A 60,948-nucleotide genomic window follows, 5' to 3' on the forward strand; every position below is an offset into this window, starting at 1 on the left:
TAAAGCTACTTTTCAGCTAATCGGCATGACTGAAAAGTGGGGCAATGTGTGAATGGTGGAAGACTTGACCAAGAAGAGAATAACAGACAGTTCATAGAAAGCAGCTATGTCATGTTAAAGAGTTTTGTTCTGTTGGTGATGGGAAGTCATTGAAGAATGTTGAACAGAGAAATGGATTGATTAGTTTTGTAGTTTTAGAAATATTACCTGTAAGGTGCATTAACTCTAAGAGAGAAGCTACCACATGTGACTAACTCACTAATTCCTAATAGAAATTCCAGCAAAATCATAATGATAGATCAAAGAAATTGCCAGACAAACTCAGAGAAAATGTTTCTAGGCATTGGAATCATGGAAGACTTCCTGGATGGCATTTCTGAGTTTGGGCTAAAGGACAAGATTTCAATTTACAATGTCTTGTAGAAAGTCTTTCCAAACTAAGAGGGAAACCTGAGCACCATTGAAGGGGTGAAGCTCAAGTCTTGGGAAATCACATGTAATTGACTTTATTTAGCTTTAAATTTGTGAAAGGTATGAGAAATAATATTGGAAATGTATGAATAGATTCTGTAGGAAATGTAGGAATATTGGAAATGTGGATTTAAATGCCAAGTTAAGAAGCTTGGGTTATATTCGATATATGGTGGGTGATCATGGGAGGTATTTACACAAAGGAATGACACGCATAATGCTCTTTTTAGAAAAATTCTCCTGGGGACGAAACGGAAGTGAATGAGGGTAAAATATATAAGAAGGGCAAAAGATGAGGGAAATGGTTATAGAATTATTGTTACACTTCAGTTGAGAAACCTAGCCAAGGTTGTGCTAAAGAAGACAAACTTTATAGGATTTGACAATGAAATGATAGGCATGGTATAAACTTTTAGAGAGTTAAGATTGTTGCTTTTGTTTTTGTTTTCTCTTCTCCTCTCCTATTAGCCAAACGTTGGTCTTCCAGTTTTTCTCATCAACAGTTGCTCTGTAAATAGTTCTAATTTTAGTGTGCCTGTGGGGAAGATGAGCTTAGGGTCTTTCTACTCTACCACCTTGCCTACTTTGCACTAGGTGTGTTTTAAATGTGATTTGTTATCTACACAGAAATTCTTAGTGCACATTGATTTTCTATTTTATAGTTGAGGAAATCCAGGATAATAGAAAAGTAAATACAAGACACAGTTTAGAATCAAACCAGGGTATCACTGACCCCCAAAACCCTAGCCATTTCCTATGGAGACTAGATTTTTAGGGGATGCTCCAAAAAAAACACTTCATCTAAAGGATCTTGGGAGAAAAAGCTTCAAGAGGTGAGTTGGGAGGACTACAAAGGCAAAGTTTAATGGGCTTTTTGGTTTCACTGAGGGCTAGTACTGAGCAGATGTCACCATGTCCAGCGCTTGACTGAATTACCACTCGTTTTCCACTTGACATTCACATCCATGAAATTTGATGGTGTCTTAAATCGATCTTGCAGGTATTATTCGGTGACAAGATGTTCTCTCCGCACACATTTTTTAACCAATTCATTGCCACCAAGGTATGCAACCGGAAGATATTTCATCGTATTTGCAGCAACTTTATATTTACTTTGAGCGGATTTGATCCGAAAAACTTAAACATGGTACGTGTAAGTAGTCAGACCCAGGAAAGCAATTGTTTTGTTGGACAGAGATAAGGAGAGTGCATTCTAAATTGCATGGAAACCACATTTCAAAGCCTTTTTGTCTCCTGGAATGTAACTAGCATGTTCATGGCTTCCAACCCAAGCTGAGAGTCCACCTGCTTGAGTAGGAGGATTTGAGGCGTCATTAAATATCTCTTGACTATATTCTTGGACCAGGAAAGAAAAAGTGCTTTGCCTGTTGTCTTTGACCACAGGATGTCCTCTGTGGGCTTTACACAGACACTTCCCTAGGCAGGAAAATAGAGGTGAGGGAAGAGAAAATTCTTAAAGATGGGCTTCTTTGCTTAGTTTGTCTTCACAGGATGTGGTCCATGTTTATTCTGAGAGAGAGAGATTGGGTCAGGTGAGAGAGGGAAAGAAAACAGATTCACTTGTGGTGTGATTACATGATTAGCCTTCAGGTAAGAAATAATCTTTTTACTTTGCAGAGTCGCTTAGATGTTTATTTTGCACAGAGCTCTGCGGGAACATCTGTTCAGACCATGCTGCACTGGGCCCAGGTATGTACTCCCACTTCCTGATATAACACACACGTATCTCTGCAAGATCCCTGAGGAGCACGTCTGGAGAGCTCACTCTGTGGGTTATGCCACTGTTGGGTGGATGCTTCTGGAATCAGATCAACTCATGTGGATGTTCTTTACTCTCATCTATTCTCCAGGTCCTCTGTGTATTCCCAGATATTCTGACTGAATTCTGATCTTCAGACTACTCCTAATTGTCTTGTCTAGTGTTTCCTCTATCGGGAAATCATTCACTCTAACAGAGCTATACATAACATGATAAATGCTATTCTAGAAAGATCTTTTTACCCTCTAACTAGGATATAGGCAATTTCAGAGTGTGGAAATACTGCCTAATTTAAAGGACATTGAATGTTAGAGAGGGTTTTAAATGGACTAAGGGTTTCTGTTTTTACTCTCCATTTAAGTTTTTTGTGTTACTATATTTCTCAGGATTTGGCAAGCTCAGCGATAAGTCAAATTCAGTTGGTATAGCTTTCTAAGCCACATATGTCAGTGTGTGTGTATGTGTGTGTGCACATGTACAAGTGGGGGAGGTCTAATATTTAATATTTAATTAAATATCTTAATTTTAAAATACTTTAAAAAGTTGAATAAGAATCTGAAATCCCTAGGAATCTGAATTTTAACTTACATCCTGATAAATTTCTTCCATGCTTTAAAGTTGACAATCACTGCTATAGATAGTCTTAAACACTAGTTGAAGATTTCTGAAATTCTTTGAAGAGTTCCACCCTCAAGAGATAAGTGTTCAAGTTCCTAAAGAAAGACAGGTATTCCAGATTTAGGACTTCCTACTGGTGAGGAGACAGGTAGATTCTGAAAGGCATAATTTTCCAGATAATACAACTTCGATTTCATATTCATTGAGCACTTACAATGTGTTCTTATTGTCCAGATATATATATCTCATTGTCTGTTATGAATTCTCCTACCAATCTTTCAATGAAACCATTGATATTCCCCACTCTAAAAACGTCATAGCCAATCCTTACCTCTCACAGTTGACTCTTCTTAAAGCTATCTCTTCTCTTTTGATAGAAAGTTCTCTTGAGAATAGAAATAAGTGGGTGGGGTGGGGAGATAAAATATTTGGTTATAAGTTACGTAGACAGCTAAAGCAAGGATGATGATAATGGCATGATGGTAACAATATCAATAAAGAGAGTGATTTCTTGACTGTTCCTAGGTGCCACATGCTTTTCATACATTACTTAATCTTCATAACCCTATAAGCAGAATGCTATTGTAATTTCCATTGCACAGATGAGAAAACAGGTTTAGAGAAGATGCATATACAGCCTGGATCACAGATTTAATAATCCATTAAGCCTGGATTAAAACTAGGTCTGTTTGATGCTAGAACCCAAGTTCCTAACTATATAGTACATTCTATTGCCTCTCATTGCTGAAAACCTACACAATTTCAACCATAGCAGACTACTGCCTCTGTGAATATAAATCACAATGGGAAACATTTCAAACAAAAAGTCAGAATGAAATCAGTTCATGTGAAAAAAATCAAGTTAAAAAAAACCTTTGGAGTAGTCTGAAAATAATTTAATGAAGTGCTTGAGGTAAAGGTAAAAATTATGTCTCCTCGATACAAATGGGTGGCATATAACCAGAAAAAGGAATCCCTAGAAGTATTAATGTTTCTATATTAAAATCTGAAGTCCAAAACTTAAAATAACAAAAGGGCACACACAGTGTCTCAGACACTCAGCCTGTGGCCATGTTATTGACAACATGTCAGGCTGCTTGGCCATATAGACAGAAGACAGACAGACACTATACCTCAGAACGCCTTGAAGGAGTTCTTTGAGTGAGCATTCCTTTCAAAGGTAGCAAAAATGTTTAAGAATAAGGAATATAGTCATAATATCGTAGACCATCTGATACAATAACAAGGTATAAAGTTTAATAATAGTAGCAGTCATTTTTTAATGTATAGCTAGTGTCTTTCAAAAAATATTAAAATTCTTGAAGCCAAGATGTTCAAGAATCAATGTAGCATCTTTTAAAACACGTCTATGTACACAGCATAGAATTTATTTAAAGGCATCACTGCTCAAAGATTTTCATTGGAAAAGTATAAAAGGGAAGAAAAGATAGTCCCATGAGTTTGTATCAATTTTTATCATTTTTATTATTTCACTTATTAAACTTTGACTTTTAGCTCATGTGCTGAAGCATGGGACGTTATGTCAATCTTTTTTGTATATTTTTTGCTTACTGTCTTTACATGTATGTTGTTTTCGTATATCATTTTAAAGTGCTTATTATTTGTATCTTTTTATAGGCTGTTAATTCTGGTCGCTTCCAAGCTTTTGATTGGGGAAACCCTGATCAGAATATGAAGCACTTCCACCAGGTACAATAACAATAATCACCAATTGCATACTGCAAATGAAATTTGTAAAAATAGTATCTACTCATCAAGCACCTACTAACTATGCTGTATTCACTATGCCAGATACTTTGTATAGATCAGATGCTATTGGGGGGGAACTTACCACTTGCCATATCATTGTTTTTGATTCTCAGCATGACCTTCCCAGATAAATATTAGGTTAGGTAAATTGTCTCTATTTTTCCAGAAGCTCAGAGAGGTTAGGTGAATTGTCAGAAATTATTTAGCTAGTAAAGAACCAGAATACCACCCAGGGTTCCTGGATCAAAAGTCCATTCTTCTTCTGTTACACTTACTCCTTCTCAAAAAAACAGAAACTCTCAGCACTTAAGACCATATTTTTAAAGAAAGAATTAAAAATGCACAATTTTATTTATAAAGCATATTCTCTGGCTTCTTATCCATCCCTCATAAATGAACCTCATAAAACAAACTAACATTATCCTAATCAGTTTTTGGATGTCATTTACTGCTCATTCAAAAACAATTATGAATGATTAAAGATATTCCAGACAGGATTATCACCTTTAGAAAAAAGCAATGCTGTTTGCCACATAATGATATTTCCATTTATATCTTGACATTATATATGAAAACTTTCCTTTGCGAAAAAACTCCATATTAAAGTGTTTAGGCATTGTTGTTAATTTTTCCAGTATTTAAGGAAATCCAATGATGGCTTCAGTTTCTGGCTAATAGACAGAGCTCAAATTAAACAAGTAGGCAACAAAGATATGTGGATTTTTTTCAAATCAAGCATGTGGAAATTTGGAGATTTTTTAAAGCAATTTCACTGTTACCATAATAACTATGATAGTGAAAATGCATAACTTCAAGTAGTGTAAAAAATCTGATTTTCCCCTAAACTGCTATAGTTGTATGTGTGTGGAGAGGTGCGTGCCCACACACACAAACTCACATACTGTGTCAGAGTGCTATTTACTCTTGTGATTAACATCTCCTTGTACTAGCAAGAGTATGTAGTTGCTTTAGGAAAAGCTTTTTAGGTGATGACCTTACCCTATAAAACTCAAATACCTACTTGGATGAAAGCTGAATCACAGGTATTAACTCCATCATTGTGCTCATAGATTCTATCAAAATACATGGCAGTTAAGGTTCAATTATGGATCTTTTGCTTGGAACTTTAGGGAGGAAAAGAAAACTTAGGCTGTAAACAATATATAAGTTTTAACAATTAACAACCTTTGTCACAACTATAAGTAATATCATCATAAGTTAGACAGGTGTAATTACCAATATAATCACCAATCCTGTATTACTAAAAAAAAAAGTGAAAAAAGAAAATTTTCCAGGCCAAAAGCTACCACGTATCATTTGGATCCTGATCTGGATGTTCATTTTTGTTTTGACATCTTCTGGGCTTCCCAGTTCATTCTGAGTATGGTGTTAAATTACTGCAGTCAATGTATTTTGATTTCAGGAGCTCCTTAGATAAACTTGTGCCTTAAAGCTTGCTAATATTTTTGCTTCCTCTGTGCTGTGTTGTTTTTCCATTCTTTATCTCTCTCTATCCTTGCCTCTGAATATTTATGCCTTGTATTTTTCTATTTAGAACACTACCAAGTCAGGAAAAGCAAGCCTCTTTCTTCAGTTGCACTTGGCATTGAGTGCACCAGGCTTTCCTTAGCCCACCGTTCCCTTGCATGCAGTTAGTTCTAATCTTCACTGATTTCCTTCTTTGCCCTTCACATTGTCTTCTCATGGCTACACATTCCTATTTACCACTTGCTTCTAAGCCCAGATCCAAGGTCTCCCAGTATTATGATGTAGGGACTTATACTTAAGATATTTGCTATTGCAAAGACCCATCTACTGATGGTGACATGTGGAATGGCTATACCAGTGCTCTGCCTGCCGATCACTCTAAGAGAACTCACGGTGTAGTTACCGAGTCAGAGGTCTCCCCAGGCACATTTCTAGTCTTAGAAACCTCCTCCTGGCCAAAGTTACTGTTTTCTAAGAATTTATAACTTGGTCCATGTTACCTTTTCTTCTTAGTCTTGCTGCTGAAATTACCTATGGTGCATTAATCACCTTTGGCTACCATAAAAAAAATCCTATAGACTGAGTGGCTTAAACAACAGAAATTTATTTCTAACAGTTCTGGAAGCTGGAAGTTCAAGAGCAGGGGTGCCAGCATGGTCAGGTTCTAGTGAGGGCTTTCTTACTGGATTGCAGACAGCCTCCTTCTCCATGTATGTCCACATAGCCTTTCCTCTTTGTCTCTGGTTGAAGAGAGAGGTCTCTCTCTCTCTCTCTCTCTCTCTCTATCACTGCCCCTTCCTATAAGGCCACCAATCCTGTTGGATTAGGATCCAAACCTTATAACCTCATTTAACCTTAATTACTTCCTAAAAGCATTTTCTCTAAATACAATCACCTTGGGGTTAAGGTTTCAACATATGAATTTGCAGGGAACACAATTTAGTCCATAGAATATGTAGATCTTTATAATGCAAGTAGTAAAAATCACTCTATTTTAAATTTTGTAAAAATATGGTTTGGTTTTACTGAAATAAGAAGTATAATGGTAAACTCACAATAGCCACGAATATACACAATCATCAGGTTCTCCCTTTCTCCCTGTCACTCTCTCTCAATTCTGCTTGCATATGCTGCTTGCATTTTCAGACTGTTTTTAAGATAGTAGTACAACAGTTAATGTATGTACGTAACATACAGTAACATTTAGAACATATAGAACTTGCTTAACAACTGATAATTGATGTTTCTTCTATAATATGATTTTCTGTGAAAACAATTTTTCTCTCTCCTCATTTTTTTTTAGCTTACACCTCCTCTATACAATGTTTCTAATATGGAAGTTCCAACAGCAGTGTGGAGTGGTGGACAGGACTGCGTGGCTGATCTCAAAGATGTTGAGAATTTGCTCCCTACAATTACCAAGCTCATTTATTACAAGTCAATTCCACACTACAATCATGTGGATTTTTACCTTGGACAGGATGCACCCCGTGAAATTTACCAAGACCTAATTAGAATGATGGAGGAATAGTTGTAAAATTAAATACACTTTCCTTTCCCTAAGGAAGTGGATTTTAGTCATAAGAATGTGGTACACAGACTCTAGGTAACCCCACCAATAATTTGTGGTCCACCCAGGAACCACAAATTTGTGTAATCCTTTCCCGTTGAGTGTGGGAGGGACCTGAGACTTGCTTCCAGACAGGAGAATTGGCAAAGGTGATGGGATGTCATCCCCTAATTGCAGTCTATTATATAAGAATCCATCTTACAAACTAGAGCAAGAGATTCTCCTTGTTGGCTTAATAAGGCTAACAAATGTGGGAAGGAACCATATGTGGCTTCTAGGATCTGCAGGTGGCCTCCAGCTGATAACTTGCAAAGAATTGGGACTCTCAGTCATATGAGAAAATGGATTCTGCCTAAAATCTGAATGAGCTTGGGAGTCCATTCTTTCCTAGCTTGGCCTCTTGTTGAGAAAGCAGTCTATCTAACACCTGGATTTCAGCCTGAGAACCAGTGAGACCCAGAGCAGAGGACCTAACTATGCCATACCTGAACTACTGACCCACAGAAAGTGATATAATAAATATTGTTTTAAATCACTAAATTTGTGGTCATTTGCTATCAGCAGTGGCAAACTACTACTGTTATTATTAATAATGAACTATTATCATTACCTCTATCATTATTTTTTCCTTGGTTAGACGCTGGAGAAATCCTGTTTCTTATTTCATTATTTTTCTCTGTCTTATTTTTCTTCTCATGATGAACTGAGTTGAATATTTCTTGTTATGCAGATCTGCTAGTGATTCATTCTTGCAGTGTAATACCATATTCTCTTATTGTGGTAAGGACACTTAACGTAAAATTTACCCTCTTAATATGTTTTTAGTGTATTTTTAAGTGGGTCACCTACCCAGGGGTGTGGGTTTTGATTATACCACATCTTCACTCCTTCCTGTCTTGTTGTTCCTTTTTTTATATCTTTAACTGTGGAAAATATTTTCTGATAGTCCTCAGGTCATTCCCATCGATAGTTGCTTTGTAAATAGTTGTACTTTTGATGTGCTCATGGGAGGAGGGGAGCTCAGTTCTCCCTACTCTGCTATCTTGATCACTTTCCCTACACCAATTTTTAAAATCTATTTTGCATTGGAGTATAACCAATTAACAATGTTGTGACAATTTCAGGTGTTCAGCTAAAGGACTCAGCTATACATATACATATATCCCTTCTCCCCCAGACTCCCCTCGCATTCAGGCTACCACATAACATTGACCAGGTCCTTGTTGGCTATCCATTTTAATTATAGCAGTGTGTACACAACATTACATCTCTTAATCAGGTAGGATTTTCTTGTTTTTATTCCTACATCTTAAAAATATTCTATCTTAATTTATAATTTATTTTCAGTAGGAGCCTCAAGGTACATCACCACCATTCTCATCAATCATATCAATTTAAAATTTTTGGTTTGAATTACATGTTCAGGAATCTGAACTAGCAACTTCCAGAGGGGAGAACATTTTAATATGGAACCATTTTTCAGTTCCACTATAAGGCTTCTGTGCACAGGACTTGGGGAGTCAGAGTCTCCTTGGTGACATCATGTCTTTGTAATCCTTACCAGTTATTAATATAAAAAATTTACCCTGCACCTCTTGTGTGTTCCTTGGTAGCTCTGATGATAAAGAATCTTCCCGCAATGCAGGAGCTCTGGGTTTGATCCCTGGGTTAGGAAGATCTCCTGAAGAAGAGAATGGCTACCCACTCCAGTATTCTGGCCTGGAAAATTGTATGGACTGTACAGTCCATGGGGCTGCAAAGTATTGGACATGACTGAGAGACTTTCACACACACACACAGTATTTATTTAGCACTTTTTAGCTTATTTGGCATTTATCAAAGGCATAGCCAAAGATGTCTATTCCTGTCCCTGTCTCTGTGATATGGTACTATGCTTATCTTATTTTAAGGAAGACCATTGATGCTCAGAAGACTTAAATACTAACTCAGGCAAATATTTAAGAATAACAATAAAAATCTGGATCTTGAGTGCAGAGTTATTGAGATCCAAATTCTAGCTCTTGCAACTTCCTGGTACTGTTCCCCTAAAGATGTAGATGAGGAAATCCAATACAGATTGTCCTGGTCAGGGAAGGTCCTGCTTATTAGAGAATTTCTGAGGCTTTGTACAGTGGGTAAGGGCAGAATTTAATACATGTTTTTACTTAAGGGAAAAGTCTATAAAGTAAACAGAGGGCTTCCCTGGTGCTCAGTGGTAAAGAATCTGTCTGCCAGTGCAGGAGATATGGGTTCAACCCCTGATCAGGAAAGGTCCCAGATGCTATGGAGCAACTAAACCCAGGCACCACAACTATTGAATCTGGGTTCTGGAGCCCAGGAGCCACAACTACTGAAGGCTGCACACACTAGAGCTCACGTTCTGCAACAAGAGAAGCCACCACAATGAGAAGCCCACACATCGCAACCAGAGAGTAGCCCCCACTCCCTGCAACTAAAGAACAGCGCGTGCAGCAATGAGGACACAGCATTTATTTATTTATTTAAATAAAACTTAAAATTAAACAGGAAGACTAAAGCAAAATCACCAGAGAACAGAAAGGGAGTGGCTGAACCAGAAACAAGGACAGGGTATAAGATGGGTAATGTTCAGACAGAGCAGGAGTGTGGGTGACTAAGTGAAACAGGCTACCCAGGTTCTGAGTCAAAATTAGGTTGGCACAGAATGAAGCCAGATCTGGCAGCCTGGTTGGTATTTACCTGCCAATGTGTTGACAGGTGTGTTGTGGTAGTTTTTCCATAGTCACACTTTCAGGTAGCAATCACTTGACCCTACCCAATGTAACTCATCTCCATGAAGCCCTGTCTTGCAACACTGAGAATTACCCAACCCTCAACATAACAATCTGCCTTTCCACATTTAGTTGAGTCAGAAATTTGTGGAAGTCACTACTCTTTGTAAGAAAAGGCCTTCCCTTCATCTTCATACCTGAGATTGCTTAAATCAGGCTGAACATTTCACACTTTTTTCCACACCTTCCAGATCCAGTCCTTTCAGTGTTGATTCAAAATATTGTGTCCTGCACACCAATGGGATGTTACATGGATACATTTGGCTCAGTGGAATGAACTAGTTCTGTTAGTCCTTCCTTTAAAGGACATCAAGGATAATACCAGTAGTTATGAAGAGCATCATAACAAAAATCATTCTCATTTCTATACCATATTGTGTTCTATTCAAAGTGCTTTCAGAGCCGTAATTACCTTTCATTTTTTGATTGAAAGGTAACAAGGAATGGTTATGGATAGTGCTCATGTTGGGCTTTCCCAGTGGTTAAGTGGTAAAGAATCCACCTGCAATGCTAGAGATGAAGGTTCGAGCCCTGGGTCAGGAAGGAGAAGCAAATGGCAACTCACTCCAGCATTCTTGTCTTGGAAATCCCATGGACAGAGGAGCCTGGCAGGCTACAGTCCATGGAGTTGCAAAAGAGTTTGACATGACTTAGCAACTAAACAGCAACAAATACTCATGTTAGCATTAGATATTGAAAGTTCCAGGGCCAACTCCACAATTGATTAGCCACATGACACCAAAAATATCATGTACCATTGGCTCCAGCAATTTCCTTTTCTACAAAATAGTGACATTCTTTCTTATCTATATCATCTGCTGTCATGGATACCAAAGATGTATTAATACATGAAGCATATTTGTAAAGCACAGCACTTAAGCAGAGGCCCTGAAGTCACATTGCTTAGGTTCGGTTCCTAGCCCTATTATTATCTTTATATCCATAGACAAGTTAATGAATCACTTTAATCACATTTGCCTATCTGTGAAATGGAAATAATATTTGTTGTTGTTTAGTTACTGCATTGTGTTTGAATATTTGGCGGGGGGAGGGGGGGGCGGCTGCAGCCCTCCAGGCCTCTCTGTACATGGGATTTCCCAGGCAAGAACACTGCAGTGGGTTGCCAATTTCTTCTCCAGGGGCCCTTCCCAACCCAGAAATAGAACCCACGTCTCCTGCATTAGCAGGCAGATTCTTCACCACTGATCCACCAGAGAAGCCCAGAGACAACATTAGTACCTCTATTATTGAGTTGTAATGAGATAATGCATTAAAAGAATTTAACACAATGCCAGTTACATAGAAAGGGATTAATAAATATTATTTATAAAATGCTGGGAAAGAGCACTTCCCTGGTGGCTCATATGGTAAAGAATCTGCTTGCAGTGCAAGACATCTGGCTTCGATCCTTGGGTCGGGAAGATCCCCTGGAGAAGAGAATGGCAAACTACTCCAGAATTCTTGCCTAGAAAATTCCACAAACAGAGGAGGCTGGGGGGGTATAGTCCATAGTGTTGCAAAGAGTCATACACAACTGAGCGAATTTCACTCACTCATATAAAGATAATTGATATCTTTAATTTTGACCAAATTCCCATATGGAAAATAGAAATCTTAATTTACATAGGAATTAAGTATACTGAGACATTAAATGACATATGCAAAATCCTATTTTCCTGCCATCTTGAGACTTTGATATATTTATCCTACTAACATTAAAAATAGAAATCACCTCTACCTATTATTTTGAAACACTTCACGTTTGCCAGGTATTATATTAAGTGCTTTCTATACATTATCTTGTTGGATTCTCATAAGAGTCCTAAAAATGGACTCCATGTTCTGTCCATTTTACACATCTTTAAAGACATAACAACATGTTTGTAAAATTAATAACTTGCTGAAGTAATAGACCCACTTTTTGGGGGAAAAGCTGTCTCATTATAGAGGCCAGTACTGTTGATTAACCATGATGCTATATTACTTCTCACAATGCAGTATTGCCAGAATAATAGTATTTGTCAAACAATTAATCTCCATTTATTCACACAAGCAATTAACTAAGCTCTAAGATTTTATCCAGTGCCATACTGCCTAATACAATGGAGGGAGAAAGAGAAGAAACATGTGCACAGAAATAAGAATTAACATTTGTTTAGTTCCTACTATGCACCAAGAACCAAACTAGACATACATTATCTCATTTAGTCCTTGCAATGGTTTATGAGTTAGATATTAGCACATCCATTTTACATACGAAGAGGATAAGTAGTTGAAATAACTAGGGTACCCAAAGTCAAACAGCAAATAACTAGCTGGTTACTCTAATTCTCAAGAGCACTTTCCTATGCTCTCAATGTTATGATCCAGGTATGTCTATGTGCTATACTTAGTTGCTTAGTTCTGTCTGATTCTTTGCAACCCCATAGACTGTAGCCCACCAGATTCCTCTGTCCATGGGGATTCTCCAGGCAAGAATACTGGTGAGGGTTGCCATGCCCTCCTCCAGGGGATTTTCTGAGCCCAGTGATCAAACCCAGGTCTCCCACATTGCAAGTCAATTCATTATCTTCTGAGCCACCAATAAAGCCCAGGTATGAATATAGTCATATATGAAAAAGGGATGATTACACAAGGCTAAAGTGTCTGAGCACAAACCCCAGAGGAGAAAATAAATGATCTAAGTTGTAAGGGAAGACTTGGGCACCTCAGACAGAAGAAAAAGCAGAGAATGTGAAGTCTATCTGTATCCAAATGGACATGGGTGGGAAAACAACTGCCTTGTGACAGTCGTTCTCTCTGTCTCATTCACGATTGCACCCATAACGACCCAGGCACATTCAGTGATCAATAAATAGCTGTTGAATGGCTGGCCACCTCTGTCCTCTAAGCACTCGACTAGGTACTATGGAAATTGGAATACATTTCATACACATAATGAATACATATTTGGCTAAGACTCATTTCTCAAAAATGTCTTAGCATACTTGAAAAAGGAGCTATAGGTGTGAGGGGGAGTATTAAAGAAGATCTGAGTGTTGGCAAGGGAAGGCTGGCTGGCAGGGCACCAAAAAGTTTCACAGGGAGGCACCTCTTTGGTGACTATGGCATATCAGACTGGCCAGTCCCAGCACTTGACATGTCAGTGTCCCAGAAATGATTGCACTTACCCATGCTGAATACTTACGCATGTTTCAGTCACGTAACTGAAACTTACAAGAAGGTGAAAAGCATAAATCAAAACATGTTTTTATAATTTATATTTAAAACTATAGTTGTCAAAAGAACTATTTCAATTTTTTTGGCCACAGCAGTGCATTCTTTCCCTGAAATAAAACACATAGGAAACCCCAGTATAAAAATGTTACTTGTTTGTGCGAGGGAATAAAACACAGAGGAAGTATATGGTTTAGCAAAAATTATCACCTAAAAAATAATTCAAGTACACTGAGCCATTTTCCATAAGGAAATAACTGTGTAAGCACTTTACATGAATTATCTTATTTTATCTTAACAATCGTCATTTAAAATGGTATCACTACTATCCCCACTTTATAGACCAAGGAACTGAAGTTTTGAGCTATTGAGTCACTTCTCCCAACATATTACCTCTCTAACTCTGAAATCTTGACTTTGGATACCAAGCTCTTAATCTTTATGCAATAATGTTATATTTATTATGAACTATTAATAGCTAGGCATTCAGAACATGAAGGGTAATAAGGTAGACACCATTCCTTCCCAAGTGGAACTTAAAGGCTAATGAAAAAAAATCAGATATTTTTGTAGCTACTTACTCACATAATTAAATCTAATTGTAACTGTACTGAATCACCAATAAGAAGTTCACTCTCATCAAAATGGACAGGCAGTTCTTTGAGGAATTGAAATTTTGGCTGAGATCTATACATTCTGCCAGTTGTTACAGATAGGGAACTAGCTCTCAGTGGCAAGGAGATAGGCTTACTAAAGAAAGTTAAAGAAGCACAGGGAGAAAATGGGACAAGATGAGTTTAAAGAGATAGACCCTGGTTTTACACTTTCCTTGCCATTCACAGAAGTTTGGATGCTAAGTCATTAAGGACTTTTAATCTCAAGAATGCTTAAAACAGAATCATATCTGTGATTTAAAATGATGACAATAGTGCATAATGAGAACAGATGAGATAGATGCAGAGAATTTAGTTAGAAGATTGCAGGGGTCCAGCTAGTGATGAAGATAGCTTGGGCTATTATGTGGCTATTGAATTATCCAGGAACAAAGATATTCTCAGCTCAATGTTAAGGAATCAGGGCTCTTTTAGGGACAATTTGTGTTGATACTCACAATCTCAAAGCAAAATCTCTCAAATAAGCTGCTGGGCTATTTACACACATATATACCTATGACCATCCTAGACAGCATATTAAAAAGCAGAGATATTACTTTGCCAACAAAGGTCCACCTAGTGAAAGATATGGTTTTTCCAGTCTTCATGTATGGATGTGATAGTTGGACTATAAGGAAGATGAGCACTGAAGAATGGATGCTTTTGAACTATGGTGTTGGAGCAGACTCTTTGAGAGTCCCTTGGACTGCAAGGAGATCAAACCAGTCAATCCTAAAGAAAATCAGTCCTGAGTATTCATTGGAAGGACTGATGCTGAAGCTAAAACTCCAATAATTTGGCCACCTGATGCAAAGAACTGACTCACTGAGAAAGACCCTGATGCTGGGAAAGATTGAAGGCAGGAGGAGAAGGTGACGGCAGAGGATGAGATGGTTGGATGGCATCACCGACTGGATGGACATGAGTTTGAACAAGCTCCAGGAGTTGCTGATGGACAGGGAAGCCTGGAATGCTGCAGTCCATGGGGTTGCAAAGAGTTGGACATGATTGAGCAACTGAAATGAACTGATACCTGTTGCCATTTATTCAATCAGTACTCTCAGAAGAGTTAAATCCAGGAAGCTGTCAAATCTGGAAATAAGTTTAAATAATATTATTTTGGTGACATTTTCTGTTTTAAATAGTAGTTTGACATTTATTATTGGAGTAGAGTCAGCGTAACAAGCCATTCTTCCAGATGTAGTGACCACAAGAACACTGTTAGATATCACGCTTTTGATAAAGGACTGTAGCTAAGTGTTTATGCTCATGTCTTTTTTGAGCTTAAGGCTCAAAGCTCATTTGGGGAGCAGAGGCCAAGCACTTGAGAAGATATGGTTGGTGATTCAAATAGTAGGAGGTTTGATAGGCAGATACTCAATTCATGCCAAATATAAGGAGGGCATGGCAACCCACTCTAGTATTCTTGCCTGGAGAATTCCATGGACAGAGGAGCCTGGTGGGCTACAGTCCATGGAATCACAAAGAATTGGACACAACTGAAGTGACTAAGCACAGCACACATAAGATACAAAGTTATGTATTTGGGGTGAGGACAATATGAAAAATAAAGAATCTGGTTGGAAAGTTTCAAGAAAATAAAAGGAAAAACAAGAAAAAAGAAACATAAGCCTGAGAGTACAGAGCTGCAATCTCCAATAAATACCACTAGTCAGATGCGACTGTTCAGCCCTTTAAATGGGGTAATACTAATGGAGAAGTGCTACACTGTAACATGATATTCAAACTTAAAGACTTAGTGCAAAAAAAAGAAAAAAAGGAAAATTTCTCAGTAATAATATTGATTACATGTTGAAATGATAATATTTTGGATCTATTGGTTTAAAAGAAATAGAATTAAATTTTATAAAATGATTATTTATACAATGAATTATAAATAAAAATTTGATGTCATATGTTCTTTTTTTAATTTTTATTAGTCATTTGTTCTTTATACTTTAAAACATGTGGCTGTAAGACAATGTAAATTGTATATGTAGTTCACATTACATTTCTACTGGACAGCACTGGAATAGAGAAAAGAGTAAAGGTAAGTGTCCTCTATGAAATATGATGGAAAAATGTGAATAATTATGCATTTCTAAAATTTTTTAAATATACGGAGAAATGAGAGAATGTAAATTGTGTCAAAGACATCAGATTGTGCCATAGTGGTCTCCAAACTTAAGGATAGTTTGGAGTCTAAGTGGCACAAAAACTATTGAGTAATAATTTTTTATCTTATTAGTGTGCAATGCACTTTACAGATAATAGTGGACTTATTACAGGTTAGTATAAAGCAAGATTGTTTATTCTTATGAATTTACTGTAAAAAGACGACTTTGTGCCTTTACAAGAAAATCAGTTGGAAGAAGTCTCCAGATTCTTTAGATAAACCTCAAAGCTGAGTAAGACTATGAGAAGGCAATGATGTTGAAGTCCTTCTGAGATTTAAGCTGGTCTACAATCCATAAAGACCTGAGAAGTTTAACTATATTTATGCTATTTTCACAAGAAGTCATAGCAACATTTGTGCTTCCTAGAATTCTCCAAAGGAATTCACTGAAATTTTGTTAAAAAGATTGTTTTTAAAATCTCAACCCATGAGAGGATCTAGACAAATCTACACATCTCTGCCTCTGCCACACACCTTTGCCCATTCTCACTGAAGGCAAAGTATGCTTGTCTTTTTCATCAAAGAGACTGAATGAGTGTGGACTGGTACTTAAGCTTTCCAGCTATTCCAACAAGCTGAGTGTTTCCTTTCACTCTACATTTGTTTAATTGGCTCAAATGGAACATATCTTAGGCCCTGGATAAATATGAACATGTGTGTCTTTGAAAGGATTTGAGAATGAGTCCAGACTAATAGAACTGGAACTACTTTATCCTGGGCAGCCACTTACCATTCTTCCCACTGGGAAAAGAAAGAGATTCAGTTACTGCTAGGGCTTTTCCAGCATTCAGAGTGAAGTAGGAAATGAAGGCACTTCTGCCTCTATCATCCAGTATTTCAGGTGGGGTTTTGAGCTAAATTGTCTTCATTCTCCTCAGATCTCTATGCCAAAGTTAACAGCTGGTCAAATCCCTTTGGCAGAAGGGTTCATTTCCTCTTCTGCATCGCCATGTCCAAACACTTTCTGGCCTCAGAAGTGAACCTAGAGCCTGACATACAGAGGGAAGTAAGTCAGAAGGAGAAAAACAAATCTGTATATTAATATATATGTATGGAATCTAGAAAAATGGTATTGATGAACGTATTTGCAGGGCAGGAATGCAGATGCAGATATGAGAATGGACTTGTGAACACAGGGGAGGAAGGAGAGAGTGGGACAAATTGAGAGAGGAACGTTGTCATATATACACTATTATTTGTAAAATAGATGGCTAGTGGGAAGGTAATACACAGGGAAGTCAGCTCAGTGCTCTGTGATGACCTAGAGTGGTAGGATGGGGTTACGGTGGTGGGGGGACGGAGGCTCAAGAGGGAAGGGGATATATGCATTGTTGTGCAGCAGAAACCAACACAACATTGCAAAGCAATATCCGCCAATTAAAAAACAGATTTTAAAAAATACAAAAAGAAGTGAATCAGGAAGGCCTCAACATGTCAACAGTTGCAATCAATCACTTTCCTGCACATTGCATGTTACCTGGTGGTTGTCAGTACTTTCACAAACATTGCTTCAAGTTGACCCTGCTAGTGAACTCTGGTATTGGGAGGGTAGATAACTGCTAACTCTGATTTTGCCTTAGGATCCTGAGTACACACTTCCGCGTTGGATGCCTTGTTTCGAAAATGTTGCTGAACCCTCCCAAGGGTGACAGACATAGTGTAAATGAGGATTCAGTCAAACTGGTTAACCTTGGGTGTGTGCCACTGTCCAGGATTTCTTCATTTCCACAGGCTTCCCATCTCTCATTTTTCTAGCTTCTAGCTGCAATCGTATCTCACTGTCCCAAGCAAAAGTTCAGAAGTCCCTCATCGATAAGGAGTCCTCAGGAGCAGGGGAAGCTCTCTTAACTAGGTAAGATCAAGACTTAGCATAACTGGGAGGCAGGTTGAGGGTGGTAGCCAGATATAGGGCTCTGCACTGAGGCTTTCTGAGTTCCTGTCCTAGTTCTGTCACCTCTTGGCTCTGTAACCTTGGGCAGATCTTTAATCTCTCTAAGCTTTTGCTAATTTCATTGACAAAATGAGGATAATAACAGTAGCTGTTTCAATGGCATTTCTTTGAGATCTAAATAACATACATGAAGCATTTAGAATAGGGCCTGGCACAAGCTGAGCCCTCAATACACATTAGCTATTATTAATTTCAAAAATGGTTTTAATTACATAACATTTATAGCTGTAAAATCATCTTAAACCAGATGGCAAGTTTATGGAAAGCTACTGAACTGCAAAAGTAAACTCTGAATTTCTCTAGAAATCTGTCATTAATTTATTACCATAAAGTTTCTCTGATGTGACTCTCATGCTCGTTCTTAGATTAAAAAAAAAAAAAATAGTGAGAGAGCTTACACTGTGATTAATGCATTATATGTCACTAATTCTCCCTACAATCCTATAAGGTAGGCTATTTTATTATCCTAATATTACCAGCAGGAAAAATGAGAGACAAAGCTATTGAGTAACATGCCCAAGGTCAGAAATCTTGTTCATGGTGAGCCTGGACTTCAGACTCAGACCTGCTCTCCTGCTGCTCTCCTTTGATGAGTATTCTGCATTGTGATGTTGGTCAAACTGCTTTGAGGAGGCATGCTTTTAAGCTGTGCTAAGGAAGAGACACTGCACATACAAATGTGCAAAATTTGCCTTTGGTTGTTCACAAGAGAGATAGTCACATCATTTGAAACTCACCATAAACCTGTTTGTTTGAAGCTTCATTGTTCATTGCTCTTGTTTATTTTGTGGGATGTTGGAGGAAATTAAAGAGTAACTCCACTTTTAGCTTCTCCATGGTGTGGAGAATCATGGTGTCCTCTGAATCTTTATATATCCTGGCAACTCACAGGTAAGCAGAGATTTAAATTAAGTGAAAATCCTGGATTGAAATAAGATAAAAAATAAGCCCTCATACTAGTTCATTTCATATCTGGAACTGGACTATGTCAGGGCAGTTTCTATGTGAAAAAATAGATTAATAGTGTTTGGAGTTAGCTCATTGTGTTTACTCCCTTCCACACAGTCTCAGTTTTCTCAGGATGTTATTCAAGTTTTCACTGGGGGACTATTTCATTTCACTGATCAATTTTGACATGTAACAATTTGTGGTTATTAAATGTTTTCTATCAGGCATTCCCACCATGTGGCTGTTTTTAACAACAGCCTATTTGATTTGTGGAACTTTAAATGCTGCTGGATTCTTCAATTTGGAAAAAGAAGCGAATCCTGAAGTGTGGATGAATATTGTAAGTAATGGAGAATTTCAAAGAACATCAAATAAAGCAAATCAGTAGGTGGTAAGATTATTGAAGTTCCTGTTATAGCAGAAAATCTCTGATATAGATAAAAACATAAATGATTTTTAGAGATTTGCTGGTGGCTGAGACAGTAAAGAATCTGCCTGCAATGTAGGAGACCTGAGTTTGATCCTTGGGTAGGGAAGACCCCTGGATAAGGAAATGACTGCCCACTCCAGTATTCTTGCCTGGAGAATTCCATGGGCAGAGGAGCCTGGTGAGCTACAGTCCATGGGGTCTCAAAGAGTTAGACATGACTGGCAACTGAGCACACACAGATTTTAAGCCCTCTGGATGATATATGTGACTGCCCTCCACTGGACTGTGGTTTTATTACCTTTTAACCAAGAGCAGTCTCACAGTTGACATTTATATATATAAATGTCAATTGTTTCATATATATATATATATATGTGTGTGTGTGTGTGTGAGTCACTTTGCTGTACCCCTGAAACTATAATAACATTGTTAATCAACTATACCCCAGTATAAAATAAAAACTTTAAAAAGATGAATACCTACATTTTGTGTATACACAATGGAACTTTACCCAGCCATAAAAAGAATAATGCCATTTGCAGTTATATTGATGGACCTAGAGATTATCATACTATGTAAGTCAGAAAGAGAAAGACAGATAGCATATGAAGTCACTGACAAATGAACTTATATATGAAACAGGAGCAGACTCACAGGTAACAGACTTGTAGTTACCAAAGTTGGGGGTGGGGACAGAGGAGGGTTTGGGATTAGCAGGTGCAAGCTATTATGTATAGAATGGATGAACAACAAGGTTCTATTGTCTACTGTCTAGCACAGGAAACTATATTCAATATCCCATAATAAACCATAATGGAAAAGAATATGAATATATATATATAATACATATATAGTGTGTGTGTATAAAACTGCATTACTTTGCTATATACCAGAAACTAACACAAATTTGTAAATTAACTACATTTCAATTAAAATATATCTATATGTACTTAAAAAAGACAACTGACTTGAGAATATAGCTTTGTCAGAAGAATGGGTCAAAGATAGATATTATCTTCAACTCCCCCCAAAAATTTACCACTAGCAGACATTTTCTAATAGTTTACTAAATTTTTTAATCATGACTTTATGTAGTAAATTAATCTCACTGTTACCTGGGGCTGCAGATTTCAGATAATTTACCCTAATAAGCACACCCTAGCTGCTTTGTTCTAGCTCCTTTTGATAACCTTTAGAGAAAATGTTTAGCTAATGCTTCTGTTTTACTGGGCAGAATGAAATCATCACCTATAATGGCTACCCCAGTGAGGAGTATGAAGTAACCACTCAAGACGGGTACATACTCAGCGTCAATCGGATTCCCCATGGGCGAAAAGACACTAGGATCACAGGTACAAGACATGTCTATCTTGAGAAGGAGAATTGCACATGACTAAAATTTAGTACTGGCTGTTCATTAAGATAGTGACTGATTTATCAAAATTGGTTTGAATTTTGGATTAGTTTTCATATAGTTAACAGGAAGTCTTGTTGTTTTCCAATTCTCTGAAGGCAGGCAAGAACCGAAAATTACAAAGGGCAGAATTGATCTGGTTGACTGCTGTCAGACTTGCTTCTTAGGGAGTCAGTGTGGAGGTGAAGCCTACATTATGTCAGCTCATTACTTATTTCTCATGTGAGAAATTGCTGTATTCCCATAAAGTGGATTTCCTCGTTGTTGGAAAGAGATTATATATACGCATCAATCCCAATCTCCCAATTTCTCCCACACAACCCCCTTTCTCCCTAGGTATCCATGTATTTGTTCTCTACATCTGTGTCTCTATTTCTGCTTTGTAAATAAGATCATCTATACCATTTTTTCTAGATTCCATATATATGTGCTAATATATGATATTTGTTTTTCTTTTTCTGACTTACTTCACTCTGTATGACACTGTCAGTCCATCCACATCTCCCAAATGACCCAGTTTCATTCCTTTTCATGGCTGAGATATATTCTATCGTAATCATGTACCATATCTTCTTTATCCATTCCTCTGTTGACAAACATTTGGGTTCCTTCTGTTGCAGGAAGGGGGACCCCCTTCCAGGGTCCGAAACTGGGCTCTTGTCTAACACTCGGAAAAGAATTGTCCGAGGAGACACGTGCTGACAAAGCAAGAGATTTTATTGGGAAAGGGCACCCGGGTGGAGAGCAGGAGGGTAAGGGAACCCAGGAGAACTGCTCTGCCGCGAGGCTCGCAGTCTTGGGTTTTATGGTGATGGGATTAGTTTCCGGGTGGTCTTTGGCCAATCATTTTAATTCAGAGTCTTTCCTGGTGGCGCACGCATCGCTCAGCCAAGATGGATGCTAGCAGGAGGGATTCTGGGAAGTGGACGGACAGGTAGTGTCTCCTCTCGATCTTTCCCGAACTCTTCCGGCTGGTGGTGGCCTATTAGTTCCGTATTCCTTATCAGGATCTCCTGCCATAAAACAACTCATGCAAATGGTTACTATGGTACCTGACCAGGGTGGGCGGTTTCAATCAGTGTGCTTCCCCTAACAACTCCCCCCTGAGAGACTTCATACTCAAGATGCTTCTTGGGAATTGGGGCGGAGGTCTCTTTCTTCTGTAACTTCTTCCTGCTGTGTCGGGGCGTAGGCCTGCCTAGCAGAGCAGAAGTCTCTCTCTACCTTTCCTGAAGCTTGAGGCCTCCAGGATGAGTGGAGCCGGTATTTTATGCCTAAGCATGCGGCTAGGTTTTGGGATATCGTGGCTGTAAATGAGGGCCCATTGTCACTCTGAAGTGACTGAGGCAGCCCAAACCTAGGCACTATCTCCTTCAGCAGAGCCTTACAGACTTCTGTAGCTCTCTCTGTCTCAGTAGGGAACGCTTCGATCCATCCTGTGAATGTGTCAATAAAGACTAGCAAATAAGAAAACCCTTGGGTCTTTGGCATGGCTGTAAAATCTACTTGCCAGTCCTCTCCTGGGTATGATCCCCGATGTTGGACAGGTTTAATTAGAGGAGGTGGCAAGGGTCTGGTTTTTGGATTACTTCTTAGACAGGTATCACAATTCTGTGTGACCTGTCTAACAACCTTAGCTAACTGGGGATGGTAGAGAATAGACTTAAGCAAGATTTCTAGATCATCTCTTCCAAAATGGGTGCTCTTATGTAAGGAGTTAGTAATTTTCCAAACCTGAGAATCAGGGAGTATTATTTGGGCCTGATCAGTCTGAAACCACCCATGTGACCCAATCTCCCACCCCCGCTCAGCATATCGGGAATGTTCCTCTGGGGTATAATCTGGAGTCAGGGTTTCCTTGGGGAAAAGGGGGCAGATAGCAGTGGCAGAGGTAGCTTCCCTGGCAGCTCGTTTTGCCTCTTGATCAGCTTTCCTATTTCCCTGGGCCTCTTTTTCTTGCCCCTTTTGGTGACTCTTGCAGTGGATGACAGCTAATTTTGCAGGAAGTTTGACTGCCTCCAGGAGCCTGAGAATGAGCTCTTTGTGTTTAATAGGAGAGCTTTGGGCACTGAGCATCCCTCTTTTTTTCCAAATTGCTGCATGGGCATGCAGAATGAGGAAAGCATACTTAGAGTCCGTATACACATTAATCCTCTTTCCTTCTCCTAACTCCAAAGCTCTTGTCAGGGCAAAAAGTTCAGCTTTCTGGGCTGAGGTGTCTGGGGGAAGAGATCCACTTTCTTTAGTTTCTTCTAGGCTCACTACTGCATATCCTGCTTTCCTCTCTCCTTTTTCTACAAAACTGCTGCCATCTGTGTACCAGTTTTCCTCTGGGTCAGATAAAGGTGTCTCTGATAGGTCCGGGCGAGAAGAGTATAACTCGTCTATGATTTGTATGCATTGGTGATCCAGAGGGGAAGTAGGGGGATCTGGCAGTAAGGTTGCTGGATTTAAAGTCTGGCAGACCCTCAACCTTATTTCTGGAGTGTCAAGGAGGAGGGCTTGGTATTGGGTGATCCTTCCCTCTGTCATCCACCTGTCCCCTTTAGTTTCCAAGACTGCTTGCACCTGGTGAGGCGTATACACTGTGGTGGGCTGACCCAGGGTCAGCCTAGATGCCTCCTTAACCATAAGAGCGGTGGCTGCTACTGCCCGGAGGCAAGTGGGCCACCCTCTGGCCACCTCATCTAGTTGTTTTGAGAGATAAGCCACAGGTTGTAATACGGACCCCATCATCTGCCCTAACATCCCAAGAGCAGTTTTTATCCTTTCAGAAACATAGAGTCTAAAAGGCTTTTCCAGGTTTGGGAGGCCTAAAGCTGGGGCTGTAGTGATGGACTCTTTTAGGGCATTAAAGGCCACCTTGCAGGTCTCATCCCAGTCAAGTGGCTCTTCCTCTTTTCCCCTTAACTTTTCATATAGGGGTTTGGCCAGATTGCCATAATTAGGAATCCAGATCCTGCAAAACCCGGTCATTCCTAAAAATCCCCTAAGCTGTTTTTTTGTTTGGGGGTACGGGGTATTTAAGATGAGGGATTTCCTCTCGGGGGTCAAGCATTCTTTTTCCTTCTGTAATTATAAATCCAAGATATTTTACTTGGGTTAAGCTAATCTGAGCCTTCTTGGGGGATACTCGATAACCCTTTTCATATAGGAAATTTAGGGTTTTAATAGTGTCCATTTGAGAGCTGGTAAAATCTGGACTAGCTATGAGCAAGTCATCCACATACTGTATTAGACTACTGTTCGTTAAAGTTAATTCCCTTAGTTCTCTCCCCAAGGAAGTCCCAAAGATATGAGGGCTATCCCTAAACCCTTGTGGTAGTCGAGTCCAGCAGAGTTGTATGGTCTCCCTCGTTTCCAAGTCCCGCCACTCAAAAGCAAAGAGTTTTTGGGATTCAGGATGGAGAGGAATGCAAAAGAAAGCATCTTTAAGATCCAAGACTGAGAAGTACTTGGCTTTTCCTGGGACTTGGGATAGGAGGGTATACGGGTTTGGGACTATGGGGTGGATGGGAACCACAGCTTCATTAACAGCTCTTAGATCCTGGACGAATCGATAAGATCTATCTGGTTTTTTAACGGGCAAGATTGGAGTATTGCAGGGGGACTCACAGCTGATTAGAATTCCGGTATCTCGGTATTTGTTAACTAATGGTCTAAGACCCTCAAGAGCTTCTGGTTTTAAGGGATATTGTCTTTTCCAGGGGTAGGGAGCATTTGGCCTCAGAGAAATCTTTACCGGTGGAACATTTATGGCTAAACCAGGGCTGGAGACATCCCACACCTGGATATTGACCTCATCTAGGAAAGGGACAGACTCTTCCTTTTTTACCTCTGACTGTAAATATTTAGACACTAGGCAAAGAAAATTATCGACTTCTACCTTTCCCCAAGTCACTTTGGTTTGGAGGCGGCAAAGAAGGTCTCTCCCCAGTAGGGGAGCAGGGCAACCAGGGATGTATAAGAAAGGGTGGGTTCCTTGCCAATTTTCCACCTTACAAGGGAGGGGCTTAGTAAAATTCCGGCTTTGGGGTTTTTCATCTACCCCATCACCATTTTAGTCTGGGAGTCTAAAGGTCCTAATCGGAAAGGAAGAACGGAGAAGGCAGCCCCCGTGTCTAGAAGAAAGTTCACATCCTTACCTTCTATTTGTAGAGTCACCCAAGGGTCGAGAGGAGTGATCTGGATCTCACCATTCGCGGGGGTTTCTCGAGCCGCTGGGCACCGTCAGTCCTGGTCGCCCAGAACTAACACAGAGGGAGCAGGTGTAGGGGTCGCCATACGCCTTCCCTTAGGGCGATATGGACACTCCCTTTTCCAATGTCCATCCTCTCTGCAGTAGGCACATTGGGTGCGGCTCAGCCGCGGTGGATTGTTAAGATCTTTTTTTTCCTTGCTCTCCCCGGGACTCTCGCATAGTGGCAGGATGAATCAAGGCCAGGATTTTAGCCTGTTGTTGGGCCAAGGCCTGGGTCTGCCTCTCTATTCTCCTATCTTTTTGGACTTCTTTTTGCTCCCTTCTTGCTTCCTCCTCCCGGTCCCTGTTCAAAAACACCCTATTTGCCTCCTCCACCAAATCGGAAATTGGGGTCTCTGGTCATTTTCTTAGTTTTTGTAATTTTCTCCTTATGTCTGGAGCTGCCTGGGTTATGAAGGAATGGGCCAACAGGACTCGTCCTTCCATACTTGTTAAATCTGTCTCGGTAAAGTTTTTAAAGGCTTCTGTGAGTCTGCCCAAAAAAAGAGCTGGATTTTCATTCTCTCTGTGTGTAACCTCTTTTATCTTATTATAATTAACAACCTTTCGCACACCCTGGGTCATTCCCTGTAGTAGGCAAGTAATGAGGTGTCTTAAGGATTCCTTTCCTGCCCTTGTATTAGGATCCCAGTCTGGCTCTGTCGAGGGAATTGCCTCTTCGGCAGGGGCCAGACTGACATCTACCCGCTGTCTTTCATCAGCCACTTTTTTAGCCTGATCTAGGATTCGAGCTTTTTCCTCATCATTACAACACCGGGTGAGGATGACCATTATATCCCTCCAGGTGAGGGAGAAGTTAAGGCTAAGACGCTCAAATTCATCCTTAAATTTTTGGGGGTTCTCAGAATATGAACCCAATTGTTCCTTGCATTGGGTAATGTCTTGCATAGAGAACGGAACATGAACGTGCATAGTTCCCCCCTCCCCATCTGGTACCTCTCTTAGGGGGCAGATTTTGTCTGAGGATGACCTTTCCTTCTGTAGAGGACAAAGCTTACTTCCTGATCGTAACCCCATGGGGGAGGGGACATATGGAGGAGGAGCCGAGGCGACTGGGAGTGACTCCCCTTCTGATCTCATGTCTTCCGGGCCCGGGCTCCTGACTTCCGGGCGTGTCTGACCCTCCCTTCCTCGTGGCCTCTCTGCTGAAGCAGGGGAGGTCAAGAGAAGGTCAAGGGGATCTTCTGTTTCAGACCTTGCTAAAAGGATTTTGGAAGAGCATTTATCGAAGTCCTCAAGCTTATATTTTCCCTTTTTTTCAGAATCCTGGTAGAGGGCCATAAAGGCCTGAACATAGGGAACTTCCTTGTATTTACCCACACGTTTGCAGTATAGACTGAGCTGTAAAATGGTGTTGTGTCCCAGTGATCCTGACTGGGGCCATTTTTCCCCTCCTCCCAGGGAGTAAGTAGGCCAGTACTGAGTACAGTATTTGATAAGTTTTTTCTTTTTTAACCCTCCCAGTTGGTGTCCCTCCCAGTTGGCCAAAAGACAACCGAGCGGGGTGTCTAGAGGGAAGCTAGGCTTATTTCCCATTTTAGCGATGGTATAGCCTATATCTCGTTCCCAAGGGACCAGTACTGGGGCGGATGCCTCTATATCTGACTCTAGAGAGATTGTAAGCTCCCTCCTGGTCCCAAAGGGCCTGATTGTATAAGCGCCAAAGGAAATGTTCGGTAGTAAGCACAATCAATGGGGCTGTAGGGCTGGCCCCAAAAGGTAAATTAACCCCTAAGGATGTATCTAGGGTGTTAATTTTCACCCAAGACCAGGTGCGACTATACTGAACCCCGTCAATCACTTCCACGTGGAAGCACTCAGCCAAATGCGCAATTAAATGGCTGAATTTATAGAAACAGGGCACCCGATGGAGGGCTTCTAACGCCCGATCGTCTCCCCAGGAACAGAAAGCACAGTTGATGGGGAGCAGAGGGCGTAGCCTCTATGAAAATCTCTTACAAAGACCCAGAACTTCAGGCCCAAGTATTGACAGACAGAGTAAGCGGAAATAACTTGGGTCTTCAAAGAGAGGGAAGAGGGCCAGGTTGAGAGAAGAGGAGTGGGACGAGACAGAAGGTCCAGGAGTGGGGGAGAGAAAGAGAAAAAGGGGTGGCCTTACAGACGTCTCCTGCCACCTGCAGACACCCAGGCGTTACGGGACTTTTCCCTGGGCTTCCAGAGAAGGGAGGACTGGAACTCGGCCCCACCAGAACCAGAATTCGAGTTCTCTGCCAAGAGGAGGTGATCAGTCTCCAATCCTCAGCTTAAGCTGAGGCCCTTCGACCAGATTCCTGCGTCCAGGACCGGGGGACTAGAAAAACAGGAAGGATAGGAAGGGCTAAGGAGAGGAAAGAGAGAGGGAAGAGGAGGGAGGTCAATAAAGTCTCTTGTTCCTTACCGGTCAGGGCACTCTGGCCAGTTGTCCGCGTCAGGAGGAGACCAGGGACAAAAGGGTCCCAGTTGCGGCCGCTGGGTCTGGTCCATTGGCAGGCAAGCTGGCCCCTGAGTACCCCGAGTGGTCAGGATGTCAGTCCCAGCGAAGAAGATGTCCCTTCGTGGTCGCCATTTGTTGCAGGAAGGGGGACCCCCTTCCAGGGTCCGAAACTGGGCTCTTGTCTAACACTCGGAAAAGAATTGTCCGAGGAGACACGTGCTGACAAAGCAAGAGATTTTATTGGGAAAGGGCACCCGGGTGGAGAGCAGGAGGGTAAGGGAACCCAGGAGAACTGCTCTGCCGCGAGGCTCGCAGTCTTGGGTTTTATGGTGATGGGATTAGTTTCCAGGTGGTCTTTGGCCAATCATTTTAATTCAGAGTCTTTCCTGGTGGCGCACGCATCGCTCAGCCAAGATGGATGCTAGCAGGAGGGATTCTGGGAAGTGGACGGACAGGTAGTGTCTCCTCTCGATCTTTCCCGAACTCTTCCGGCTGGTGGTGGCCTATTAGTTCCGTATTCCTTATCAGGATCTCCTGCCATAAAACAACTCATGCAAATGGTTACTATGGTACCTGACCAGGGTGGGCGGTTTCAATCAGTGTGCTTCCCCTAACACTTCCATGTCCTGGCAATTGCAAACAGTGCTGCTGTGTATCCTTTTGAACTATGAGGGAAATGTAACCACAAATCATCTGAGGAGGGAGAGAGAAGAGTAAGCAAAGTATCTGCAAAGGCTCAGTGGTCTTTATTTACCAAATCGTTTACTGTGATCGCTCTGCATTATCTCATCTCCCATCCGCATTCAGAGGCAGCTAAAATCATGTTGCTTAAGAATTCAAGAGTTTCAGAATGAAAAATGGGAGCACAACATGGGTAAGATTACTATATAAAATATGAGATGCCCAGTTAAAATTGAATTTCAGATAAAGAGCAGATGAGGTTTTCATGTCTCATTTTATGATACACTTATATTAAAAAGCTAGTTCACTGTTAATATGAAATGTAAATTTAACAGGGCATCCTGGGTCTTTTTGTTTACCTTTATTTTTGTTTTTGGCTCATCTTGCAACACCAAGCGTGATGAGGAGTTGTGGGGAGCCACTATGAAATATAAAAGGAGAAACATTTATAGGAAAGATATTGCTTAAGAAGGGAGGATTGAATTTGGGCAAGATTGGGAATTAAAATATATTTATTATGTGTCTCTTTTTTGGTTTGGGTTTTTTCCAGTGGGGTGTGTGTGTGTGTGTGTGATTCTTATGTTCCTCAGATGCTTTAGTTATAGATTTCTCTCTTCTTTCTCTCTTTCTTCTTGTCTCCCTCTAGGTGCCCGACCAGTTGTATATATGCAGCATGCCCTGTTTTCAGACAGTGCCTGCTGGCTTGAGAATTTTGCCAACGGCAGCCTTGGATTCCTTCTAGCTGATGCTGGTTATGATGTATGGATGGGAAACAGTCGGGGGAACACTTGGTCAAGAAGACACAAAACACTCTCGGTGAATGAAGAGAAATTCTGGGCCTTTAGGTAAACTCTATCTAAGAAAGACCATGAACACAATTTGAGACAAGTCCTTTAAATATAATAGTGTGGATGGTATTAATAATATGTATGATACTTGGAGTCACAGAGCTCCTTGCAGTCTCTACTAACAGCTCAAAGGAGATAAACAGCTGCAAAGTCACTTCAGTCATGTCCGACTCTGTGTGACCCCAAAGACGGCAGCCCACCAGGCTCCCCCATCCCTGGGATTCTCCAGGCAAGAACACTGGAGTGGGTTTCCATTTCCTTCTCCAAGGCATGAAAGTGAAAAGTGAAAGTGAAGTCGCTCAGTCGTGTCTGACTGACCATGGACTGCAGCCTACCAGGCTCCTCCATCCATGGGATTTTCCAGGCAAGAGTACTGGAGTGGGGTGCCATTGCCTTCTCCAAGATAAATAGCAGGAAGCTCTGATTTACACTGATTCTTCGGCAAGTGAATTATCATTTCAACAAGGTCATTTTAACATACATTTCTATCTAATACAAGGTGTGTCTCAAATGACAGCTTAGAAAATTCCTGGAACAACGTATGCACTCATTCAGCCAACATTTATTGAGTGCCTTTCCTATGTACTGTTCTAGTCCCTGAGAATCCTAGAGTAAACAAGCCTCCACCTTCACGAAGCTTATATTTTTATCCTAGTGATGTTATTACAATTTTTTCTTCTCTTGGACTGTCAATTAGTTTTGCAAAGATGATGTGTATCAGTACTATATTTTACCTATAGGAACTGTGGTTGAGAATGTATAGAATACCATTTTCAGGAAAACTCTAATATGAGATCTTTACAACCTTGTTAATAGGCAATAGGAAAGAATCTTTTGACATGCTGACTGCTCGCTTTAATGAAAGTGTTTTCTTCTGTCATCAGAGAACAGGCTGATGCCTGCAGTGAGCATCCTTTCTCAGGCTTAAACTCCCTGGTTGTTTGAAGCCTGCTGCTAGAACAGAACCCTATTAATGAAATATTCCATACCTTATTTCTGTACCTACTGACAAGTTGGAAGCAAAGGAAGAATAGGCCAATTAGGGTCAGAGCTTTTTCCCAGGGGCACGCATCGGGAAATACTTTGTGCAGCTGATCCTTGGTTGGGAACTTGCAGCTTGTTTACTGTAAGGCGTCACAATGATTCTCCTATACTGGAAAGTACCAATCTATATTTCCTCTCATGTTCTTTTAATAAGCAGGCCATTAGTTTGTGAAGTACCTAACTCAACCATATATTATTTAGGCATTTTTTGTTCTCTCACATTTGTATTAATGTTGGCTGAACCAGTACTATAGGATTTTGGTATTTATTGAATATAACTGTATATGGACAGAAATAATAATAGCAACATCCAATTGAATGTCTAATTGCTGCTACAGTCATTCCTTTAATACTATCCAGCCCCCATAACTCCCCTGCCATAAAGCACTATCATGCTTATTTTACAGATGATGAAATTTAAGCTCAGAGCATTTAAGTAACTTACAGAAAGCTACTCAGCTAGTACATGATACAATCATGATTTACAACCACTTCCATTTCAAAATCTGAGTGTTAAATGACCCTAAGCATCTTGAAATTCCCTGGGAGAGACTGAAAGAGAGGCATGCAAACCAGGTAGGTAAAGGGCAGCAAAAGAAATTCAAGAGAAGGGAGTGAAGAGGGAGAATGACAAGACTGAATTTCAGAAAATGTAGTATACACAAGCCTTGAAATCATTCCTGCTATTAGAAAGTAACATATAAGTGAAGCAAACAAAAACCGCAATAGCCTACATGTAACTGGATAAATAATGAAACACAAACCAAGTAAGTGGACAGCATAAAATTCTGTGTATAAAAAATAAATGAGCAAGTGCTCTGTTTTGAACTTAGCTGCAAATATTTATAAGGTCCTGTTTTATTCTTCAGCTTTCATGAAATGGCCAAATATGATCTCCCTGGAATAATAGACTTCATTGTCAATAAGACTGGTCAGCAGAAGTTGTATTTCGTTGGACATTCACTTGGTACTACAATAGGTATGTTTACAAGGGTCAACATTTTTACAAGGGTCAGAGCCATGCAAGAGTTCACCTTTGAGTCAGGAACAGAGTCACTGTTTTACATTTATAGTGTCCTTAATTCTATGTCTTGTGATGGGAATGTAACTCTAGTGGCTGTAAACCTGAATTCCAGAGACTGTGAGTTTGTAGGAAGAATCTTTCATCCATTTCCGGCCACTGCAGCGCATTTGTAATGGTAATTTGCCAGGAATTCCAAAGAAATATTTCCGAAGACTGAGTCTCTCCTCCAGGCTGAAAAAGTAAAGCCAAATGGCATGAAATATCCTTGAAGAATGTTAAATATACATCAGTCATACCTTCCTCACAACCCACATGGGATATTAAAAAATAAAAAAAGAGGGCTTATATTCATATTTGAACACATTTAAAAAGATATAATAATATTTTCTTTGTGAATCAGAATGCAAAAACTTACTATAATAAGTAAATTGGGCATATACATTTAATGTATGATTCATGGGTGGCGCTAGTGGTAAAGAACCCGCCTGCCAGTGCAGGAGACATAAGAGACACGGGTTTGATCCCTAGCTCAGGAAGAGCCCCTGGAGGAGGAACTGGCAACCCATTCCAGTATTCTTGCCTGGAGAATCCCATGAATAGAAGAGCCTGGAGGGCTACATCCATAGTGTCACAAAGAGTCGGATATGACTGAAGTGACTTAGCACACAATTAACTGTAAGCACTGTATAGAAAGTTTTTTAAAAGTCCAAGAAATGTACTTTGAATGTATACTTCTTAATGGTTTCCCAGATTTTTCAAAAAAGAAATCAATAATCTAGCTCCAAATAAAAATTTAAAAACCCGATACTACTAAAACTATGAATTTGTTATCAATCTTCCACTAAAATTTCTAATTTTAAGAGGCTGGGTTAAATGAAAATGCACTCTTAGTTTGGGTGAAACTGTGTGAGAGATAATAAATAATCCTACATTGCCACTATTATCATCAAGAACAAACATGTATTTACTAGTGTTTTATACTGATAAAGAGAAAATGAAAGTTGTTCAGTCGTGTCTGACTCTTTGTGACCCCATGGACTATACAGTCCATGCAGTTCTCCAGGCCAGAATACTGGAGTGGGTAGCCTTTCCCTTCTCCAGGGGATCTTCCCAACCCAGGGATCGAACCCAGGTCTTCCACATTGCAGGCGGATTCTTCACCAGCTGAGTCACAAGGGAAGCCCATTTATACTGATAGGCAATTACAAATTTAGGAGAGACTGTGAGGGTGTGAGCATTGTTTCCCAGGTGGCACTAGTGGTAAAGAACCCATCTGCCAATGCAGGAGACGTAAGAGACCTGAGTTTGATCCCTGGATCAGGAAGATCCCCTGGAGGAGGACATTGCAACCCACTCCAATAGTCCTGCCCGGAGACCCATGGACAGAGGATCCTGGCTGACTACCGTCCATAGGGTTGCAAAGAATCAGACACAACTGAAGCAACTTAGCTTGCAGCATATGAGCATTAGAGAGAATATACTAAAGGAGTATCAAAGAGCTAGTAAGAGGACCCTATCCCCCAACCAAAAAGAAAAAAAAAAAAAACCTGACACTAACAGGAAAATAATCTAGCATAATTGCTAACACTTAGGAGCATTTTCTATGTTTAGGGATTTTCATCTAGGACCTTTCCTACAATATCCCTCTCTAAGCTTTAGAACAAGCCTACCTACCACTATTATTCCCATCTCATAGAAAAAGAAAACAGAAGTTCAAAGAAATTAATTGGCTCCTTCAAGGTCACATTAGAGATGGCACACAAAATTCACACCAGGTCATCTTGACTTCACTTATGGGGTTCTTGGGTGCTGTGGAGAGATTGTATGGAGAAGGATGATTTGAGTGTGACTAGAAAAGTTGGTAAGACTTAGATATGCTCTCATACCTGATTGGCAGAGAAAATAGTCAATTTGATTATCAGGGCTCTGCATTGCATTTCGAGCATGACATTTTTCAGTGAGCATGATTTGTATCCTGAGCAGAGAAATTTCTGTTATGTGGGAAGGACCAATTCTTCACAAGACATTTAACAAGCCGGGCCTAGCCCATTAAATACCGCATGGAGTAGTATGACCGTCAAAAACTTCAGCCAGTATGACCATCAAAAACTTACCTCTGCTCATTTCTAGACATCTAGGGGGAGCTATTATGCCTGTTTCAATTCAGTGCCCAGCCAGCTCCTTTTCTGGTTAAAGCAGTTTCAATATTTCGACAAGAAATTCAGAAAAAAACAAAAATCTTCTGCTATAGCTTTGTGCATACACACACACACACACACACACACACACAATGGAGGAGGGCCCAGGAAAGCACAACAGGGAACCAAAACAAAGAGATCCTCCACATAGACTTTTCTGTGTGGGGCTGAGCCCCACCACCTTCACCCTCATATTGCTAAATACAAACGCACTGCTATTGCTTTATCAATGGAGACACTTGGTCCTTACAGGGACTATGGTGGGACTTTTGGAAGCAGAGAAGATTCTGGAGGTTTGGTAAGCATCCAATGAAGCACTGGGAGCAATGCAATCTCATTCCACTGTGAGGAAAAAAAAACTGTGGAATAGCTGTGTGTGTGTGTGTGTGTGTGCATGCTCAGTCATGTCCAACTCTTTGTACAGCCCCACAGACTGTAGCCTGCCAGGCTCCTCTGTCCATGAGAATTTCCCAGCAAGAATACTGGAGTGTTACCATTTCTTCCTCCAGAATAGCTACATGGTGATGCACAAAGATCTGATTGAGTCACCTCCTACAAACTGATCATTTATTTCTAGAGGTTCCGTGACTCACTCTGTCATCTCAGAGTTGGGGTAGAGTGACAATACTGCCAGCACTTAGCCCCCGCTTGGTGGGGGTTGAGGGCATCCTCAGTTTACTTGGCAGGAGTTGCTTCAGCAATTTATCCCTAACTTTCCCCAACCAAATTAAATTGTCCAGAATAAGAAAGAAATGGAGATTTGAGAGTAGACAGGGCTGAAAATAGATTAACTTTGCAGAATAACTCGGAAGAGTTGCCCAATTCATCCCCCATGTGCTGCAGTATAAGAATAAAATGAAAAAGGAGAGCTTCACTTTTGTTAGTAGAAACATTACATCGCTACTCCTAATTTTTATGAGATTGTCTTATCTCCTGTTCTCTTAGGGTTTGTATCCTTTGCCACCATGCCTGAACTGGCACAAAGAATCAAAATGAATTTTGCCTTGGGTCCTGTGGTCTCCTTCAAATATCCCACGGGCATTTTTACCAGATTTTTCCAACTTCCAAGTTCTGCAATCAAGGTAAGTTCTTCTTTTTGCCACAGTGTATAAGAGGATCTCCTTTTGGATGAGAGATCCTTATTATTTGAAAATCTACTATGAAACAAAAGTAGGACATTTTGAAATCTGTAGATTCCAGACTCTGGTGTCAGGTGCTGTGTGCGTGTGTGTGTGTGTGTGTGTGTGTGTGTGTGTATGTGTGTCACAGTGTCTACAGCTCTCATATACAATTCGCTATACTCAGTTATTAATAGACCTGAGTATAAGTCAGAATTTCTAGCTGAGCTGACTGCTATCGCAGTTTCCTTGTTCTGTTCTTATTCCACTGGGCATGTCAATGAATTCACAGTGCCCAAATGGAAGACATTTTTCAATTTGATCACTGATGTCCTTGACTTTGATGTTAGATAAGCTGGAATAATATACCCCTTTCCATATGGGAGCTTGCTTCAATTTACTAAAGCTAAAATGCCAAAGCCTAAATGTTTTACAGCTGAATTATTCACTCAACTATTTATTGGTTATTTTCCAATGGTTGGAAGACTGGTTTGATGGTCAATTGTGAATTTAAGATTTTATCCATTAAAAGTTTTTTTCTGTTTGCTTTTTGTTTCTCTAAAAATCTCATTGACTAGTATTTTATCAAGATTGCCCCTTAAATGTGAGTTGAAGGATAAAATAAGTTGTGACCAAAATGAGATCAAAGAGATAAGTCAAGATATTAATAATTCATTTTTAAGATGAGGTCCTGGTTTGTGGTGGAGAGGTAAGAGTGGGGAAAAAAGGATTTGTGAGTTAACCCAAGGAAGAACTTACATGAGCCCTAATGATTGATTTGATAGTAGGTTTTTGGTATTGTTTAATAAACTTAGTTCTAGAAGGCCTCCTAGGTCTTCAGCTTCAGCTGATCAACTTCAGCTTCTCTACCATCTTCAGGTGGTAGAGGCATAGATTTGAATTACTGTGATGTTGAATGGTTTGCCTTGGAAATGAACTGAGATCATTCTGTCACTTTTGTGGTTGCACCCAAGAAATGCATTTTAGACTCTTGTTGATTATGAGAACTACTCCATTTCTTCTGTGAGATTCTTGCCCACAACAGTAGATTTCAAGGTCATTTGAATTAAATTCACCCATTCCCATTCATTTTAGTTCACTGATTCTTAAGATGTCGGTATTTATTCTTACCATCTCCTGCTTGACCACATCCAGTTTTCCTTAATTCATTGATCTAACATTCCAGGTTCCTATGCAATACTGTTCTCAGTGTCATATCTTTTTGTTCTTTTATACAGTTCATGAGGTTATCACTGCAAGTATACTGGAGTGATTTGCCATTCCCTCCTCCAGTGGATCATATTTGGTGGGGAAAGACTAGAGATCTCTTCAGGAAATTGGAGCTATCAAGGGAAAATTTCACCCAAAGATGGGCACAATAAAGGACAGAAGCGGTAGAGACCAAGCAGATGTTGAAGAGATTAAAAAGAGATGGAAAGAAAACATGGAAGAACTGTACAACAAAGATCTTAATGAACTGGGTTACTACAATGATGTGGTCATTCACCCAGAGCCAGACATTCTGGAGTGAGAAGTTAAGTGGGCCTTAGGAATCACTGATGTTAATAAAGCTAGTGGATGCAATGGAATTCCAGTAGAACTATTCAAAACCCTAAAGGATAATGCCATCAAGGTGTTTCATTCAATATGTAAGCAAATCTGGATGACCCAGCAGTAGCCACAGGACTGGAAAAGATCAGTCCTCATTTCAATCCCCAAGAAGAGTAGTACTAAAGAATGTGCTAACCATTGGACAATTGCACTTATTTCCCACTCTAGTAAGGTCATGCTTAAAATATTGCATGCTAGGCTTCAGCATTATGTGAACCAGAACTTCCAAATGTCCAAGCTGGGTTTAGAAAAGAAAAAGGAACCAGAAATCAAATTGCCAGCATTCGCTGGATCATAGAGAAAGCAAGGGAACTCCAGAAAAAAACATCTACCTCTGTTTCATCAACTATGCTAAAGCTGATGACAGTGTGGCCATAACAAAAATGTGGAAAGCTCTTAAAGAGATGGGAATACCAAGCCATCTTACCTGTCTTTGAGAAACCTGTATGTGGGTTGAGAAGCAAAAGTTAGAAGCCTGTATGGAACAGCTGATTGATTTAAGATTGAGAAAGCAGTATGACAAAGCTGTCTGTTGTCTCTCTGTTTGTTTAACCTATACACTGAGCACATCTTAAGAAATGCTGGGCTGGATGAGCTACAAACTGGAATCAAGATAGGCAGGAGAAACATCAACAACCTCAGACATGCAAATGCTACCACTCTAATAGCAGAAAGTGAAGAGGAACTAAAGAGCCTCTTGATGAGAGTGAAGGAGAGTGAAAGAGATGGCGTGAAACTAATATTAAAAAACCTAAGATCATGGCATCCAGTCCCATTACTTCATGGCAAATAGAAGGGGGAAAGGTGGAAGTAGTGACAGATTTCCTCTTCTTGGGCTCTAAAATCACTACAGATGGTGACTGCAGCCATGAAATCAGAAGGTGACTGCTTCTTGGCAGGAAAGTTGTGACAAACCTAGACAAGTGTTGAGAAGCAGAAACATCACTCTTCCAACAAAGATCCATATAGTCAAGGCTATGGTCTTCCCAATGGTCATATAGAGTTGTGAGAGCTGAACTGTAAAGAAGTCAGAGTGCCAAAGAATTGATACCTTCAAACTTTGGTGCTGGAGAAGACTCCTGAAAGTCCCTTGGACACCAAGGAGATCAAACCAGTCAATCTTAAGGGAAATCAACCCTGAATATTTGTTGGAAGTACTGATGCTAAAGCTGAAGCTCCAGTGTTCTGGTCATCTGATGTGAACAGTCAACCCATTGGAAAAGTCCCTGATACTGGGGAGGATTGAGAGCAGAAGAGGAAGTCAGAGAATGAAATGGCTGTATGGACATGAACTGATGCAATGGACATGAATTTGAGCAAACTTCGGGAGATGGTGAGGGACAGGGAGGCCTAGTATGCTGCAGTCCATGGGGTCTCAAAGAGTCAGACATGACTGGGCAACTGAATAACAGCAACAATAAACTTAGGGATTCCCAGGGGGCTCAGTGATAAAGAATACACCTGCCAATGCAGGAGATGCAAAAGATATGGGTTCAATCCCTGGGTCAGGAAGATCCCCTGGAGGAGGAAATGGCAGTTCACTCCAGTATTCTTCCTGGGAAAATTCCATAGACAGGGTAGCCTAGAGAGCTACAGTCTATGGAGTTGCAAAGAGTGGGACATAACTGAATGACTGAGTACAATGCTTCCCTCATAGCTCAGTTGGTAAAGAATCTGCCTGCAATGCAAGAGACCTGGTTTCAATTCTTGGGTCGGGAAGATCCCCTGGAAAAGGAAATGGCAATCCACTCCAGTATTCTTGCCTGGAAAATCCCATGGACAGAGGAGCCTGTCAGGCTACAGTCCATGGGGTCGCAGGAGTTGGACACGACTTAGCGACTAAACCACATGTAACTTCCCTTTTGTGTGATTGATAGTTCTATTTCAAAATGTGTTGGCATCCATTAATTTGGGATGTTTTCTACATTGGGGCAGAGTTAAGCAGGCAAACTAAAGTAAATCCAGAGACAGACACATCTATCACTAAGTATACCTGTTTTGCATATGTATTGCTTTGCCTACATAGGTCAGGTCTGAGGGACATATTTTCCCTGATTTATCTCAGTTTCTAATTCCCTATTGTCAAACTTTCTGCCACTTTAAGTCCCATTCTCTACTCCTACCCCTCCATAATATCTGTTGCCCTTAGCAGCTCCAGTCGTTCCATCAGAGATCCCCACCCAAGATTGCATTTATAAACTCTAGAAGTTTTAATCATGCTGTCGCCCATGACATCATTTTCTTCTATCCAATGGCACCCTCCCTTCAATACACCATCCTCTACTTTTCAGCATGAAAGTCAAGCACTCTGGTACACTACCAGAAAGGTGATGTGTACATGGGTAAAACCCTGCTTTTCTTTCCTAATGAAGGCAATGTTTGACCTTAAAGGAGAAACTGTTCTACTTCTCTTGCCAGTTAATGAGAAATATAGGCGATCACTGATTAGACCGATTTCAGGGGCGCTTTCACAATGGATAAATTAGCTAATTTGGGGCTGAAGGTCATTGCTACCATCTCCTTGTAAATTATGTTTGATGATATTCCCTAGGTAAAGATTGATTTATAAATAGTTACTTTTCCCAAATAACTTGGTCTCCTTGAGCAAAACAGGAAAAAAGTATATGAATATAAATAGATTCCTAAGAATTCTCATTCCAGAGGTGAAGGGAACATCAAGAAGTCTGAAAATGATTCTTGAAAGAATAATTATTTTTTGTTTTTTACAGAAGTTGTTTGGTACCAAAGGTTTCTTTTTAGAAGAAAGTATAGGGAAGTCACCTTCTATCAAAATCTGCAACAATAAAATATTATGGGTGATATGTAGTGAATTTATGTCCTTATGGGCGGGATTCAACAAGAAAAACATGAATATGGTATGTTTAATGATTTTAGGGCCATTTGATGCTTTTAGAAATTCCAGCTTTCCTTTGGTTCTTCTTTTTGTTTTTTATTTTATTCATTTATTTTTGGCTGTGCTGGGTCTTTGTTGCTGTGCCGGCTTTCTCTGGTTGCAGGGAGTTGGGGCTACTCTCTAGTTGAGGTGCATGGGCTTCACATTGCAGTGACTTCTCTTGTTCTGGAGAACGTGTTCCAAGCACACTTACTTTAGTAGTGTGGTTCCTGGGTTCTAGAGCACAGGCTCAATAGTTGTGGCCCATGGGCCTCGTTGCTCCACGACATGTGGATCTTCCCAGATCAGGAATCAAACCTGCATCTTCTGCATTGGCAGGTGGGTTCTTTACCACTTAGCCACCAGGAAAGTTCCCTTTGTTTCATTTTGATGTATCTATCATATTAAAAAATGAATGTGGTATTCTTAACTCATTTTAAAGGCAGAGATTTTCTATGCATAGAAGATTAAATATTCAATGGACCATAAATGTGAAGACTGAAAAAGAGAATAGGCAGCTTCATCCTTTCATCTCTGGTCAAATTTAAGATAATACTTGTCCAACAATTGGTAGTGGTTTCACATGTTTGCAATTAGCCACCACTTAATATAGTCAGCTTAATTTTATAATACAATGCCTTAAAAAATAAAATGAAATCTTAAGAAAGAAGCTTTAAACTTATTCTTTGTGCCCTCTCTTGTTGGGTCACTTTAGCCTCAAATAAAATTCACCACTTGGAACATGTAAGACAGCATGGAATGGAATGGAATGAATTCTGCCTTGCCATTCTACTGCAATATTTGTCTATTCATTCTTAGCATAATTATTCTCTGTTTCTTAAAGGCACAGTTTTTTCATTGGGTGGTTAGTGCTTTAATATGTTTTGTTTTGTTTTACCTTCAGAGCCGAATGGATGTGTATATGTCCCATGCTCCCACTGGATCATCAATACAGAACATCCTGCATATAAAACAGGTAGTGTCTTTGACATGGAAAACCATTCCCCTTATTTTCTTTATATTTGAAAGGACAGAGTAGGCATGTCTGTCCTAAGAAGCTTAGCAGCTAGCTTCCATTTTACCTTTTTCACCATCTTTATAGTTGCATTTCCCTGGATTTTAAGAGAAAGAACAAAATATGCACAGACCAAGTAGGTCACATAAATGAATCCCATTTTAAATACAACCTTGCAAAGTAGGCTCTGAGCTGAAACTAAACATAAACTGGGAGAACCTCAGAACTTAGCCTTCCCCAGAGAGAGAAATACCTGACATTTGATTTCCCTCAGTGAGTCTTGGGACTCACTAGCTTTTCCTTCAAACCAAGGAATTCACTTCCTCCATTTCTCTTGATCTTGTTTTGCACGCTGGTAAAATTTATTTATATCCTCTGGTGATGCAGAAGCCTTATTTTCTTCCCAGCATACAGTATGCTTTTCTAAGATTTGCTACTATCTTAACCCTAATTCTTATTCTGAATACTACTTTTCTATAAAACATTTCATTCCAGCTTTACCATTCTGATGAATTCAGAGCTTATGACTGGGGAAGTGAAGCTGAAAATATGCATCACTACAATCAGGTGAGTTACTCAGAGCAACCCCAGAAGGTTGGCTTTGAAAAATTATAATGATAAATTATTTGACAGTAAAAATAATCCTAGTTGGCACTTGGTCAGATTCACAATGGTAGACAGAGATTTTTCAAAGTGTATTTTAAATATGTATTTATTTCAAAAAATCTAAAAATAAAAGAAGTATATACTAAGGAAGTTAAATCATTTATAATCCCTCCACCCAGAGATAACTAGATGGATCAATATTTTGTTACATTTCTTCCAATCTCAACATCACTACTTTTCCACAACTTTTGATCTTGTTTTTTACTTATAGTCACAGCAAAACATAACTAATGTTGCAGGAGAGATTTTCAATATAATTTTAATGGCTGCATAATAATGAAAATTGTGTGATAAAAATTTATATAGTAAATGAATACATATTTCTTGATGCAACAGAAAAAAATAAAACTGCACATAGAAGTTAAGAGAATTATCCACCTGTGAAGCATTGAGTCTTAAAGGCATCTTTTTCCCTCTAACTTTACACACCAAAATTTATATATTCATTTAGCCATCCTACACTTTTAATCAATGCTGTTGCCACCTTCCTTTATTTTCTAAGTCAGCGGCTGGGCTTCTCAGTATGAACTAAGAAAGTTAAATTAAATTTTTCCTTTATTTTCCCAAACTGACATACTTAAAGCTATGGGTGCAAACATAGGTCAATTAAATTGATTCTGCACATCAAATGAGTCAATCAGACCAGTCAATTTCTCAGTTGTTGTTTGGTCAATAAGTCATGTCTGGCTCTTTGGTAATGCCATGGACGTTAGCCTGCCAGGCTCGTCTGCCCATGGAATTTCCCAGGCAAGAACACTAGAGTGGGTTGCCATTTCCTTCTCCCGGGATCTTCTCCACCCAGGGATCGAACCCATGTCTCCTGTATTGTATTGTCAGGTGGATTCTTTACTGCTGAGCCACCAGGGAAGCCCTCAATTTCTCAGTAACAGATCAAATTGTTAGGGAAATGAATCTACTAGCTCCTAAGACAATGACCATGGTATATAATTATTATTTTTTTATTATTTTTAATCAGCATGAGTAAGATGTGATTTACATACAGTATAAGTCACTGATTTTACATGTTCAACTCAGTGTTTCAACAAATATATTCATTCATGGAACCACATCACAAGCAAGATATTGAACATTGTCTGTTCCTCAGACAATATAAATTCACAGATGCATATATTTGCAAATGCTTAGAAAAGGGCCAGAAAATAAACAGCACATGTTAAAGTGATAACTTTCAAGAAAAGGAAGAAAGGAAATGTGAAGTGGATGCATGCAAAGGAGTAAAAGGAGGCTCTTATTTTGGATTTCATACACTTTTGTTCTCTTTCATTGTTTTTCATGAACATGTTCTATTTATATATTGTTTATATTTACAAGAAAATAAGACAAAAAAATCACATACACATAAAACCATTATTATCAAGTTCTCTTTTTTCAGCTTTATTGAGGTAAAACTGACCCAAAAAATTTAAGAGTGAAGTGTATGATGTGATGACAAATATTGAGGGTGCAAATGTTCTCAGAATTTACAGTTAGCTAGCTGGTCCTACCCTACTCTAGGCCAATTCTGTTTTATTTGCTTGTAATTTTGTATCATTGGAAGTCAATTTTTATTCCATTCTCAACAGTGTGTCCTCTTCATAAGTTCCCAACACAACCTCTGTGTCCATTCTATGTTTTCTTGAGAATAAAAAGATTAACTTATGAGGGTAGGAATTTCCTTCTGTTTTGTCCCAGCTGGTAGAGTAGCTGGCACTTACTAGTGCCCTGATAATCATTTGCTGTATGGATGAAATTTCTTAGCTTCCCTCTAATCCACCTTAAAATCTCTCTGTCTTTTTGATTCTGTCTTTCCTTTCACTCTCAGAATATGATGATCCTCTTATTATCTAAGTTATCCTGTCTTGTGTCCTTGACCCCATCTCTTCTCATCTAGTCTTACTGGCTACTCTTACTATCTTAAATGAACTCCTGTTTCACACAAAAACAAACAGAAACCCTTCGCTCAAGCCTTGAACTCTATCAAGTCATGCTTCCATCATTCTGTTTTTATCAACATTTTTTAATATCTAAAAATGCTAAGTATCTCTACTTCTCCACTCACTCCTGAACACTGGAAAAGGTAGTTTGAGTCTTCTTTTTATTATAGCTGTTCTATTTAAGGTACCTTCCCTGGTGGCTCACACTATAAAGAGTCTGCCTACAACGTGGGACACTTGGGTTTGACCCCTCAGTGGGGAAGATCCCCTGGAGAAGAAAATGGCAACCCATTCCAGTATTCTTGCCTGGAAAATCCCGTGGACAGAGGAGTCTGGCAGGCCCCAATCCATGGGATTATTTGTGGCTTTTAATTGCCAAATATAATAGCCTGTTCTCACCTGTAGTGTTAGTTACCACAGACTCCTTGCAACTTACCACCCAGACTTGGATTTCCCTTATGTAACACTCTCTGATTTTTTTCCCTCCCTTTTTGACTGCTCTCTTTATCCTTTCACTGGCTACCCTCTAACCCTCACCGCTCTCAATTATCAGAATTCTCCACAATTCTTCCCATATCTCTCCCCTTTGTGTTTAAATAATTTAGCCATCTCTACAGCTTCAACTGAGGGCTTCACTGGTTCAGTGGCAAAGAATCGGACTGCCAGTGCCAGAGATGTGGATTCAATCCCTGGGTCAGGAAGATCCCCGAAGAAGGAAATGGCAACCCACTCCAGTAATCTCGCCTGGGAAATCTCATGGACAGAGGAGCCTGATGGGCTATAGTCTATATCATCACAGAATCAGACATGACTTAGTGACTAAACAACAGCTTCAGTTATCCTGCTCTGAGGATAATCTAAACTGCCTGCCTAGATTTTTTTCAGGACCCATTCCCCACAAATTTCTTCTTCAAGTCATCCCACAAACTAGGCAGAGCTATGAGAAATGACCATGCCTTGTCTCTAAAACTTCTGAAGGATGCCCAACTGCCTTAACCTGGCATTTAGACCTTGACTGTCTCCAGTCTTATATCCTACTGTCTTCCCTCACATAGTTTATTTTCTGGGTGCACTGGGCAACTTGCCATTCCTGACCATGGTACACATGCTATATCTGCCTGCTGGAAAGTGCTCCTGCATTCATCCTTATCTTTAAAATACAACCATTCCTCAAGTGAAAATGAGTGTTGGTTGCTCAGTTGTGTCCAACTCTTTGCAACCCCTTGGATGGTAGCCCCCTAGTCTCCCTTGTCCATGGGATTCTCCAGGCAAGAATACTGGAGTGGGTAGCCAGGCTCTTCTCCAGGGGATATTCCTCACCCATGGATCAAATCCCAGTCTCCTGCATTGCAGGCAGACTTTTTACCATCTGAACCACCAGGGAAGCCCTTCAAATGACTGCTTTTTACATGAAACCTCAGGTGAAAATAATTTCTTCTTTGTCTTCACTTCCATCACATTTGGAGAATGTTTTATAGCATTTAACATACCCTCCTTTGTATACAAAAATTTATTTAGCCATTTTGCCTTGTTCCTTCACACTCCTTGAATATAGGGACCATTGCATGCTGTCTTCCTATGGTCATCATAAATACTTATCTAGTAGTCTCTCTACTTATCTGAAGTCAGTTGTTGCTCTGAGGAGCTTCCTTTCATGAATGTCCTTTCTCTCTCTTCCGTAGAGTCGTCCTCCACTATATGATCTGACTGCCATGAAAGTGCCTACTGCTATTTGGGCTGGTGGAAATGATATTCTTATCACACCCCGAGATGTGGCCAGGATACTCCCCCAAATCAGGAATCTCCGTTACTTCAAACTATTGCCGGATTGGAACCACTTTGATTTCATCTGGGGCCTCGATGCTGCTCAACGAGTATACAGCAAAATCATAGATTTGATGAAGTCATATCCCTAACTGCTTTTCAGTTAGGGGTTGCTTCCAAGCCCATAAGAGGCTTTGGAGAAATACTAATCTACTTACGTAGCAGTGAGATGTACACCGGCATCCTTCACCTTGTTGCTTTTGCTGAGGTGTTCTCTTATCACGGCATCCCAGCTAGGAATTATTCCAACTGTGCTGCTCTTTCTCAAACAAATGTCCACAACTGAACTCTGAGAACTCTTCCTTTCAGTCAGAGCCAAGTCCATGCTTTTCATCTAAGAAGCCCTGGTAAACTCTTCTCTGCTAACTGTACACTTCAGGGAAGAATTAAAAGAGGCCTTTGTCTTTCTTATTTCAAATACATATAGTGGCTTCATGCAAATAATACCCACTCCCCATGCCCTCTTTTCAAAGGATTGAATGTAAGCATAGGAGTGCTGGCCTAGAAAAATCTTGTCGGGGGGTCATTTGGGAAAATATTTCAGGTGGCTGTAATATTGTGGCTTTCTCAATATCACAGTTAGAGCAATAGTCAAATAGTCAACTATAAACAAACCATGAACTAAGCCTGATCCACATCAAGCTTGATAAGAATAGCAGAATGGAAAACTAACCAAATTAAAGTATCTAGCAGTTTTACTGTTACAAGCTGGGGGATGGGGGGCAGACAAGATTGAGGATGATTAGGATAAACTGAATTTCTAGTTGTTAAAATTATTCACTTAGACTACTGTCTTTAAAACAAGGTTAAATTGAATAAAGCTTTTTGAAAATAGTGTACTAGAACTCATAGACAGTAGTCTTAAGTGATAGCATTTGAAAGCTCATTCTTTCTTGTTTTGCTTTAAAGATAAACTGAACTGATCAGCCATTATGTCTTCATTATCAAAGTAGAATTTATACTACTGCATTCATACCCTTTAACATTTAAAGCAGCTTTCTGAAAGGCTAACTGAGGACCAGCAAGAGAGGCACTAGGAATTCTAAAGTCTTGCTTTATTTCAGTCTCTAACTGATGCCAGATACTGAGTCTAGGGCTCAGTACAGAGTTCCAAAAGTAGCATGAAGTTCTAGTGTCAGTTCTATATTCCTGAATGAATTCATTCCTAAATGAATTCCAGGTGCGAACCTGGAAAAGACCTTTCCTTCCATGAAGATGTAATGAATGGAAAACTGTCTATGAGCCTCAAGGAATCATAAATTTAATAAATAATGCATAATACATACTTTCAACAGTTTAACTTAAAACAAATAAGTGTAGTAATTCACAGATATTTGCATGCAGGGTCAAGGTCTTTGAATGCTGAATACCATATAATCATTCTCCAATAAATAATCTATAATTGATCATTTTTAGTTTTAGTGTATTTAAAAAGGATTATAATTTTTTAAAATTTGGGAAGCAAGTTTAAATGAAAATCCTTTTATATCTTTATAGCATTTATTTACCAAGATTAAACTAATTTTATCACAGTTTTTAGTCACTTTTGTTGAGCTCGTTCAAAGATTACATGGTAATTTTCATACAAACAATATGTTCTATTTTGCATGCATGCATACTAAGTTGCTTTAGTCATGTCTGACTCTTTGCAACCTTATGGACCATAGCCTGCCAGGCTCCTCTATCCATGGGGATTCTCCGGGAAAGAATACTGGAGTGGGTTGCCATGCCCTCCTCCAGGGGATCTTCCCGACCCAGGAACTGAACCTGTGTCTCTTACATCTCCTGCATTGATAGACAGGTTCTTTACCACTAATGCTTCCTGGGAAGCCCACATTCTATTTTAGTCACATTTAATTAAATTAATCAAAACTCATTGATAACTATGAGTTATCAATAACTCAATTGATAGAACAAATAGATAAGACTGAGAACAGATATCTAACTCTTAGTAAGTATATGATTCAACTGGAAGGAGTGGAAGGATGTGACTATAATAGATTAGCCTACTAGTTATGAATATTTAAGAGGTTTTGACCATCAGTTAATATGTTTACATATAGAAAAAAGGGCATTGGTTAATATAGGAATCTGATTAAGCGAGGGTCAATTAAGAGAGTTTCAGTAGGATTTGTCCTATTCAGCTACTGCTACAACAGTCCTGTGCAATAAACAACTCAGTGACTTACAACAGCAAACATTTATTTTTTATGCTCACAAGTCCACAGTTTGGCTGGTGTGGCTTCATTTTACACAGATCACCTGGCCTTGGCTGAAAGCTGTAAGTTGGGTCCTGGTCTGCTCCATACCTTCTCTTCATTCTGGAACTAGCAGCCCTCAGGATTATGTCCTTCATAATCCTGACAGATCCCAAGAACACAAGAGAGTGAACGAGATCACACTAGAATATTTGAACCTCTGCTTGTTCACATGCCTTCAGCTAATTCAGATCACAGGACCAAGCCTTACCTCAATGGTGCAGAGTAGTCTGCTTCACCTACAGGAAGAAACTTCAAACCACATGCCAAAAAGTGTGGATATAAAATGCTATTACACAAGAATGAAGAATTGGGGAAGATACTCCATTCTACCATACATAGGCACAAAATCTGAAAGATAAAAATAGGGAATAAAAGGTAAGTTTTTCTCTTTCTCCCAATTCCTTATCATACACTCTTTCCTTCAAAGACACCTAATTCTTAGCAATATTTTTGTGTGTCTTTCTACAGATTATGGTATGCTTATTCAAATGAATCCACAGATACCCATTTAGTTTCTTCTCCTTTTGGTACCATATTGTACATTCTTTACCATGTCTTGCTATAATCACTTACTATCTCTTGGAAATCATTCTCCATCAGCTCACATGGAACATTATTAAAGGTTACATGGAAATTCATCAATAGAGATTATGATGAAGTAGGATTTTTTTGTAATAATTACACACAGTATTGTAGAAAATATTGTACAAATATCAGCTTAAACTTTATACAAATGTCATTTGTACCTACAAGATAAATTATCTTTGAACCAGAATTATTGGTTCAAAGAGAATGTAGAATTACAATTTGAGTTAATTCCTTGTCTCTGGTGGCTCAGCAGTACAGAATCCGCTTCCCAATGCAGGAGATGCAGGTTCGATCCCTGGGTCAGGAAGATCCCCTGCAGAAAGAAATGGCAACCGACTCCAGTACTCTTGCCTGGGAAATCCCATGGACAGAGGAACCTGGTGGGCTACAGTTCATGGGGTCACAAAGAGTCAGACACAACTTAGCGACTAAACAACAACAGCTCAACCAAAGCTGAATTTTATGCTGATGCCATCACTAACATGTATAGGGACCTAAGGGGAAATGTCAGTTCTCTAAAAGCTTCCACTGACTTAACTAGACAATTCTCTGCCCATGATTACAAAACATTGATGTGATTCTCATTACATTTTAGAGTTCTGTGTGATTTAAGTGCTTTGGGGTAGAATGCAAACAGATTGTTGGTATTTTTGATAGGTTAAGAAATACTTGTCCTAACCAATGTCAACATGTAACAGAACTTTAGTCCCATCAAAACTTCAGTCACTTTTAAAATAAAACAAACAAAAATCTCATCAGTATCATCATACCTCCCACAGAGCCAACCCAAATACAAATAATAATGATGAAAATAGTATGGTTCAGTTCAGTTCATTTGCTCAGTCAGCTCTGGCTCTGTGTAACCCCATGAATCGCAGCACGCCAAACCTCCCTGTCCATCACCAACTCCCGGAGTTACCCAAACTCATGTCCATTGAGTCAGTGATGCCATCCAAACATCTCATCTTCTGTTGTCCCCTTCTCCTCCTGCCCTCAATCTTTGCCAGCATCAGTTCAGTTCAGTTCAGTCACTCAGTCAGGTCCGACTCTTTGTAACCCCATGAACTGCAGCATGCCAGGCCTCCCTGTCCATCACCAACTCCCAGAGTCCACCCAAACCCATGTCCATCGAGTCGGTGATGCCATCCAACCATCTCATCTTCTGTTGTCCCCTTCTCCGTCTGCCCTCAATCTTTACCAGCATCAGGGTCTTCTCAAATGAGTCAGCTCTTCACATCAGGTGGCCAAAGTACTGGAGTTTCAGCTTCAACATCAGTCCCTCCAATGAATACACAAGGCTGATCTCCTTTAGGATGGACTGGTTGGATCTCCTTGCAGTCCAAAGGACTCTCAAGAGTCTTCTCCAGACCACAGTTCAAAAGCATCAATTCTTCAGTGCTCAGCTTTCTTTACAGTCCAACTCTCATATCCATACATGACCACTGGAAAAACCATAGCTTTGACTAGACGGACCTTTGTTGACAAAGTAATGTCTCTGCTTTTTAATATGCTGTCTAGGTTGGTCATAACTTCAGAGTTTTCTGCAGTTTATTGTGATCCACACAGTCAAAGGCTTTGGCATAGTCTATAAAGGAGAAATAGATGTTTTTCTGGAACTCTCTTGCTTTTCTGATGATCCAGCGGATGTTGGCAATTTGATTTCTGGTTCCTCTGCCTTTTCTAAAACCAGCTTGAACATCTGGAAGTTCACGGTTCACATATTGCTGAAACCTGGCTTGGAGAATTTTGAGCATTACTTTACTAGTGTGTGAGATGAGTGCAATTGTGCGGTACAATCACTAAAAGCATTATATAAAGTATGGGGCTTTCCAGGTGGTGCTAGTGGTAAAGAATCCACCTGCCAGTGCAGGAGGTGCCAGAGACACAGGTTTGACCCCTGGATCAGGAAGATCCCCTGGAGGAGGGCATGGAAACCCACCCCAGTATTCTTGCCAGGAGAATCCCATGGACGGAGTAGACTGGCAGGCTACAGTCCATGGAGCTGCAAAGAGTCAGACATGATGGAAGCTACTTAGCATGCACTGTGAGGCTGTCATGGCTAATGCCATGACAGGCAGCCTAGATTAGGAGTAGGCCTGGTTTCCCGGGGTAACATAATTATCAGGCCACCTGGAGCCAGCCAATCAACATGTGCCTAGCAAGAAAAAGGGAACCTATCAGGGGAAAGCTGAAAGCCCACCAAGGATTGGGCCAACAAAAATTGCCTTGCAACTGTGTAACCAATCCACTTGCACCAACTACCTACTGTGTAACCAATCCGCTTGCGCCAACTACCTGCTGCTTACATTTGAATAATTGTACCCAATAAATACCCGAGAGAACTGGGGCTCGGGGCCTTTTCGTCCTCACACCCTTGGTGAGGGCGGGAGGCCCTGGCTCGAGTCAGTAATAAATTCCCCTATTGCAAGTTGCATTGTCTCGAGAAGTCTTCTTTCCCGATCGGGGATTCGGACTACGGGCAGAACATGCACAGCATGCACATATAAAGTATACATAAAAGCACCAGGGATTTTTTGTGTGCCAACTGTTCTCCTAACCAAACCAGTTCTCAGCTGAACTGAAAGTTAATGTGTTTGGAATCCTATGTGCCCTCCATAAGCTTCATCAAAGTTAGCTAACATTCCTCATTCACAATATTTGCCCCATCTGTATGTCACCTTTAGTACTACTTATTTAAAAGCCTCAAAATCAATTTGCCTATTTAATTAAATAACTTTTTAAACTAAACTTCCTATAATTACTGTAAATGAGAGGGGAAAATATTATTTGCTAAAATTTGAGGATAACCAGAAACATAATATGGCTTCCCTGGTGGGTCAGCAGTAAAGGAGACACCTGCGATGCAGGAGATGGCAGGAGACTTGAGTTCAATCCCTGGGTCAAGAAGATCCCCTGGAGGAGAGCATGACAACCCACTCCAGTATTGCTGGGAAAATCCTGTGGACAGAGGAGCTTGGTGGGTTACGGTCCATGGGATCACATAGAGTCAGACTGCGCATGCATAAACATAGCAACAGTGAAAAGGAGATGACTGAGAATAAAACTGATTACTATTCAGGACACTTGAGTTTCGGAACTGCCTTGTTTTCGTTCAATATGGGCTCTTCGTTTGAAAGAGAAGTTAACAAGTGTTAGAAAAAGAGCCATAAACCAAATTTATACTTTCTTCTTGATGCACTCAAAAGAGCGAAAGAAATTACATAGAGAGAATATGGTAGGATGAATAATGTGAATAATGCCCCCCGACCCTGCTAAAAGATGTCCATGTCCTAATCCCAGAAACCTGTGAAGATGTTACCTTATATGGCAAGAGAAAATTTAGAGATGTGATTAAGATACTTGAAGTGGAGAGTTTATTCTAGGTTATCTGCATAGGTCCAATGTAATCACAAGGGTCCTTATAAGAGGGAGGCAAGAAGATCAAAGTCAAAAAAGGGATCTATGAAAATGGAACAACCAGAATTGATGTGATACACCAGGAGCCAAGGAATGCAGGAAGTCTCTAGAATCAGGAAAAGGCAGGGAAGTCTCCAGAAAGAATACAACTGGATCAACCCCTCCAACTTAGATTTCTAACCTTCAGACTATAAGAGAATAAACTTATATGATGAGCTTCCCTGGCAGCTCAGATGGAAAAATTTGCCTGCAATGAAGGATTCCTGGGTACAGTCCCTGGGTGGGGAAGATCCCCTGGAGGAAGGCATGGCAACTCACTCCAGTATTCTTGCCTCGAGAAATCCTGTGGACAGAGGAGCCTGGCAGGCTACAGTCCATGGGGTCTAAAAGAGTCAGACACAACTGAGCAACTAAGAACAGGACAGGTTTGTGGTAATTTGTTACAGAAGCAATAGGAAACTAATACAGGGACTAATTCTCATACCAAGTGATACAACATTATTTAATACCATGCACATGTATCAGCTAAAATCTTCCATAGCCCAGTCTTGTACATTTGCACTTGGGGAAAACTGCCTAATGAATTCCACCAGGGCGTCAGAGAAAAGGGTAGCCACAGATAAAAGCAACTGCAGAAGAATTTAGGCCTGAGGCAGTGAAGCTGGTTACTAGAACGATGGCCGATTATAGGGTAAGAAGCTTTGTGTGGTAGGTATACTGCTTGCTCTTCTACTTCAACCTCCCTTTATACTGCAGTGTCTGAGCGGAGGAGACAGCATTCCAGAACCTTCAGCGAATGGACGTTGTGCTGAGGTAGGTCACAGCTATAGTTCTTCTTGCTCCTAAATGACACTGCCTTTCTATTAGATTAAAATAGGCTTGGGAATGTTTTCTCAAGTTTGAAAAAAATAACTGTGTTCTTGTATCATTGCAAAAGTAAAATTTGTTAATGACAGACATTTTTTTAAACATAGAGAAAAGCTAACAAAAAAATAAATAAATAACCAGTAACTGAACTCCCTCCCCAGAGAAAATTCCTTTTTAATATTTTGATAGATTTTCCTCTGGTCCCATTTCTCCTCATGTCTGCTTATAACTTAAAAAATAGCCAATAAATACTGTGTAGTAGCCTTCATTCTTCCCCATTAAAACAAAAACACATTTGCATTAGCTATGATAAAACATTTATAATATTTTTGTAATAACAGAATAGTATTGGGTTGTAAGGATAAAGTAGAATTTCAGTAACCATTTCACTCATGTGGCTATTTGTGCTGTTTCCAACTTTTCACCCTGCTCCTTGAAAATATTTTTGTTCACTATTGAGAGTTCCTGGAAATAAATTTCTGAATTAAGAATACTTAAATTTTTAAAACTTATTGCCAGATTTCCCATCAGAGAGTTATAAAAATTTATATTGGGAAAAAATCTCTTTTAAAGAGAATGAATTGCACATTTAGCTAAATAAAAGAGGAAAATAAGTGATAAACTTTTGGGAAGAAAGAGAAAGAAAAACTTTTTTATTTCATATTTTATATTATAAGCAAGAGAATATGCTTGTCTTTCTCCTCACTTGACTATCTACTGGAGAAAGAAGAGGGCAGAAAAAGATGTTCTGGAACTGGAGTGACTTCTTAAAGGGGAAAAAATAAGTAAGGAAATTTTTTAAGGGTATTTAGATGAATTTATAAAAACTTCTGGGCTTCGTAGGTGGCACTAGTGGTAAAGAACCCACCTGCCAATGCAGGAGGCTCAAGAGATGCAGTTTTGATCGCTGGGCTGGGAAGATCCCTTGGAGGAGGGCATGGCAACCCTCTCCAGTATTCTTGCCTGGAGAATTCCATGGACAGAAGAGCCTGGCAGGCCACAGTCCACAGGGTCACAAAGAGTCAGACACGACTGAAGCCACTTGGCATGCCACACATAAACACGTTCAGAGTCAGTGTTTTCAGGTTCCAGAAATGTGTTGCAGATGGACAATCCCCAGTAGGGCAAAATGTGGAAGGTCTTTTAAAAGTCTTTGCCTGTTTCAGAAAAGGTTTGTGCAAGGTACACACACAGCTAATAATAAATTTGATATTTTCATTGCTACGGGCAACCAGATTATGTAGCCTTAAAGTAAATTTCTACTTTGGCTGTCCACACGGGTTATTAGATGGAGAACTTCCAAATTCCTCGCTTGCTAGGTGCTGTCATGGCAAAGCCCATGACACCCGGAGGAGCCTGGCCAGTCCAACTGGCTTTGCCTAAACCCCATACAGCAAACTCTGCCAGCTAAAGAGCATGGCTTGTTGTTGGGGTTGCCCATTCCAGGTTCTATGTATATATTAAAGTATGAGGTAGAGAATTTCCAAGTAATCAGCCTTATTTCCAGTCTTCTCCACCTCAAGCCTGGCAAATTGAACATAATCCTAGAAATAAGGTTAAGAACAATAAATAACAACTTATTAGGTAGCCTCTGAGTACCAGGCATCATGCTGTGCACCTCACACACATATTTTGCTTAAACTTTACAATGATGATGCAAAAAAGGTGTTATTATTGCTATCAATTTATAGGTAAGAAGAAAGGAAATCAGAAAATTGTCCAGGGGTCCACAGCTGGTGAGAGGCAGAGTTGGGATTTAAACACAGGTCTGTTGGATTCCACTACTGTTGACTGGCCCTTCCAGGTGGGACTCTCTGCAAGGTGCCCCTGTGACCTAAGGCTTCAGTTGGTGTTTCTAGGCTTCATAACCAAACCTACACATTCTCACACTTACCCCTTCAATGGCCCTGAAAAAAAAAAAATGTTTAAAGCAACTCAATCACAGTTAGAGTCTTTTATGATCCTCAATTATACCATCCTTCATTAGGTATAGTATAGATTTGAAAGAGCAGAAAAAATTGTTTTTCTTCTATGTCTTTAAGGGCATTGTTTTAAAATTGTTTACATGAAGTTTCTGGATTTGTTATTATTTGTTTTGATATATTTCATTTGTTCTGTATTAATGTGATTAAGAATAGGCTGTATATTCCCTGTTGGAAAGATATACCAGAATTTTTTTGTCAATTTATTGCAAATTTTCTGTTTTTTGACATGTTCTTCAAAAAATCATTTTGATAATTAATATAATGAATCTATTAAAAGCTGAAAAATTGGGAATGCCAAGATTTAAAGAATTCAAGATAACTTTCCCCTTATTGTTAAATGTACTTAAGAAAACTCTTTCACTATTGTTGAAGCAATTTTTGAAATTCAGCCCTGTCATTGCTGTTTTCAGAGCTGTTTTATCTCTGGTACTGGGTAGCCATAAATGCTAAACATCTCAATAAACCATGGAAAGTTTAGTTGATCAGACTATTTGCAAGATGTCCCAATGGGTGTACTTAGGTGATCCATGGTGTTTTCTACCTAGCATCATTCAGACCAAATCTTCATGCTCTTGTTCCCTAGGCTTTACTATAATTTTTAAGTGCAGTCCAGTTTTATGATAATTAATGTTTAAATCAACCTTGAGATGAAAGGAAGCTAATAAACTATCATTAGCTGTCATTTTTGTTTCTTCAACCCTATGATTTCTCCTTACACATTTTAAAAACTCAAAGAAATTGTGAGTCATTATGAATCATCATTTTACTACATTTTTTATGCTGGTGAGTACAAGGAAAATCTTTAGCCCTGGAAGCCCCCAGTCTTATCTCACTATCTGGAACCAAATTCATCTCTGGGGAAGGAACAAGGCTGGAACAATTTGCTGCACAGAGATTAAAGTTTCTCCTCCTGCAGGCAGGATGTCTGTGAGTGCTGCAAGACAGCGGCCCCCAAACCCCAGTCTTCCTCAGACAAACTGGTTCATGTGATAAAAACACTGATGCCTGGACCCCAAGCCCAGATACCCTGCTTCAATTGGTTTAGGGTGGGAACTGAAACCAGCCTCATCAATCAAATGATTCTCAGTCTGATTTTCTTGCATATGAGAGGTGACATTAGGTTTGAAAACTTGGTCCCCACCTGATCCAGTAAAAGCCAGTGCTTTGAAATGAACACACAGTTAATATGTGTATTTGTCATCCAGAGGATAAAACATGGTGTTCTACAGTTTGTGAGCATAAAAAAAAATTTTAGTTATGAGAATAGGGAACATTGCATAGAAATGACAATAAGGAAAGACCTTTTGTTTTTCTTGCCTGCAAAACAGGTACTAAATCATGGTGACAAGCTCATTTGCAAAACAACTCTCAGAGGATTTGTCAACAGATACAAAACAACAATAGTTTTAAACGCTGATTTTAAAAATATGTTCACACACCTTTTCTAAGGACTTTCTAAGGACTCTTTTCAGGCTTATATTCATATACTGCGATGACTCTGTGGGCCTCCCACGTGGCTCATTGGTAAAGAATCTGCTTGCCAATGCAGAAGATGCAGATTTGATCTCTGACTCAAGAAGATCCCCCCTGGAAAAGGATATGGCAACCCACAGCGTTCTTATCTGGGAAATCCAATGGAAAGAGGAGCCTGATAGGCTACAGTCCATGGAGTTGCTAAGTCTGACGTGACTTAGCAACTAAACAGCACTGTGATGACTCTAGGCCAAGATTTCTCAACCTCAGCATTATTGACAGTTGGGGTTGGGATATTCTTTGGGGATCACCCTGTGCACTGTCAGATGCTTAGCAGCATCCCTGGCCTCTACCACTAGAGTAAGATTCCTACAGTGGTGACATCCAAAAATGTCTCTGGACACTGCCAAAGCTTCCTTGCGAGATGAAATCACTACCCTCTGAGAAGAACTGCTCTAGGAAAATCATGCTAAGCTTAGAAGCTTCAGGATTTTGTGATATAAGGTGAAAGAGTAAGAGTGGCTTTTATAGTAGTGGAATCAGAAAAGACTATATGATAATTGATACTGGGTAAATTAAATAACTATTTAGAAAAAAATACGCATTAAACATATCTACTCATACTGAAAAATAAATTTCAAATGGTTCAGAGTTCTAAGAAAAAAATATTGTGAAAATATTGAAAAGAATATGAAATATGTTGAAATCCAGAAAATCCAGAAACCCAAAGTGAAGACCTCAAGAGACTTAACTCACAATATCTTCTACATGATGAATTAATAACTAAAGAAAGGTACTGCAATTGAAAATTTTAAAAGAGAAAATATGTGTAATATACATAAAAAAACTGATGACCAATATTCATAGAAAATGAAAAGCCCAGACAAATTGAAAAACAGAGAAAACAAGCTAATAATTTGCAAAAGCAATTCATAAAAAAAATCAAATAGCCAAAGCATTTTAAAAGTCTCATTTTCATGGAATTGATATATATATACACATACTACTATATATAAGATAGATAACTAGTAATAGCACAGAGAACTCTATTCAATATGCTGTAATGGCCTATGTGGGAAAAGAATATATTTAAAAAAAGAATGGCTATTTGTACATGTGTAACTGATTCATGTTGTTGTACACCTGAAACTAACACAACACTGTAAGTCAACTATACTCCAATAAAAAGATTTTTTAATTTATATAAATGATACTGCATTATGGACAAAAAAGATGGCATTTATTATTTTCACCCAAAAAAGAACAAGTATACTAATTGTGTTCAAAAATTTTATATCCATACTAAATTTTCTCTCCTTAGTTATAGATGCATTAAATCTACGGTGATGATAGAAAAAAAAAAAAGCCTCAGTTTCATTATAACTTAAGCCAATGGAGGAATTCCCTGGTGGTGGCCCAGTGATTAGGACTCAGTGCCAAGGGTCTGGGCTCAATCCCTGGTCAGGGAACCAAGGTCCCATAAACTGTGTAATGTGGCCAAAAAAGAAAAAGAAAGAAAAAAAATGCAAACTAAAATTACAATGAGATGTCTTGATCCCTTCATACCGGCAAAATTAAAAAGATATACAAGGTGCATAATGGATGAAGGAAGATGTGGAGAAACAATCATGTTCATGTCCTGTTAGGAGAACTTAACGTTAATTTGGTCTCTTGAAGGCAACTAAGCAGTAGCTATGGAAATGTAGATAGTGTACTTTGACCCAGTATTTACATCTATAAATCTTATCTATAAAAATACTCTCATATGTGCTCGCTATAGATATATATATATATATATATGTATATACATACAAGGGTAATTGCATGGTATTATTTATAATAACAAAACACTACAAACAAGCTGTAAGCCATCAACAAGGAATATTTAGCACAACACTCTATCTTGATACATACAATGTCAGTCAGTTCAGTCGCTCAGTCATGTCCAACTCTTGGCGACCCCATGGACTGCAGTATGCCAGGCTTCCCTGTTCATCACCAATTCCTGGAGCTTGCTCAAATTCATGTCCGTCTAGTTGGCAATGCCATCCAGCCATAAAAGGTAGCTTTATGCAACATTTACATTGAATGAGATAATTTAAAATATTGACGTGAAAAAACCTTTTATATGACAGAGACTCCCAGAGCTGTATATAAATATGTAAATATACATGTGTATGTAAATAAATTTATTTATTCATGTAAATAATGTTATGTGTATGTATAATTATCAACATAACTATGCATATATGTAAACTTATAAAAAGTGTCTTAAAATATACACATCAAATGATCAGTAGGAATTAATTCCAGGAAGAAAAGCAGGATGTACATCTCATCCTATGTGTTTCACAGTGTTTTAAGTTTCACCACAAATATGTATTGTGCATACTATATAATTTTTAAATTAAAGTGATAAGATTGAATGAAATGATTTCTGAAATGTGCAATTTTGGCTCTAACAATCTATGCCTTAATTCTGATTTAGAAATAAATTTGAAAACAAGCCACTAAGCTTGAGTCCATATCACAGAATCCTTCAAGGAAAAGAAAAAGAGACAGGAAAGACAATTCCCTAAGCAGATACTCCATGCTTATTCAATTTGCATACATTTCCCCATTTATCTTGCTAGCATCGACTCTGAGAGGTTGAGAGGTTTAACAAATATCACAGGGCCATGTGATTTCCCTGGTGGTCCATTGGTTAAGATTCCAAGCTTTCACTGAAGGAGGTGAAGGTTCAATCCCTGTTCAGGGAACTAGATCCCACATGACAAATGGATGAATGGTGTGGCCAAAAAAATAAAAAATATCACAGGACCAGGACCAAATGGAGTTGGGATTTACACTTAGACCAGTCTGTGGGGAATAAAATTGCTGCTTTCTTTATCAGATATCTCATAGTTTCACTAGTTGATGAAGAAATTCTGGTTTACCTTACAAATATCAAATCAGAGCGCAGAGGGCCACAACTCCATAGGAGAACCACTGTGCGCCCCTAATTGGGCCGGCTCTTGCTGCCTCCCTAGCCCCCACCACCACCTGGGTGTCTGCGATCAGTCCCAGCCACTACACAGGCACCAGCAGCTGGCCCCCGCAGCCAGCTGTGTGCTCAGCCTCCTCTCCAGACACCACTGTTGCCTGTCTCAGTCCGTAACTGCTGGACCTGCAGGTGCTCCAGGCAATTTTTGAGGGCCCTGAAAGGCCATGCAGTCACAGCAGAGTGCAACACTGCAACACTCACCCAGGATCACACAGTTGTCCATGCTATGGATCCTAGCAACCTGAACCCAAGAGACGTCATTCCTCACTGGACCCAGAGCCGCCGCACACGCCTGCCCTTGGTGCCCTACACAACTAGCTCTGAGGTCATGGCACACCTCAGCATGTCCCCACTCACAGTAAAAGTCTTCCTTTACCAAAATCAGATCATGAAGTCTGGAAGAGATGACCGTCTCCAAATACAGACACCAATACAAGGCTTTAGGGATCATGAAGAATGAGGAATACAGTAAACCTCCAGTAACTCCCCCAAAGAAATGGAGACCTAGGAATTCCCCAACAACAATTATAAATAATTTCTCTAAGGATACTCAGCCAAAGGAGAACACAAATAAATAACTGGATGATATTGAGAAAACAATATGGGATCTCCCAGGGGCTCCAGCGGTTAAGAATCTACCTTCCAATGCAGGGGACTCAGATTTGATCCCTCACCAAGGAACTAATATCCCACACGCTGTGAGGCAACTGAACCCACATCAGAGCTAGAGAAGCCCATGCACTGCAGTGAAGACTCAGAACAGCCAAAAAATAGAATGAAGAAAGAGAGAAAACAAGAATAAAATGAGAACTTCAACAAGGAGATAGAAAACATTAAAAAAGCAAACAGAAATTTTGGAGCTGAAACAGAAACAATGTACACATCACTGGAGTCCTGGAAAACAAAGAGAAATTCCCAAACCTGGGACAAATTTGGAGGCATCTCACCTCAAAATTTTTATTCCAAATGTCCTTCTCCAAGACATGTTAAAACTGTAATAAGAAAACAATAGAAAAGATTGATAAAGCAATGAATTAATTTTTTGAGTAGAAAATCAAAATTGACCAACTTTTACTAGACTAAAAAAAATGGAGAGATAACTCAATAAATTCATCTAGAAATTTAAAAAGGCAACACTATAGCTGGTACCACAGAAATACAAAGGATCCAATGAAACCAATATGAACAATTACATGTCAACAAATTGGATAACCTAGAAGAAAGGGATAAGTTCCAAGAAACATGATGTTAATGGACTAGTACTGTAGATTCTCAAATTCTCTAGAACTTCATCAGTTGATAAGTTTAGGGTATGAATATTTATGAACTCACCTAAACAGATTATACCTTCTATAATACCAACAACCTCAATATTGTACCATTATTTTTAAACCTTCTAATTTTCCTTGTGCGTAAGTATAAACCTAAGTACATTCTGCTGTTTAAATAATGTCTAAAATATTTTCCCCAAAATTAAAAAAAAATTGAGATGTTTATTTATTTGGATGTGCCAGATCTTAGTTGCAGCCCTCAGAATCTTCTATCTTCTTTGAGGCATGAGGGATCTTCAGTTATAGCATGCAGGATCTAGTTCCCTAACCAGGGATCAAGCCCAGCCTCCCTGCATTAGTAGTGCAGAGTCAGCCATTGGACCAACAGGGAAGTCCCTCTAAATTTTTTTAAAGTTAACTACAACTAATTTTAGAGTTTAATAGCTTTATTTTAAAATAAAACAATTTATAAGAAAAGAATCATCACATATTGATTCATGCAGCTGAGAGATACTTGGATCTTGTGCATGCTCAGTCATATCCGACTCTTTGTGACCCAGGGACTGCAGCCCACAAGGCTCCTCTGTCCATGGGATTCTCCAGGGAGGAATACTGGAGTGGGTTGCCATGCCCTCCTCCAGGGGATCTTCCCAATTCAAGAATCAAACCCTCGTCTCTTGTGTCTCCTGCATTGGCAGGTGGATTCTTTACCGTTGTACCACCTGGGATTAACGCAACTGAGAGATAGTGATTGACCTCAAAATGAGAATTATACATTTTCAGCTATGTCTGACAAATGGGAGGGCAGATAAACCAAAAGAGCATTTGCCAGGTGGCCCAGAGTCTGTTGTGAGATAACTCACGTTGAAAGAATGAGTAGGGTATCCGTTTGCACAAGAGCTTTGGTCATTTGATCATAGCGTGATCCTGACAAGAGCACTGACTTGGGCCTTCAGGCGCATTTCATGGTATAGCCTTCACTGGACTTGGGGTCTTGGATCATAGAACCTGAACGAATTATTTTAATAAAACTCTACTCAACTTTGGGGGAAAGCAGTGCTTGAGAGCCCTTTAAACTGCAACTCAAATAGAAGAAAGGAATTCGCTCCTGGTGTTCTATTTTTTACACTCTTATGTTACTGGCATGTGTGTGTGTTTGTGGAGTGTAAGGGGGTTCTGTTTTGTTTAACTAATCAT

General features: G+C 39.7%; 2 protein-coding genes across 3 annotated transcripts in view; both read left to right on the forward strand.

Moving 5' to 3' along the window:
• LOC133070703 (lipase member K) overlaps positions 1 to 7,658 on the forward strand; it is a 15,567-nt gene extending 7,909 nt beyond the window's left edge. For both annotated transcript variants that reach the window (XM_061163095.1, XM_061163097.1), the window contains exons 6-9: positions 1,472 to 1,618; positions 2,110 to 2,181; positions 4,508 to 4,579; positions 7,431 to 7,658. In XM_061163095.1, the coding sequence (XP_061019078.1) occupies positions 1,472 to 1,618; positions 2,110 to 2,181; positions 4,508 to 4,579; positions 7,431 to 7,658 (519 nt within the window). The remainder of the gene's footprint in view (positions 1 to 1,471; positions 1,619 to 2,109; positions 2,182 to 4,507; positions 4,580 to 7,430) is intronic.
• An 11,357-nt stretch (positions 7,659 to 19,015) lies between these two features.
• On the forward strand, positions 19,016 to 44,938 carry LOC133069882 (lipase member N-like). The gene is made up of 10 exons (XM_061161338.1): positions 19,016 to 19,043; positions 19,676 to 19,791; positions 21,116 to 21,233; positions 29,318 to 29,516; positions 31,433 to 31,542; positions 34,731 to 34,867; positions 39,244 to 39,390; positions 40,312 to 40,383; positions 40,918 to 40,989; positions 44,705 to 44,938. The coding sequence occupies exons 1-10, from the start codon at positions 19,016 to 19,018 to the stop codon at positions 44,936 to 44,938; spliced, it is 1,233 nt and encodes a 410-aa protein (XP_061017321.1).
• Positions 44,939 to 60,948: the final 16,010 nt, after the last annotated feature.

Source organism: Dama dama, chromosome 15 (genome assembly GCF_033118175.1).
Source record: "Dama dama isolate Ldn47 chromosome 15, ASM3311817v1, whole genome shotgun sequence".
Taxonomy (NCBI): Eukaryota; Metazoa; Chordata; class Mammalia; order Artiodactyla; family Cervidae; genus Dama; species Dama dama.

Excerpts from the sequence above, each read along its gene's own strand:
- LOC133069882 (XM_061161338.1), top strand. The coding sequence starts at position 19,016 with ATGCCCAAGGTCAGAAATCTTGTTCATG. Across the intron at positions 21,234-29,317 it reads AAAAGACACTAGGATCACAG|GTGCCCGACCAGTTGTATAT; the intron begins GTACAAGACATG and ends GTCTCCCTCTAG. Across the intron at positions 34,868-39,243 it reads TTCCAAGTTCTGCAATCAAG|AAGTTGTTTGGTACCAAAGG; the intron begins GTAAGTTCTTCT and ends TGTTTTTTACAG.